At 47.3% G+C, this 72,089-nt stretch overlaps 1 protein-coding gene across 1 annotated transcript; it reads left to right on the top strand.

The window, feature by feature from the left end:
- The first annotated feature begins 49,656 nt into the window (after nt 1-49,656).
- LOC147665185 (uncharacterized) lies at nt 49,657-60,143 on the top strand. The gene is made up of 10 exons (XM_086949690.1): nt 49,657-49,804; nt 49,943-51,403; nt 52,178-52,270; nt 52,522-52,626; nt 53,287-53,396; nt 53,550-53,744; nt 54,522-54,684; nt 56,079-56,244; nt 56,727-56,821; nt 60,058-60,143. Exons 1-10 carry the CDS (start codon nt 49,657-49,659, stop codon nt 60,141-60,143), a joined length of 2,622 nt encoding a protein of 873 aa, XP_086805816.1.
- Nucleotides 60,144-72,089: the final 11,946 nt, after the last annotated feature.

The following is a 72,089-nucleotide window of genomic DNA, read 5'->3' as shown; positions in this document are numbered from 1 at the left end:
TTCTCTGCACCTCTGAATGTATTGTTTATGCGTCATGTGCCTTTACACCTCTGAATGAATGTCCTGCATTGCATCATGTGTTTTGCTTTTACACCCCTATAGGTATTGTGACATGTAGGTGGTTGTTTTCTCCCTAGTACAGGTGGTGCTAGAGAGGTCCTGTTACCAGTGATTACTGGTTGTATGCTCTACTTTTATACTGTCTGCTACACTGATTGTACTTTCTAAAGTGTTATTTCTAAAAGTGCTGATACCCTTGACAGTGGTCCAAGTGGCCCTGTCCTGTACAAATATCCCTTGTAAATTCCGCCCGTGCCTGTTGGCACAGTGTAACAAGATGTGTGTTTTATCTGATGTATATTTATTATAATACAAAGGCTATTTTTACATAACCTTGTGTGGAGTTTTCCTTTGTGGTGGGCCTTTGGTTGTTGTTGCTGGGGTGCGTGCGCAAATACTTAACTTACATCGCCTCCAAGTTTAGCCTTGACTGCTCGCTCCACGTTACCTAGAGGGCGAGTAGGGGTTATCTTGGCGTGTAACTCCCTTGCCCTGACTTTAGAAATGGTGATCCCTGACTGACCTCGACGCGAGTCTTGGCCAGCCAGGGTCCCGTTTCTAACAAGGTGTGACAAGAAAATACTGCAAAAGAAATGCTTTTTATGTTTTCTACGCATCTAGGTTTGCCAAATAGCACTATGAAGCTCATATAAAAACAAACAAATACTAATATATTAGACTTTTACTGACTAATGCAGAATGCGGCAAACTTGATATGCATGCGATACTCCAAACGCTTCTGTTATTTCTCCATATAAAACTTAAGTTGAATTTACTAATCAGACCTTGTCACACAAGAATATGAGAATAATTTAAGTAGACACAGTCCCTGCCTTTTGCCCATTACTCCCTATAAAACTCTTCTCAGTTAAATTAACAATCCCACCAACATGTGCCTTCATTTCTGTTCAGTCGATGCATGTCGCTATAAGTCATCCTCCAACGTTCAGATGCACTTGAACAGGGAAAGAATTTAACTCGAGTCACAACTTGAAACTTCCAGTCTTAGCTCTGCCCTCTGACAGGTGTTTCACCTCTGCCCTCAATGCCTCTTCCATGCCATACCCCACCCTGCCTCTGACCACATCCCTTCGAAACAGTGGACAACTCATTGGGACAGTACCCCTCCCCCCAGCATTCCCATAGTGGGGCTCAGCACCCCAAAATGGTAACTTCCTGGAATTAATTGATTCCTCCTTGATCAATCTCTTTTGCTACTATCACAACACTTGGACTCACAACACAGCCGTTGACTTTGATCTGTTCCATGCAGTGGACTGAGCACATCGGATGCATCGAAGCAACGGGTTCAGTAATTCATATAGCTTCAACACTGGAGCAGTCAAAAAGAAGTTTAACACAGCATTCCTTATGAGGAATGTTTATGTATGAAGCATAACTGCAGCAATGAGACAGTCCTGAGCGAGGTGCAGACAGAGCTATTCCTCAGAATGAAATCCAGGGGGTTTGGTGAGGAGGTGTTGAGGTCAGCTGAGGAGAAAACAAGACCTAAGACTCCAGAGGAGGTACTATTTGGGAAGAGTAAGAGTGAAAAGCAGAAAAAGAACCTCATACATGACTGCCCACTACGACTGATTATAGGATATTCAGCATGTCATGCTAGAGTAAGAAACATCCTTAATAAACATTGGAAGATTCTGAAAGGTGATCCAGTAATAGGTCGAGATATGAAGAACCGGGTTTTAGAAACCAGCGGCGCCAGGGATATCGCCCGATGTCTTCGGATTCCCCTACCTCGGCAAACAGAGACACGGAACATTTCTTGATGACGTCAAAGACCAAGTTTATTGGCTGCAACCAGGAACAGAGGTCTACGAAGCACAACACGGGTGGTTCACTAGAGACTGCACAAATTCAATGAGCGGAGCATGGTCTTTTATGCCAAAAATCACATTCCAGGCTAGCATCAATTACATACAAACTGACCAATGGAGAAACGACATTTCAAACATATCGCATGACGACAATCTCACTTTCCGTTGTCCAGCCCACCAGCCTGTTCGATCAGGCCGGACAAACCCATCATAAAACCTCAACCCCCTAAGCCATAAAGGAAGGAACAGAAACAGATGAGAAGCAAGATAGAAGGGTGGGTGCAGTGTACCATAAACTCAGCAATGTCCTGCTCTCTGATCTTTATCTGACCAGCTGCTTAACAAGGAACTGGCTCAGCGAGGTCAGCCTCGGGCAAGAGAGTCAGTTCGGCCAGGTCACACAAGAGTCAGCTAAGGTGTACGTGTCCCAAGGACTCGTTCGGCCATAGTCATCGGGATATGTGAGGGCAACCACACAAAATGGCTGCCAGACACAAAATGGAACCCGAGGGTTCAAACAAAATCCCGGAATACGTAGTGTTCTCATTGATCGATTATGACGAAAACACTCGTACACACCGCACTCGTCATTTGCGGTCCACTGATACCAAAATTGTCTATACCCGACGACCTTAATTGCACGGGTTCAGAATCTACGAACCACGGACCCTCGAACTACGGAACCACATACCCTCCTTTTGCCCTTACATAGGCAACAAAACCAAACCCATGTCAGTCTGAATCTAGGTCTATATTCATCAGATCATCAAGATGTTGCTGTAGCATCATCCTAGTACTTAGCAACTCTCTCTGGACAGGTCTCCTAGCACACGAAGTAGCACAGAGGCCACATATAGCAGGAGCAGACTGTACACAGAGACAGAACAGGAAAAGGATAGCTAAGATCATCCCAATGACCATCAGAATCTTCCATCCCGACGTGGATATCAATCCCCAAAACCATCCCATCAACGACCAATCTCCCTCGTCTATATGTACAGACTCAGAGATCTTATGTAGTTTGGAAATGGCCTGGAAGACTGTCGGAACGTTGTCTGGAATGAAAACGCAGCAGCTTTATTGAATCAGTTTACACACTCCACCTCTATCTGCTAGTATGACATCAAGAGCAACTCTTTTCTGAAGTGTCATAAGTCAATCCGACTGCAGCTCAGCAGTCAAGTTACTAAGGGCACCGGCAGTTTCGACTATGGTGGACTCAAACACTCTCGTCAACTGGCGAATGTTCCTACTGTTAGCCATCGGGCAGAAAACCCTTAAAGAAATCTTCCAACTCTTGCCCTGCTGTATCTTCCTTGCTGAAGACACCCCTAGCAACTCTCGTCTTATGGTAATCTGCCGCAGCTGAAAAAGTGGGAGGCAACAGGAAAGAAACAAAACATGTGCCAGAGAAGTCAGGGGGCAACCATGTATACGCTTTGTCATAGCAGATGAAATAGGTACCCCTAGCTGCTAGAAACGCTGGGGAAGTCTGATACGCAAATACATAAGTCTCAGTGCAAACACTCTTCCCTAACTGAGCTCTCGGATTCTTGCCATTACCTTGCAGACAATAGCGACCCTGATGGGGCACTATCCAAATCGGTGGAGAACTTTTCGCTCGCTGGCTAACACTCAGACTAACTCCATATCCAGTAACGTTCCAACCAATATATGGTTGTCTCTCATCTCTCAGAATAGTCTCATACAAACTAGTTCCCTTGGCCAGAGCACTATTCTTTGGATTATCTTTCGCTGAACGTTGGGGATAGACACTATGAGCATAAATGAACATTGTTCTATATGCCCAAATAGAATCATTAAGGCTGAAAGGCAAAACCAATACGGAATACCTTTATCGGTCGTATGGGGCATTAGGCCACAAATCCAACAATTTGTCGTGTTCATAACTAGCTGGTGTTGGTGCAAAAGTTGAATAAAGGAATTATTTGCAAATTCCAATCTTCTAACGATTTCATGTTCGGGCAGAGGGTGAAAAGAATGAGAAGAAATAGTGGGAGGAGATATGGGTTGCATAGTAGGCACAAACGTCACTTTAAAAGAGAATGTCACATAACCAATTAAAAATATCATTAAGCTCAGCAACATGAATAAACTCAGTATTAAAAATCGTTTTGGAGTCATCAGTTTGCAAATTTTGCTCTTAAAGCTTATAACAGGTCTCTCCATCTCGAAAAACTCCATCCTCACTAATATGCTGCTCGCGGTGGTAGGGTGTTCTATGCTAAGGAATGCTTCTGTCAGCCCAGGGCAACTCCCTTAGGCCAACCAGAACCTTCGACCTAGTGACTCAGGCTTGCACTCCAAAGACTTCGGCAACCGCGACCCTACAGCTGAACCCAGATGGCGGTTCGAAAAACAAAAAGCAAAGTAGTTCCTCGGAGGAGAGTTAACCTGCAAACAAAAATCATAAAACAAACTTTATTTTATTAGTCCCGCGACTCTCGGTCGCAAATTATAACGGTCTTTGCCAGGCAATGTCTGTTCATGAAAAAGGAGTTCAGGTTCAGTAGTGTTCAAACGGTTCACTGGAGGCACAGCTTCTTGAAGAAGATCGTCACTTTCTTTCTCAGTGTTTGTTCCAATCAAACGGGCATCGCTGAATAGCAGAAAACGAGGCACGGTCTCAGTCTCAGAATCTGGAAGACCCTTCTGGACCCACCAGTCGTACGGCAGGGGCAAATGAGCCCTTTTGCAGTGTAAGCCGTGGATCCAATTCTTTTTACCGTGCACTCGTACTGCGGAACGTGTCGACAACAAAACGAGGTGGGGTCATGTCCAGCGGGGCTGCTCGTTCTTGCTCCGCTGAAAATTCTTGATAAGGACCCAGCTCCCAGGTTCGATGGCGTGACCTGGATCTTCAGAAGCCTGTGGTAGGGTATCGTGAACATGTTGATGCAAAACACGCAATTTAGCCGTCAATTCATACAAGTAGTCGAGCAACACAGGATGTTCAATCTCACTAAATTTTGACGGTCTTGGCACACCCCAAATGTTCGCCGGGTGGCCAAACACGACCTCATACGGGCTCAAACCCATTCGCGAATGCACAGTCATTCTAGTGGACAAAAGGGCTAGAGGCAAGGCATCTGGCCATTGTAAACCAGAGCTCGCTTTAATTTTGGCTAACTTCAGTTTTTGAGTGCCATTGTAGCACTCGACTAGACCAGCTGATTGGGGGTGATTTGCAGCGTGAAACTTCTGCCGTATTCCTAACCCATCACACACTCTCTTCATCACTTGACCCACAAATTCACTCCCATTGTCACTCCAGATCATTCTCGGCAATCCAAACCTAGGCAAGAACTCTTTGATAAGGGCTTTCGCTGTGGACAAGGCAGTATTGTCCTTCAAAGGGTAAGCTTCCACCCATCTAGAAAAAGAGCAAACAACCACTAACACATACTTTAGGTTGTTGCACCTCTCCATGTGGATGAAATCTAGCTGCAAAGCCTCGAACGGATACGTTGGAGGAGCAAAATGACCAGCTGGAGTTGGAATTCCCTTACCAGGATTGTACATCAAACACACCATACAGTTCTTAACCAGATTCTCTGCACATTTAGGAATTCCAGCATTCTGCCAAACCGGAGCCAACAACTTGCAAATCCCTTTCACGCTGATATGTGCCATTCCATGAGCCATTGTAACCACTGGAAGCACATACGCATCAGTTAACAACCATCTCTTATGCTCTGACAAATCAATCCAACAACCATTCAAATCCAGTCTACCCTTACTCTCTCTCCATTCATTCAACTCTTTCTCTGTAGCTTCAGCTTGGATGGATTTCACACTCTCAATCGTATCTTCACACATACTTCTATCTGGAACCCATCTCGCCGGACCTGCAACATACATTCGGCTCATCACATTTCTCGCAGTTTCTTTCGCGACTTTATCTGCAAACGCATTACCACGACCAATATCATCCGTAACTTTCTTATGCGCACTGCATTTTACAATCGCTACTTGCAATGGCAAAGTAAGTGATTCAAGGAGTTCATTCACCAACTGTCCATGCTGGATATTCGTCCCATGCGAAGTCAGGAACCCACACTCTCTCCACAAACGTCCAAAACTATGAGCCACACCAAACGCATACTGGCTGTATACACAGTCACTCGTTTACCTTTCGCCAACACACATGCTCTCGTTAATGCAATCAACTCTGCTGCTTATGCTGAATTATGTGGGATACGTGCAGCTTCAACAATCGTATGCAAAGTCGTAACAGCATATGCCACAGTCGTATCACCATTCGGAAGCTTAAAGCACGAACCATCAACCCACAAGGTACCATCACACTCTGGAAGAGGAGTATCCCTAAGATCTATCCTCCCTTTTGTTTCTTCCTCAGTTCTAAGGAAACAGTCATGTTGCTCTTCGGCATTATCTGTCTCAGCTGAAATCGGCAACAACGTGGCTGGATTCAACGTGTTGCACCTCTTAATATGCACATGACTCGCTAACAAGGTCAATTCGTAACCCGACAATCGAGAACTAGTTAAGTGCTGTGTCTTGGTACGATTCAACAAGGTATCCACTGCATGTGGAACCATCACAATCAGTGTATTGTCCATTACCAAACCAGCAGACTGTCGAATCGAAACAGCCGCTGCTGCTGTAGCTCTCAAACAACTCGGCAATGCTCTAGCTACCGGAGCCAAAGTCGACGAAAAATAAGCACATGGACGCTGCTTATCACTAAACTGTTGAGTCAAGACTGACAATGCACATCCCTCTCTCTCGTGGACATACAATGTGAAAGGCTTACTGTAGTCGGGAGTACCCAGCACAGGAACCGAACACAACGCATTGCGTAATTCTGAAAAGCTCTCTCGACATTCGTCAGTCTAAGGAATAGGATTTGGAGTATCCTTGACAGTAAGAGCTATCAAAGGTTTCGCTAACAACGAGAAATTAGGGATCCACTGTCTACAGTATGACGTAATACCCAAAAAAGCACGTACTTCTCTCTGTGTCGTAGGAACACTCATTTTCGCAATAGCTTGAATTCTTTCTGGGGTCAGTTTCCTTCCCTCCTTTGATAAGAGGTGACCTAAATAGGTAACTTCTTGTCGACAATATTGCAACTTCGAAAGAGAAACCTTATGATGGAAATCAGACAAGTGGCGTAACAACGACAAAGTAGCCTCTCTACAAATCTCTTCATTGTCGGCAGCAACTAACAAATCGTCAACGTACTGAATAAGAGCAGCACCGTCAGGTAAAACCAACAAGTCAAGTTGCGTCTTCAAAGCTTGTCTATAGATCGATGGACTTTCACAATAGCCTTGAGGAGCGCGCTTAAAGCGGAAACTTCGTCCTCCTAAAGAGAATCCAAAGATATCTCTACTTTCCACGGCAATCGGGATGCTGAAGAAAGCATTCTTCAAGTCAATCACCGAAAACCACGTGGCTGTAGCCGGGATCAAAGTCAACAAAGCGGTGATATCAGGTACAACAGGAAATTGCGGAACAACAATCTTATTCACCTTGCGAAGATCGATCACAAACCTATATACAGGAGGCTGTGAAGAATCAGTTCTCTTCAGAACAGGCAAAACCGGACTATTGCACACATTACCTCTCGTTTCCTCAATCACACCTTTCTCAATCAGATCATAAATGATCGCCAAAAGTGCTCGTTCACCATCACTCGAGATACGATACTGCGGAATGCGTGATAACCTAGCATTCACTTTCAACGTCACAACATATGGCGGAATCTCTAGAAGACCCACATCGTTCGGACCAGTAACCCAAAGAGAATCAGGAAGAGAACACAATTCAGGTGGAAGTCGATCTTTAGATATATACATCGGAGAGATCACTCTCTTACCCAATGTAAGATGTACTCCTGACGGAGAACAATATAGCGTTGCATACAATCTCTTTAACAAGTCCAATCCCATCAAGTTCTCACCACAACCAGTCGTCAGAATGAGGGGTGCTTTGAATTCACAAGGTCCAACAGAAAGAGACAACGGATTAGAAATCGTATTCGTAACCGGGGCGCCAGAAAAACCTACTGAAACATTTTTTAAGCCAGACAAAGGTGCGCAGGGAGTTTAGAGTGCATAATAGAACTCTTCGCAGCACCAGTATCCAACAGAAAAGGCTCTGACACACCTGATGCAATCACTTCAACATAAGGTCCACTCTGATCTACTGGAACTGAAACAACTCCCTCTCTTTGTCTATGGCTGTCCTAGTAATCATTACCATCCATATCCTCACCTTCAACATAGTAATCGTCCGCATAGTACTGTGGCGTCCTACCAGACGCACCATTCTGCTGATCAAAGCTATTCATAAAATTCTGTGGAGGCAAAGAACGCGCATTCTGACCACAACCTCTACCTCTAGGCGCTTGTTGAGCACCTCGACCTCTCACACCAGAAGCACCATTCGTGCGCTGCAACAGAATCGGACAACTACTCTTGAAAAGGCCCTCTTTTTTACAATACGCACACTGATTAGGACCTACGGGAAAACGCTGTTGAGAAGACTCAAACCTTTGCAAGTTTCTCAAATATTGCTGATTTTGCTGATAATCGCGCTGATTATTATGGGGCGGATAAGCTTGCTGTAGAAGAACTTTAGTCTTCAATTCCTTAGTCTTCCTATCCGCTTTCTCTATCTCATCCTTATTCCTATTTTCATAGTACTGGGCAGTAGCTAAAATCTGCGCTGACGTAGAAACGGCCCAAGCACTCTCAGAATCCTTCAACCTATTGCACAATTCGGGAAGCAAATTATGATTAAATTTGTCGACGAACAATCTCTGACCACCCTCAGTAGCCATGTCCTGACCACTGTGGTCTACAAAGGTCTCTTCAAACCGCGTGAAAAAATCGGACACAGTTTTGTCTTTCTTCTGCTTGCACGCAGACAACTTGTCCCAATTAACACGCACTTCAGGCATTAAAGTCTTCATATAATTAATAATCCTAACAGGAAGGTCAGTAATCAAATCCTCAGGCTTAGCACCACCTACTTGTCTATTATCTGCATCTCTAAGATTATTTCATGACTAACCCAATTCTTGCGCATGATCCGTATGACGAATCTTACCCCAGATAGGCTGTGGAACAACATTCCCAAACAACATATCTATGTCAGCCAGATTCATGATACATGAACTCACAGTCTGAGTTAGCTCCTTATAGTACCCTGCTGGATTTTTGCGTGGATCAGGCAAAGACTGCTTAGTCGCTAAAACTTCAACACGCTTCCAAGGAACATGTACCCAGACATGCTGAAAGTGTGCAGGAATAGGTGGACTAACAGTTGCATCAGCAGGTCTCCAAACTGCAGGAACCTCACGAATCGGATATTGACGCTCCTTTCTCCTAACTGACGAATCAGGCTCAAACAATCGGTCAGAAGGAGATGCATTCCGTAATGACAACAACGTCCCAACTGCTTTCTCAGTCTCGAGACCCACAACAGTCCCTTTCGCAAACTCGGAACGTATACGGTACAACTCAGGAGGAGTTTGACCTACTTCACTATCTTCCCATTGTTCACGAAGGAAAGAACACATCATATCAAATACATTTCTTTGTTTCAGAGCTTCCCATTGATGGAAAACATCCATAACACTCTCAAGATCATAGTGCGTAGGATATGTAATCCATAGGAGAAGTTGACAAAAGAACAGGAGACGGAGCGGAATGAGAAGAAACCGAAGTCGGAACAGTAACAGAAGGAACAGACAAGACAGGTGTAGGAGTAGTAGGCAAAGGAGGTAGCAAAGTTTGCGGTCCTTGAGAAGGCTGCACCAAAGGAATTGGAGCCAATGGAAGAGGAGCTGGCTGTTGAGGAATCACAGGTGGCAAAGCAACCGGAGGTTGCGCAACTACAACTTGTGGCGGAGGTGCCGTAGCATTCTGTGCATAAGGGGGTGGCGAACTCAATAGATGCGACATTAAAGGATCTTTCACAAGATCTTTCTTCTCATCTTGCTCTTTAGGTGGCAAAGCTGGGTAGCACTTATCTACCGCTAATTTACGGACCCTAAGCATCTGTTCGCTCTCTTGTTCTTCCTCATTATCCCTAAACTGTACAGCAGCTTGCACCATTGACATACCTTGTTCACGTTTATTTTTCTTCGCTAACTTAAATTCTTTCTGTTTGGCTTCCTTTCGCATTAAGCGGAAAGAGTCAAACATCGATGGCCGGGCTTTCTTATTGAACAGTTTAACTTCGAGATTGTCTAAGATCTCTGTTTCAAAGCTACCATAATGGGGCCACTGTAGGACACCGTCCTTCCTCATGTATTTAACCCATATTTCATTATACGCGATGGGGCCCACTCCATGTTTTACGAGAGCTCATAGGTCGGAGTTCCAATCGGAGGAACCGGACACGAATCCTCCAATCGGGAATCCCTAGTACAACCAAAACCAAATATCTTTGCAAGTCTGCTAAGACCAGGCATCTTCGCTCACTAGTCTAGCTTCAAACTTCAAGGGAAATCTTAAAACGATAGTCTCGTGAAAACACGATTCCCTCGGCTTTGGGGCCTGCAGGTACCAAATCAAAGCGATCCCGAAGGATACCCAAACAAAACTAAGGACTGGGAGACTCTCCACTCATACTTAACTGAAATGTCGATGGCGTCACCAGAAGACCCGTCTATTGTCTCGCTCTACAAATCATCTAATGGCTCCAAGACAGAGCGAAAGTCAGGGCAGCAGTCCTTCGTAGCCGTCGGAAAGCGGGGAACCTCGCAGCAAAGACTTTCGGACCACGACGACATACAGGGGTTGATGAAGTGGCAGGCCTTCCTCCAGAATTTCCACACGAAGTTCCTTACGATCTTCGGGCTTGGACCGGTACCGCTGAAGTCGCCCCACGTTGGGCGCCAACTGAAGAACCGGGTTTTAGAACTTAGCGGCGCCAGGGATAACGCCCGATGTCTTTGGATTCCCCTGCCTCTGCAAACAGAGACGCGGGACACTTCTTGATGACGTCAAAGACCAAGTTTATTGGCTGCAACCAGGAACAGAGGTCTACGAAGCACAACACAGGTGGTTCGCTAGAGACTGCACAAATTCAATGAGCGGAGCATGGTCTTTTATGCCAAAAATCACATTCCAGGCTAGCATCAATTACATACAAACTGACCAATGGAGAAACGACATTTCAAACATATCGCATGACGACAATCCCACTTTCCGTTTTCCAGCCCACCAGCCTGTTCGATCAGGCCGGACAAACCCATCATAAAACCTCAACCCATTAAGCCATAATGGAAGGAACAGAAACAGATGAGAAGCAAGATAGAAGGGTGGGTGCAGTGTACCATAAACTCAGCAATGTCCTGCTCTTTGATCTTTATCTGACTAGCTGCTTAACAAGGAACTGGCTCAGCGAGGTCAGCCTCGGGCAAGGAAGTCAGTTCGGCCAGGTCACACAAGAGTCAGCTAAGGTGTACGTGTCCCAAGGACTCGTTCGTCCATAGTCATCGGCCTATGTGAGGGCAACCACACAAAATGGCTGCCACACACAAAATGGAACCCAAGGGTTCAAACAAAATCCCTGAATGCGTAGTGTTCTCATTGATCGATTATGACGAAAACACTCGTACACACCGCACTCGTCATTTGCGGTTCGCTGATACCAAAATCGTCTGTACCCGACGACCTTTATTGCACGGGTTCAGAATCTACGAACTAAGGACCCTCGAACTACGGAACCACAGATATGCCACATACCCAACTAATATCCTTTAGGAGGGCTAAATCAATGAGGAGAGAACTGGTGCAAAACATGCTCCATATTAGAGGAGGATCAGACTGACTAAAAGCCAAGAAAGGTTTTTTCAGATGCACTAAGTGCAAAGCATGCAGATACGGTCATAAAACCACCACGTCCAGTCACCCCTTAGATCCAATCACATTGAGATCAGAGGCACATATAACTGCAAAAGCGATTTTGCAGTATATGTGTTAGAATGCACCTGCCAAAAGAGATATGTCGGTAGCACAATCCACAACGTTTATGTACAGATCCTACAGCACCTTAGGGCTATCGCCAATAATGATCAGAGATATCCAGTGGCCAGGCACATCAACCACTGCCACCAGGGAAATGCGGAATAATTCGTTTATTTTGTCATTGATACTGTCCCCAAGAGTCCTAGAGGTGGTAACAGACAACTTCATCTACGAAGATTAGAGTCTAGATACATACTTATGTTAAACACCAAGATACCCCAGAGACTGAACTTAGATGAGGAGTTAACTGTACACCTTTATTGATTGTAGTACTCTCCCGTAGACAGGGTGCTAGACAGGGTGCTAGGCACAGAGAAGTCACATTTTTACCTTTACAATTTTTCTTTTTCACATGATCCTAGTTTGGTAAATAGTGTAATTTCTTAGTACACAAGTTTAAGTTTGTATGTCATTGTAGGGTGATTTAATTTCTTGCAAGAAAGTACCAAATGTTATTGATGCATATACAGGCTTTCCAATGACACTTTCTGTGATAAGGTGATTAATGATGTAAGAAGTATGTGAGACAGGTATTTTTGCCCACTGGGGTTGAATTCACATCTGCACCATGACAATGGTGATAACAAACAAGAGTTGCGCGAGAACTCACTTGAGATAGAATGTTATTGTTTAGATTCTATTAACCGGTATTTAACTTATGTATATAGATAATTTGCATATGCATGTACTAATTTTGCCACATGTATACAGCGCACCTTGTAACCTAGTAATTAATTCTGGTTATTCCTTGTTTATCACCACAGACACTTGTCTAACCTTTATTTTCATACTTCTGCACCACCTGCATTAGATGTTGTAAATTGCTAATATAGTCACCCTTCACATGTTTTATAGAGACCAATTTTAAGTGTTCAATCCATTATTATTTTTAGGCTTTAACTCACTTTTATGTCTATCTAAGAAGAAGTGTACTCTTCTATGTCCATCCGGCCACTGTGTTGCCATGAAGATTGCCAATGTTGAAAAGCATATATTGGTCGATGACAACAGTGCCCATTATGTGTTCAAGGCTGCGTGACTGTCGAAGAGCGTCAAGGTCTCTCTGAAGAATACATTTGGTGTTCAAAGCCCACGGTGTCAACGCCTGTTTGTATAGAAGGAAACAGGATTAGAATATATATTTACAACACCACAAATCCAATACAGCGATCACTCAAGAGGTTACTCCACCACCAGTTGATTTATTTTCAGTTACACGTTTCGCCTGACACACTCAAGATGGAAATATCTAAGTAGACACAAAAATCGACTAAATTATGTGAATGCCTGCCAGTATGGGAATGAATTATACAGGGAAGCCTTTATTAAGAAACCTGCACGCATGCTGCCAGCAATGGATGTGCATTTAAAACATCGGAGGATTTCGACTTGTTAAAATCTAGCTTGTGACATCAACATTATCGGCGCCATCTTGTCCCTTTTTAGGCTCATTTGTGCGCATAAGTGGCAGCCATTTTGAATGCCATGGCTTCTCTGCCCACTGCCGATAGCCAGCGCTTCTCTCTCTCTCTCTCTCCTAACCCCGCAAGCATCCCCCGCACGCTGACAGCCCCCGCTCTCACATGCTTGGACCATAAACCCCTCTTCAGCGCGACCTTGCCTCGTAACCACATCCCGTTCCCAGCCAAACACCTCCCTCCTTTCCTTTCATGATCCTGTATCCTTTGATAAACCCCTTTCCTCTGTGCCCGACTGTCCTGCTCGTTCCCAGGCCGCCACCTGGCCCTACAGATGCTGTTTATTGCCCCCATACAGTAGGAAGCTTCCCCCATCAAAGGATCCACAACTGATCAAAGCCCCCACCACATGAGATCCGATCAACCACATGCATTCTGGGAATCGGGGGAATGCCCAGCTGCGTGACAATCATCACCTGTTGTGACCGGGGTGGGGACTTCTACAGTAAATATGTGTGGGAACGGGCTTGAAGCGGGGATTCCGAGGATGTCCTTTCCGTACTTCAAAGTGTTTGTAGGAATGTGTTACTGTAATAAAGATCATAAACCAGTGTATAAGAGGCCAGGCCTCAGAGATGCAGTTAGAGCACCTCGAGAAGATACCCTGTTGTCTGATTTGACGTGTTCTGCTCCGCGGGAATAAACTCCTGTTTCCTGCCTTCCAGTCTCCAGCGCCTGCCTCTTTGTTTGATAGATTCGAGTGGTATGAGAGGCGGTTAGCGCCGGGCAACACTGAAAACGGTTCTTGGTTCAACATCGGCCCTACCCTTTTTCTACAATTGGCGTCCCAAACGTGGGGCCCATCAGTGACACGTGGATCCAGTGGGAGAGGTTCTGACGACAGAGTGAACGACTGCAACGATCGGGAGAGCTCCTGTCCGATAGACCCTCGTCTGACAGCCGATCATCCGAACTTCACCGGTTCCGAACAGACCTCTCTCGAGTGATCTACGGTCCTGACTGGGAACCATCAGGAGTGCCGCGACAGTTACGGAGAATAGAGGACGATCGGGCGCTGGATTCGGAAGACGAGAAACTGTCCATGCGGTCCGGGTAAGGTCGTGTAACACGACAAATTGCGAAATGATTGTTTGATTGTTTGGAAAATACTAGTATTACTCTTTGATTGTTGGTCCTTTTTAGAGATATTCTCTGTCTGCAAACGGGGAAGAATAGAAAGATTGTCTCTTCCTTTGCAGATAGTGAAGGGTAGGTAACGTGGACTTTTGTCCCCCGTTGTAACCCGTTGTGCCTATTTCTCTCCCCCACTGATTGATTGATTGCCTGAACATTGATTGTTCGAGGTTTGTTCTTTTGAGATTCTCTCTGTCTACAAACGAGGAAGAATAGAAATATTCTCTCTTCCTTTGCAGATAGTGAGGGGTAGGTAACGCGGACTTTTGTCCCCCGTTGTAACCCGTCGTGCCTATTCTTTCTCCCCACTGATTGATTGATTGTCCGAAAATTGACTGTTCGAAGTTGGTTCTTTGTGGTATTCTCTGTTTGCAAATAACGTAGAATTGAAATATTCTGTCTAGTCTTTTCAAGTAGTGAAGGATAGGTAGTGCGGACCTTTGTCCCCCGTTGTAATCTGTCATGCCTATCTTCTCCCCACTGATTGGTAGTTGGTTCAGCCCGGACCGCTTATTAGAGATGAACCATCCGGATCTATGACAGAATTTCGACAGACATAATTTCGACCTACACAAATATCGGCGTAATTATATCGATAGCAAAAATATCGACGCCCTATGTACAACATGGTAAGTACCAAAATATCGAAAAAATAATATCGATGTTAAAAATATCGTTGTTAAATATATCGATTTTTTAAAATTTAAAATAACATAAAAAAAACTGTAAATAATACTTATTAATTACTTAAACATATTTAAATATATGTAATAATTGTTAAAAAAAATAATAATGCATATTTAATAAAAAAATAAAATGATAAATCATATATTATATATAATTACTTAACAATAATTACTATTCCCACTCCAGTGGGTGCAACAGTAGAGAAAACTGACCCTGAACACTAAAAATACCCCTTTACCCAAAAACCTAAAACTGACCCTGAACCCTAAAAATACCCCTTTACCCATAAACTGAAAACTGACCCTGAACCCTAAAAATACCCCTTTACCCAAAAACTGAAAACTGACCCTGAACCCTAAAAATACCCCTTTACCCAAAAACTGAAAACTGACCCTGAACCCTAAAAATACCCCTTTACCCAAAAACTGAAAACTGACCCTGAACCCTAAAAATACCCCTTTACCCAAAAACTGAAAACTGACCCTGAACCCAAAAAATACCCCTTTACCCAAAAACTGAAAACCGACCCTGAACCCTAAAAATACCCCTTTACCCAAAAACTGAAAACTGACCCTGAACCCTAAAAATACCCCTTTACCCAAAAACTGAAAACTGACCCTGAACCCTAAAAATACCCCTTTACCCAAAAACTGAAAACTGACCCTGAACCCTAAAAATACCCCTTTACCCAAAAACTGAAAACTGACCCTGAACCCTAAAAATACCCCTTTACCCAAAAACTGAAAACTGACCCTGAACCCTAAAAATACCCCTTTACCCAAAATTAATTAATATTACAAATAAATTACTTCCCACCCTATTCCCCTATAAACCCACAACCCGCTGTGGTAGTAAAACATATAATTTAGTTAAAAATATACATAAATTATCAATTAATTAATCAATTAATCAATTAAAATAAATCATTGCCAATTAATATTTAATTGCAAAATAAATTAATCATTGAAAAATAATTATTTAATTACAAATAAATTACTTCCCACCCTATTCCCCTATAAACCCACAACCCGCTGTGGTAGTAAAACATATTATTTACTTTTATATATTTTTAAATTATAAAAACATATTAAACACATATTATAACAATTAATTGAAATACTTAACTAACATTTCTAACACATATTAGTAAATCGAAATTACTTACATCGATATATATGCTATCGATATTAGTAATTTCGATATTACTTACCTTAGGGTCGATATTCTGGCCATCGATATTATGGACATCGATATTCTGTCCCATCGATATTAGCAACTCGATATAAGTGTAGGTCGAAATTAAAAACTCGATATTTTGACTGTTTACCGAACCATCCAGCTCCACTGGAAGGTACCCCTAATAAGGACATGTTCATGAAGCATGGATTAATCGCCATAGCCTATAGCAAACTATGGCATAAATATACAAGAAAGGATCAGGAAAGTCAGTGGCCACTGATAGGATCCTTCGATGAAGATAAAATAAACGCGCTGGAAACAGCCCTTCGTAACAATAAGACAACGCCCACTATGCTTGATAGTCTCGGCATGTGGCGCAAAGAAGCAGAACAACGTAAAAAGAGAAACAAAGTCAGATTAGAAAAAGAACTACGGAAAGCAGCTCACCTAGCTGCCAGAAAATTAGAGGAAGAGATTAAGGAAAGAGAGGAAGCTAGGCAAAAGCAAGAATCCAAAACATCTAGCCAGTGTCCAGTCAGAACACCCTCTACACTCTACCCCGAGTTACCCTCGAAGCAGCGAACGAACGATGACCTATTACTAGGTCCTCCAATCATCTATATGCCCCCTCCATATGCCCCTTCCCAACCCATAGTACAGCACCCGCAGCCCGCAAACCCGAGTGAGAACGGTACCAGGGCCTCGATCCTCACGGCCTCCGCGCCGGCTGAGCCTCTTGCACCTGATGCAACACAGACAGCAAACTCAGAAAACCCCGAGGCCCGGAAGAAAGATCCCGCTAGAGTGAGCAGGTTGAGCAAGGATGAACGGGCGGGGATTGACAAGATAGTAAGGACACTAGTGGAACGAAAGGAGAGCGAAGAATATGTAACGGATATGTACAATTCATATGCCGATAGCCACAGACGACACTTTGTCGCACGATTTTGTTACCATATCCTAAATGCTTATAAGGATCGATACCAAGACAAAGGTCCCGAGAATCTAACAACTTTGTATAGAAAAGTTGACATTGGGGATGAAGGCGAGTGTGACGTGACGGACCTCTTCACGCGTACGCTTGAAGTTTTCCGCGACCTCACCGAACAGAGGTTAGAAGCCAAACCCACAACCCCTGTAGCGACCGAACCTCGAACAGAACAAGCCAGTGCAATGATGCCTATAAGGGAGGCCGCTCCCTACTGGGTTCCCCCACGAGGTCAGGGAACACACGATGATGTCAACCATCAAGATGCAAGGGGAAGGGTAGTGTATAACTGGGTCTACCAACCATGGGCGTCCGCAGGGGGGGGCAAGGAGGGGCGCTTGCCCCCCCCCCCCCCTGGAGCAACCCTCCTTGCTCCCCCTGCGGACGCCCATGAAAACCATGACTTCAAGACGGGGTTCTCACTCTCTTTCCTCTCCTTTCTTTTATTTGCTTCCTTCTGAAATGGATCCAAAAAGGAGACGCTTTTGCTGGAAATGTTGCATTTTAATTCCAAAGTGCAGCATTGGGAATAAAAGGCTCAAAATATGAAAAATAGATAAATAACTAAATAAAGTAAGACAGAGTCGTAGCAAACTGGCAAAACTGATTTTATTCACACTGAAACACATTAGCACCACTTTTACAGAGTTTGCTAGTGAAGCGCTATTTTTGTTTTCTTGTCTTTGTTTTCCCTGGACTTGGAACTAGTGCACCAATCCTGGAGGTACTGCAATGTGTGGATCGGAAAACAAAATGTGTGCTGCGGCTCTGCGTCCATGGATGTGGTCTTTTTACCATACTGCTTACGTTTTGAAAGGATTTAAGCAATGGCCATTGAAATGGGTCCATTCAGGGCCCTGTAGTCGTGTCCTTAACTTTTCAGGCAAAAGCACTCACTGATTTCTGAATAGTGAGTGTAAAAGCATTAAGGTAACCATGTTGTTCCTGCTTACATTTCCAATGGTTTGCTAAATTTTGCATTCCCTATAAGTGTTTGTTTTTTACAGGATGTTACTTTTTTTTTTTTGTAGGCCGCATATTGCTCATGTCTAGTGCGTAATTTAAATTGAGCTGCATCCAGGTGTTTATAGCGGGTAACAATTGGGTTGTAGTTGAAGAAAGTGGGAGTTTTTCTCAGTGGGGCAGTACGGTGTTCAGTGGGGGAGAGGATGAGGCACTATGGTCAGAGCTGCTGACTTTGGAACTGGGAACCAGGTTCAGCCTTAATAATCAGTCCACCAGACCACTCTCCTGCGAGAGCACAATCACATGCTAGACCTTAGAAGGCTTCGCAACACCTTAGAAGTCCTGGTGTCTTTCGCACAAGCAGGTGGACCCTAGCATGACAAGTGTAGGTTAACCTTCAAGGCTTGTCCACCCCTATCCATACTGAAGTTCACCTCCAGTCTTGCGGGCAGGCCTATGAAGCAGCACACCCTTGAACAACAGTCACTGAGGGCACAGGACCCTTGAGAAGGGCCAGCTCTAGGGGGGTGCAACCAGTGTGACCGCACCGGATACTGACTTTAGGTGGAGGCATCATGTTTGCAAGTATATTATGGTTTTAAAAACGCTTGCTGCCTCCTTCCTGCTCTCCAGAACTTTTCGGCAACAATAAAAATGTCATGATGACTCTGGTGATTAATGTTCTTCCTAGAGAGAGATCAGAATTTTGTCTAGTGGAGTTTTGACTCATGGAAGCTAGCTCAGAGGGTTAATGTACCGGCTGCAAAGAACATGCGCCATGCAGATCACAAAGTGCAAATAATGTAAATAGGTCAGTGGACTACTGCTTTTGTCAGAGAGATCCTTTTGTTACTTGCAGTTTATACGGTAAAATCCTAACTTAGAACAGTGAGCTATTAACTGTCATCTAAGAGCTGCATACAAACTGCAAGGTATAAATTAGAGCATTGTGTCCCCCCCCACCAGTCTTTGATTATCCTAATGTCCCACAAAAGTGTTCTTTTGGACAGAAAGCAATTCTGATTATTAAGGAGAACCCCCAACCATGGTATCACATTTTAAATTCCGGGTATTGTGTTTCTCCAGTCCAATCACTATAAAACTATACCAGCTACTAGTATGGTTGTCATGTGACTCCTACACCTTGTAGTCCTTAGTCTTATGTAACATTTTCTATACTGTGATTTACACACATATTGATTGTCTCTGTGTAATGTGTGTGATGTAAAGTGCTCTGACACCCTACAATGGTATAAGTGGTGCTGTAAATCAAATTAAATGCATCTGAGAAAGAGTGGTTATGGAGACTTGGGGTGCACAGTTAATGGGTGGTAGTGAGGGAATCCATGGCAGAGGTGGTCATTGGGGGGCACTAACAAACATTAATGCACAGGACACCACCAGTGCTATGGCTGGCCCTGCCCTTGAGGCCAGTCTGCCTCACCGATAGGTACCTCCATTGGCCTTGTTTCAGCAGCAGTAGCTGCAACTCACCAGGGATTGGCAATGCAGGATTTGCACGCACACCAAACTAAGTTTGCAAACTTCATAGTCTCCCTGCTTCATTCACATGCCCATTTAACATGTGCTGCCTGCTGTGGGGCCACTGGAACTAATTATGTAGCAAAGGATGACAAAATTATGCCGTAGTGTTGACTAAATTATGCATTAAAAAAAAGGCTGCAGCGTATTGCAGTATATTTTCAGATATTTTATTATTTTGACGTGTGTACACATGCTAACAGTCTCTGGAAAGATTTTGCCTTATTAGTACCAGTGTAACATATAAACGTAGCAGTGAGAAAGGTGACCAGTCAACCTTTACAATAGGCCATCCACTCCGCAGCAACACACGTCACATTTTATATTAACTTTTGATATGTTTGAGCTACAAACAATTTATTAGTTTAAATGGTCAGATCATGCAGCAGATCTTGCATTATGAGGCAATTATGGCAGAGCCATAATTTTAGAGAAAACATTTGCAAACTATGATATTTTGCCATTCATGTTTGAACTGCTGTTGTGGGAAAAGGGAGAAGTGCTGATGACAGAAACTCCATGGCTCGGAGACAAATGGCTTGTGTTTCCACATATTATCGTATTTGGTACATTCTGTGATTATTAGAAGCATATCCCACTTTGTGAATATATTTTAATGTCAATAATTTATTATAACCTTAAATAATCATGTGTATCCATTGGTTGATTAAACTGGGCAGTGAAATGCCAAACAAATACTAAAAATTGGGATGTCTGCGCATTCTGGCCACACCTCTGGCTCCACCCACAGATCCAATCCTTGGGTCATTCCCGCCCTCTGATTCTCCGCCCACTGTTCCCCTACTTTTTTTCCCCACTTCGACCACTGTGTAAGACTCAGCATCCCTGGACCTGTGATGTGCCGCCGCTGCGGGCACCGCATGTGCCACACATTTATGGTGCTGGGCTTCTGCATAAGGGAGCTGGCCATTATTGTATCCCTAAACGTGCGCACGTTGTCAGTTTGACATTGACTACACGTAGAGGGACTCTAAGTTTCTTTTAAAAAATATAGCTAACATTTGGACCTATACATTTTATTTTGTATAAATTAATTGAATGTGTGTAAAATTTAGCAATGCCCAGGGAATTCTAGTAAAGGGAGCACCCATTGGTGAATCACTAGCGTGTGTGATTGCTGCATTATTTATTACTAACTTTGACTTAGTGCTTTAACTTTGGATAAAAGTTATCATGAATTCTAGCACCAAGAAGCCAATATTGGTGAATATGTGTGCCACAAATAATCCCTAACATACACTGTGCATACAGTATATTTAATCTGGTGCTTTAATCATAGGCTGTTTTAAAGGATTCTGATAAAAATCGAATCGTGCTGAAGACAGCCTTGATTAGTGTTGGATCGAGGACCCAGAAGTCTGCACACCTAGCAGACAAAGATAAAGCATCTTATCAGAAAGTTTAGCGTTTTCCCTACAGGTGGTGTTTGTTGGCCTGTGGCAGGGTCAGTCACATATCCTGGATTCCTGGCATTTAATTGAGTCTATTCTAGTTCTGCGCCCCAGTGTTTCTTGTGCCCCACCTGGCACACATCATGTCGGAGGATGGTGATGACGTTAAAATTTTGCCCCCCCCCTGGAAAAATGTCTGCGGACGCCCATGCTACCAACCATGGGAGCGGCAAGATATTCTGACGTTCCGAAAATCCCTGCCCGATTTACGGAAAAACCCCACTGCCTTCTATACTGAACTAGGCACAGCCTTAGGTTCAACGATTATGACCCTAGCTGACATCGACTTGTTTTTCGGGTTATGTCTGCCAGCTGATGTGTGGAAGCAAATCCGGAAAGTCAACCACCTTGAGCTGTTCGGACATACCTGGTCACAACTCGATGGCATAGATAGACAATGAGAGCCTGGACAGAAACCTTTGAAATCCATTTTAGAACTCCCAGACAAAATTGTTCAGAAACTGAAAACCCCGATCCCTGAAAAGAAGGTGGACTGGTCGATAGTGACGGCCTGCCGCCAGAAACCCCAGGAAGACATGTCAGAATACTTCTCCCGGTTCGAAACAGTGTTCTCCGATTACAACGGCCAGGACATGACCACTGCAACCGGACACCATCTGTTTGTCCAGAACTATGTCAAAGGTCTGTCGCAGGAAGTCTCTCAGAAACTGCAGGCGAGTGAAAGTAGTTGGGCAGCCTCCAAACCTGCGGCTATCCTCCAGATGGCTCAGTATTATGAGAATCAGAAAAATGAAAACGATAGAGCGACTGAGAAAAAGAAAAAGGACTTAAAAGAGAGGGTGATGATCGCACAGTTGCAAGGGGTGACTATAGGGCGAGAACAATACAAGGGAACTTACCAGTCGAATGCTCCTAGAAACCCACCCCTTAAAGACCGTACACCTGCACCCTATGTTGGACGTAAAGATATTGGTGAGGACCAGTGTGCATTTTGCAAGGGATTCGGCCATTGGAAATCCCAGTGTCCGGTCCTGCTGGAGATGAATAAGAATAGGGACCCAAGAGACGTAGCGGGTGGACCAAGAAATAGAGGACAGGGACGAGGATCCACGAATGATACAAATAACGACAGACCAGGCAGACCGAACACATTTGACCGTCCCCGACAGAATCAGTACCAACAGTCTGACTGCGACGACACCCACGACTTCGCATAGGACTGCCTAGGGCAAGGGAGGAATCCAGTCGAGCTCTATGTTGACCAGCAGGGTCCTTATGTCACCGCTAAGGTCCTGGGTACGAAGTCTCCATTCCTGGCAGACACTGGCGCAACACGTAGCGCGTTATCTAAATGACTGATTCCAAGGGCACCCTTGTCTGGCTCACTTGTAACATCAATAGGTTTCGATGGAACGCCCTCTACTAACCCCTTGTCCACACCAATCTCCTTTGACCCAGAAAATAACATCACTGACACAACGTTCTTGCTTTCATCCAACACCGCTGATGCCATTATGGGACTTGATTTGCTGAAACATTTCCGAGCTACTATTAGGTGTTCGCAAGATGGAGTTCGGGTCTTTCTGTACGATAACCCGGCTCTGCTCAGACTTTGTCCTTCCAGACGCATGTTTTCCATCTCCGACGCTGATTCGTAGCTACTTGACACTCTGCCTCCATATCTGTGGGCCAAGACTGACTCAGACGTAGGACGCATGATGATCGACCCAGTGCACATAACTGTTCGACAGGACGCAATGCTCCCAAAACTTCCACAATATCGGATATCGCCCGAGGGCGAGAAGGCATTGGTAAAGATTATTCAATCTCTGATAGATGCAGGAGTGGTAGAGGAAGTAGTTAGCAATGTTTGCAACAGCCCTATCCTACCCATCATAAAGAAGCAAGGAGAGGGAGATGAGAAAGCGTACCACTTCATCATCGACCTACGAGAAGTCAACAAGGTAGTTGTACCTCAGTACCCCGTGGTCTCTGACATCACCACTATTCTGACTCTGATTCCTTCCACTGCCACCACCTTCACTGTCATTGATCTAAAGAACGCCTTCTTCTCTATCCCCATCCACCCAGATAGCCGATACCTCTTTGGCTTCACCCTAAAAGCCCGCTCGTATAGATTCTGTCGAGCACCCCAAGGCTACACTGAAAGCCCTAGCATCTACAGCCAGGCCCTCAAGAGACAACTGGATGCAGTCCGGTTACCCGATGGAGTGGTATTGATACAGTACGTCGATGATATCCTTTTGGCGGCCGATACCACTCCACTTGCAGTCACAGCCACCATCCAACTCCTGCACTTCCTTGCGGAAAATGGCCACAAGGTCTCCAAGAAGAAGTTGCAATTCTGCCAACCCCAGGTCACTTATCTAGGCCACCTCTTGTCAAAAGACAGAAGGAAACTTACTCCTGACCGAATCCAGACTATTCTAGAGACCCCTGTCCCTAAGACCCAGAAACAAGTCCGCTCCCTGCTATGCCTCACTTCCTTCTGCCGACAGTGGTTGCCAAATTTCAGTCTCATTGTGAAACCACTGCTTTCTCTGCTGGCTAAAGATGTCCCATTCCCACTCCATTGGACCCCTGAGTGCCAATCCTCCTTCATAGAACTACGAGATGCCCTCTGCTCGGCCCCTGTCCTAGGAACCCCCGACTACACGAAACCTTTCTCCCTCTACACTCACGAAAGGGAGGGATGCGCTTTGTCTGTCTTGACCCAGTCCATTGGCCCAAAGCAACGCCCATGCGCTTACTTCTCTGCCACTCTTGACCCCGTAGCCAGAGCTTTGCCTGCCTGCCTTCGAGCTGTAGCTGCCGCTGCTATTTCTATCCGACAAAGTGAGGGGATCGTGCTCTCGAACTCCCTCACAGTGTTAGAGCCCCATGCGGTTGACACCCTCCTGAACCAGACTAAGACGCAACACCTGACTAGTGCACGACTGACTGGGTACGAACTGACTCTGCTTGCACCCCACATCACCTTGAAAAGATGCACCACACTGAATCCGGCAACTTTGTTACCCCTACCAGAAAACGATCCCGATGTGTCCCCTGTACATGACTGTGTGACCCTCACGGACGAACAGACTAGGAGTAGGGTTGACCTCAGAGACACAGCCTTCCCAGACCCTGACGGAGAGCTGTGGGTGGACGGTTCTTGCATCAAACTCCCCGATGGCACCACCTCAGCTGCTTATGCTGTTACCACAGCCCGAACCGTAGTAGAGACAGCCCGCATCACGCAACGATCTGCACAGGCAGCAGAACTAATTGCCCTCACACGAGCATCATTCCTGGGCGGCAGGAACCACCGCAAACATTTACACCGACAGCCAGTACGCCTTCGGGGTGGTTCACCATTTTGAGCTCCTATGGAAGGAGAGGGGATTCCTGACCTCCCACGGCACCCCCATCTTACACGGAGATCTAGTCTCCGCCCTAACCGAAGCAGTCCTTCTTCCCAAACAACTTGCAGTAATAAAATGCCAAGCACACAAAAAGGTGACGGACATCATTGGGCAGGGGAATGCACTGGCCGACATCACTGCCCGGACCACAGCAGAGAATAGGACAACAACACGCATGTACGTGACCAGGTCAAACGCAGAGAAACGGACAGACGCTAGGGAAACTATTAGGGACATCCAAATGGCCAGCTCACAACACAAATTGACTGAATGGGCACGGGTGGGACTGAAAGATGATGAAGGCTGCTAGCGGACAATAGACACGAACAAATGGTTGATACCCGATTCATACCTGATCCCCATACTGACCATGGCACACTCTCCCGCACACATAGGACCTGCCCCTATGACCGAGCTTGTCTCCAAAGTTTGGCACAATGATAAAATCACAGACTCCGCCAAACGTCTGGTCCAACAATGTCTGATATGTCTGCAACACAACCCTGGGAAAGGAACTGTAGTACCCCGGGGAGGGTTTGGGGTTCCCAATCATCCATTTGAAGTCCTGCAGATGGACTACATCCAGCTAGAAAGATGCCAAGGTCTGAAGTATGTACTTGTTGTCGTGTGCGCATTTAGCAAATGGGTGGAAGCCTTTCCAACCCGCGACAACACTGCCATTGCCACCGCAAAAGTACTACTGAAAGAATTCTTACCTCGTTACGGCCTTTGTCGAATTTTGTGGAGCGACAATGGTCCCCACTTCGTAGCCGAAGTTATCCAACTCATCTTGAAGGGGTTGGGTGTAAAACAAAAGTTCCACGCAGTCTTCCACCCCCAATCTGCTGGACTAGTTGAGCGACATAATGCCAAACTGAAGCTCAAACTAGCTAAGATAGTGGCTACCACAGGACTGAAATGGCCGGACGCTTTCCCACTGGCATTGCTATCAATCCGTTCCACCCCCACCAAACACCACTTGACACCTTACGAGGTCGTTTTCGGCCGGCCCATGAGCGTTTGGTCTGCACCGAAACCGACTTCCATTCATGACGTTCCGGATGTCCTAATGTCTGATTACTTGTACAAACTGACTAAGACCCTGTCTGCTATCCACCATCAGGTGCTGCATGCCATTCCTGATACTTCCAGGGGTCCCGGACACGCCATCCAACCCGGTGACTATGTGCTGATCCGGAACTTCCAGCGTGCAAAGAGTCTGGAACCCCGGTGGACGGGCCCCTGGCAAGTCTTGATCACCACCCGAACAGCTCTTCGAGTGGAAGGGAAGCGCAACTGGGTGCATGCACACCACTGTAAGAAGATCTCCTCGACCCTGACGAAGACCGAGGACGTGGCCACCCAAGAAGAGCTCCTGACCCTGAACTGTTATCCTGATACAGAGACACTAGAATTGGCAAAATTTCCCGATCCCACTGTGCCATCCAGAGAAGGGTATAACCTGCGACGAAAGGAGGGAGCTTCAGCTAAGCAGACCACTGACTAGGTCCTAATTCTCAGAGCGGTGGCCTAACACTACTAAGGCTGTCAGGAGAGAAGCCAGACGAAGTTTGTGGTTCTGCCCGCTACCGAGCCCCCTTGAAGATGATGGAAGCGCCCGACAAGTAGATGATGGAAGCCCCTGGCACGAAGATGATGGAAGCAACCGGACGTCCGAAGATTCGCTACAGAAACCCGAAGACTGACAAAATCCACAGTTCAAAGACTATTGCGCTTTTTATAGCCCTTCTCTTTGCCTCCTCCTCATGACCACCCTCTGGATTGTGGAAGAAAGCGCACCAGCTCATGAGATATTCCTGACCACTGCACAGCCTACCACAATGAAAGAACATTATCTGATTTCTCTTTCACCCCAACTCCGAGAAAGACGTAAGGAGTTTTGGAACAATTCCTTCGTGCAACTGCTGCACCAGCACAATCTTGCCACCAATGCCACCAACTGCTGGATCTGTGGGTTGCTACCCCACGCCACTGGACATTCTATACCCTTCACCCCTTCACCCTTCTCAGTTCACGGCTCCTGCCTTGCCTGGCTGATCCTCTTGCAAGAAAGCTACAGAGATAATGCCACTTCCAGCAGAACTATGACACATTTCTTTCATGGGGTCTGGCAGAACAAAACGAAGAAAACTGCTGCACACTTTTGCCCCCTGACATCCAACGACTCAATCCACATGGACATCCCCGTCAAAGAACGGGTTGAAATGCAGGTGTTCAACAACCCGACCAGACCCACCTTCTCCTACCTCCGAAAACTAACAGCTGCCACTCTGACTGTGGCCCTATCCGTCATCAACGTCACAGGCCTTATGTGTATCGAAGGGCTTGGGACACAGCTGGTAGGCCACAGCGCTTGCCGCATTACCAAAACTTTGGACTCAACTGATCCACCCTCTTTTGTCACTTCTCCGAATATGTACTTTGTTTGTGGTACAATGGCTTACACCTGGCTCCCAAAGGTGGGGGGACACCTGTTACATTGCCTTCATCCTTCCTCCGACCTATGTAGCTCCAGCGAACCACCAAAGACAAAAACGAGCGAAAGACATTGAACAAGCCGACTCCACCGGAGCACAGTTCCTCGATGCAATGAAGGGACTTGTTCCACTCTGGGGTCCAATGGCGAACAGCCGTGCCATCCGACATTTGACCCAGGCAGTTGAAACGACAATGAACATTTCAGCTGGCATCCTCACGAACAATACTGCTGAGCTTCAGGCGGTCCGCCTGGTGGCTCTTCAGAACCGCCTTGTTCTAGATGTGGTTCTAGCGAATCGTGGAGGAGCATGCCGTATCAGTGGGTCCAGCTGTTGCACCTATATACCGGACAATTCACCCTCAGTGTACAAAGCCATCGAACACCTCCACAGACTTTCCTCAGAAGTTCACCAGGAACAAGAAGAATGGTCGCTTGGTGGTTGGTTCTGGAGTACTGTGAAAAACTGGGGGTGGAGGTTATTTATGATCATACTGATAAGGATTGTTGTGATATGTGGATTCTGCCTGGGCATTCAATGCCTGCTGCCTTTGTGTTCACTAAGTGCAAATTATATCTGCCCTAAGACTATGGACTTCGAAAAATAACGCATGAGAGCATTGTACAATGTCGAGGTTAGGAACATGATGAGGATAGATGTTGATTAGACAAGTTGGCTAGATATGTTGAAAAGGGAGGACTGTTAAAATCTAGCTTGCGACATCAACATTATCGGCGCCATCTTGTCCCTTTTTAGGCTCATTCGTGCGCATAAGTGGCAGCCATTTTGAATGCCATGGCTTCTCTGCCCACTGCCGATAGCCAGCGCGTCTCTCTCTCTCTATCTCCTAACCCCGCAAGCATCCCCCGCACACTGACAGCCCCCGCTCTCATATGCTTGGACCATAAACCCCTCTTCAGCGCGACCTTGCCTCGGAACCACATCCCGTTCCCAGCCAAACACCTCCCTAATTTCCTTTCATGATCCTGTATCCTTTGATAAATCCCTTTCCTCTGTGCCCGATTGTCCTGCTCGTTCCCAGGCCGCCACCTGGCCCGAACAATGCTGTTTATTGCCCCCATACAGTAGGAAGCTTCCCCCATCAAAGGATCCACAACTGATCAAAGCCCCCACCCCATGAGATCCGATCAACCACATGCATTCCGGGAATCAGCAGAATGCCCAGCTGCGTGACAATCATCACCTGTTGTGACCGGGGTGGGGACTTCTACAGTAAATATGTGTGGGAACGGGCTTGAAGCAGGGATTCCGAGGATGTCCTTTCCGTACTTCAAAGTGTTTGTAGGAATGTGTTACTGTAATAAAGATTATAAACCAGTGTATAAGAGGCCAGGCCTCAGAGATGCGGTTAGAGCACCTCGAGAAGATACCCTGTTGTCTGATTTGACGTGTTCTGCTCCGTCGGAATAAACTCCTATTTCCTGCCTTCCAGTCTCCAGCGCCTGCCTCTTTGTTTGATAGATTCGAGTGGTATGAGAGGCGGTTAGCGCCGGGCAACACTGAAAAAGGTTCTTGGTTCGACATCGGCCCTACCCTTTTTCTACAGACTGCTGATTCAAACAAATGAACTTTATCAATGTTGTTCACATGGGATTGCTGGAAAAGAGGACTGTGGCATTTCGCCTCTCACCCCCACCATCAGCTGTTTAGATGCATGCCAACTAAGCCACACCATGGACTAATATATATGAACAAGCACGCATTGGTGGTAGTGGTGGTGTAAATAAATAAATATATATATATAGTCACCTGTGGTTCCTTGTCCAATCGTAGCAAGGTAACGAACATTAAAAGGAGGGTGGGCAGAACTATTGGTGTTGAATCCCGGCAGCTTTCGATACGGTATCCCATGAGATACTATTGGATCGTCTGAGGCAGATTGGATTGGGTGACGCCGTTCTGACTTGGATTGGTTCCTTTCTAAAAGGACGAACTCAGAAGGTTCTTCTCAAACCTTTCGAATCAGAGGGTAAACCCCTCCTCTGTGGCGTGCCTCAAGGCTCTGCGCTGAGCCCCCTGTTTTTTAATGTGTATCTTGCCCCACTGGCTAAGGTGGTGGAGTCCTGGGGGGTCAGATCGATCTCTTATGCTGATGATACTCAGCTTGTGTTTTCCTTTAGGGATCACTCTGACTCCAGTTTTCGCCATTGTCTTGGCAACATATGCTCCTGGATGACCTCTAATCATCTCAGGCTCAACACTGATAAGACGGAGGTCTTATTTTTTAATCAGAAAACTACCCTACCTGCTATTTTGTGATGGCCGACTGTGCTCAATCCTCCTCCTACTCCTGTCCAAACAGCTTGTAATCTGGGCTTTCAATTCGACAACGCTCTTTCCTGTAAAGCCCAAAATCAATAAGGTCACGGCAGCATGCTTCGGGAAATTGCGTATGATTAGAAAGATCTTTCCGTACCTTCCTCTGGATGCCCTTAGAACTGTCATCCACGTCCTGATCACGTCACATTTGGATTATGCCAACAGTCTCTATGCCGGTGCCCCCTTGTACCAAATTGAACGTCTACAGATCGTTCAGAATGCGGCAGCGAGATTGATAGGCAATATCCCCTACCATCAGTCGGTCGCATCCTACCGTATGAAGCGACATTGGCTTCCTATTTCCCGTCGCATTCAGTTCAAGATGCTGACTCTTGCTTTTTGGGCCCTTAATGGGTCGGGCCCGGGATACTTGAGAAAGAGACTTGTACTATCCCAATCGGTCAGATCCTTGCGGTCGAACAACCTACGTCTCTTGATTGTTCCTCGCTTCCACCGCTCCAGAATGGGCGGTAGAGCATTCACTGTAATGACTGCTAAACTCTGGAACAGCCTCCCACTAGATATTAGGTTTATTCCCTCTGAATCTCTCTTTCGTAGTCAATTGAAAACTTGGTTGTTCTCCATCTCTTAAAGTGCTTCTCTTTTCCAAGTCGGCAGTCTACAGCGCCGGGACATCCCCTTTGGGGGTAGCCGTGCGCTTTACAAGCTTCATAAATAATAATAATAATAATAATAATAATAATAATAATAATTAACAAAGACTCATGATCAATAAGACTAGAAGTAGTACAAGAGGACAACCTAAAGGACTGGACTCAATGGCTAGAGCTACTGGTGAATCTGAGTTTTATTTAAAACCTTTTAAATAAAGAGTGGCCAACTGAGCAAGTTTAGCTACTACAGACAGACTAATAGTAGTAGTACAGAGAGTCATCATAGCAGAGGCAGCGATAACAAGAATTTTGAAACAGATAGTACAGATCGAAGGATAATTGTTGGTAAAAAATAGCATTTGGAAACGTAAACAAAAGTTCAGGAAAAATATGGTGCAGTAAAAGTTATGGAATAAGAATTATTAATAAAAAAACAAGAAGACTTACTAGGGCCAGCAGAAGAGCCCTCGTTGGTGTCCTCCTTTTGATGGTGTTCTCCCGCCGACTGCGACCCTGTCTGCCTGGTCCTGTGTGCTGAACCGGAAAGATCCAAGAAGAGTCAAATATTGATGCATATGGTCAAATGGAGGACACATGACATAACTACATTTTTGTATACACCAAATTTTCGGTTGATTGATTGATGCTGAATGATGTTCTGCTGGTGCTAAGCCTATTACCACTCATTGTACAAACTAGGAAAGGTTCTACTAAAGACTGGGGTACTAGCAGCACATGACGTAACAGAGGGGACATCAGGCATACCACAAAAAAATTACAAACTCATACAAAGTAACTAAACCTAAGTATCAATCCACCCCTATCTCTTAGTGACAGGACAAAGTAAGGACTAGAGTCACTATAGCATTTCGTAACTTCATTTCTCTAAAATAAACTCTTACATAATCGCGCTAAGCGAGCGTAAACGCAAAGTTGCAAACAAGAGAGAATAGTAGAGCAGAAGAGCACCTGTGTCATAACAATCACAGAAGACTTTTGAACGTAATTTACCTGTAATGTAAGCAGCAGCATTCTAGCTGGTTGGGGAAAAAAAGATATTTTCTCTATATAACAAAGAACAGAAGAACAGGTACAAAGTAGTAATAATTAGTTACTCACCAAGACCCGGGACCTCCACTCCTAGCAGGTCCAGCAGGTCCTGCTCCCGGTCCAGGATATCGGACCACCGGTGCGTCAGGTGGTTCTGGGTGCGCCGGACCCCAGAGCAGCGGAACACTGCCCGGCGCTTCTTCCCCCACCGCTGCTGATGCTCCCGGAGCCCGTACCCAGACCCAGGCCTGCCACCTGCTGCCAGTGTTAAGGGGAGGTGGCGCTGCACAAAGAAAACAAGTGCAGCCAACTCCACCTCCCCAAATAAGGCCCGTGCCTGCACCCCTTGTAGGTACCGCCTTCCGCAAGGAAGGCGGTCGCAGCTTTGCCTGCGATGAGCCCTGTGGCCCTTTGCCATGGTTCTGGGGTAGGCGGGAAGCGGAAAAGAAAAGGAAAAAATTAAAAAAGTAAGTAATAGGAAATGGAAAAAGCAGGTCATAGAAAAAGAGTGAAAAAGTAGTTAAAAAACACAGATAAGGTAGACCAAAACCAAAAATATAGAAGCAGGAAAATAGTAAGAGAGATAATAAAGAAAATAGATGTAAAAAAGTGTCTAGAAACAAAGGATTGAAAAGATTGAGGGAGGATTGAAAAGGAGGCCCTAGAACCATGCAGTAGAGTGAAAAACAAGATGGTCGCGCCCATTGCGATCGCGTGGGCAAGTTTGCGCAATATTTTTTCCCCGAGCACGCAAAAAGCATCGCGAACATGTAAAAGCATTCCGGAACAGGAAATACATATCGCGAATGGGTGCGAGCATGCACTGCGCGACCCAGAACAGGAAATAAGCATCGCAAGCGGGCAAAACAAGTGAAAAGAAGATGGTCACCCCCATAGGCGACCGCATGGGTAAGTTGGCGAGACTTTTTCAACGCGATCACGCAGAAAATATCGCGAACAGGCGGGAAAAAACTTCTGCGTCTTCGCAATATTTCCACGTGCTCGCAGAGATTTTGGACATTTTCGCGATAGTTTGCGAAAGTGAATTTCACAAATTCCGCCCACCCCTTGTAAGAACGGACTGGGCAATTTTGAGCATTTTAACTGGTGGGAGCTTGGATGGCCAAGATAACTCAGTGCAGCTTTATTATCTTTGCAGATAGAATTCTCGAAGCGGCAGAAAGTTGGTAATGGTGCAAGATACATGTTATGAACTCTGGTAAGGTACGTTTGGCTACATGCAGACTCTGGTAGAAAAAATGTATGGATATCCATGTCTAAAAACTTCTCAACTCTGTTTTTGGTTTCTTTAGAGTGTAATTGAGTCATGCTACATTGATTGCCATGTGAGTAGCAATTAGAATTTCTTTCTTTTTTTCTGTGAGTTGTTCATGAAGTGGTGTAGGGGTCAGGAAGGAGACAGTGATGATTTTCACGTGCACCTTTTTGTTTTTTTGTTTCTATCACTTCTTTTTAACTTTTTGTTTTAAACCATATTAGCATTAGTGTACATTTGTTAAAGATGGGTTAAAATGAAACATGCTTTCATATGTATTTTTATATGAATCATCTTGCACTAACCAGATGCAGTCATGTCTTAGTTAAATGTAGTTCATGTTTATTAAGAAAGTTGTTTCTGTAAATTTTCATGAAGTTCTAAAACAGATTAGGGGCCGATTCGCAGAACTAACTTAAGACAAAATCCTAAACTTACTACTTTTGGTATTCACAGAAGTTAGGACTTTGTCTTAAGTTTGTCTTAAGAAAAACTTAAGACAGACTTAAGACAAAATCCTAACTTAAGTCTGTCTTAAGACACACTTAAGACAAAAATCCTAACTTCTGTGAATACCAAAAGTAGTAAGTTTAGGATTTTGTCTTAAGTTAGTTATGTGATTCGGGCCCTTTGTTACATGTATTTTGTAGATCCAAGGCCCCTGAAGAAGGGCCCGTTCGGCCCAAAATGCATTGGGCACACAAGGAAAAGTTGAAATAATTTTCAGACTGTCGAACCAATTCACATGCTTATTTATATATTGTTTTAGTGGTGAAGTATTTTGAATTCATGTGAACAAAAGTAAAGAGCTGGAGTAGAAGCTTTTAAATATGTTGAGTATATATTTTTTGAGTGTATTACAATAGTCATGTAAAATTATTCAGTTCAAAACTGTTAATTAATATTGTGCATATTGTGTTGGTAACCAACCTTAGCAACAGTACGTAGTGGTCGAGCCGGAATGACTCGAGGTAGGGTGGTCTGATTTGAGGCACGGTTCAGACAATCGTGCCACCACCGCAGCACGATTGGTTAATACGCTTAATAGGTTAGACTTCAGTTAAAAAATCAAAGAAAAATAGGAGTGCGTCTCTGCCTGATTGATTTTTCAACCCTACAAACCGCCCAAATCTTCTCGAACTGGTCAGCTGTCAGTTCTTGGGACAATTTTTCAATTTACATAGCTGCCAAGGTTTCAGATTTCTATGAGTGACAGTTGCATAATTTCAGTGAAAATATGAGTGACATTTCAGGGACTATGAGTGACACTTTCTCACAAGCAACATAAAGATTAGGGAAGCACATAAACACCAGAAAAAACACTAATTTCAGCATGGAGAAACTCTAAGAAGATCTTAAGCGTACTGCAGGAGACCAGAGATTGAAGGGCACTAATCTAGTACTCTGACAGAGACTCGAGAGGGGGTGGCAAGTGGTAACTACTTTAATTACTTAACTCGGTTCTTGGTGATCCGATCTTCATCCAGGAAGCTGCAGCACTGTGTGTCTGGCCTCGGCGATTGAATCTGGAGCAGGCTAAAGGCTGCCTCGTGCCATTCGCGCCCCTCCCATGCAATCATTTTCGGTTTGCCGCCGGTGCTCGGAGAATTCAGGCAGCCAGTCCGAGTCCTCTCCTGACAGCTGCTGCAAACGAACCAGACGTGTGACGGTCGGTCAGAGGTCATCACTTTGACCACACTCCACAATGCAGTATCCCGATCGGCCTCCCCAATACTGAGCTGTGTGCGGTGGTCTGGCCTGTGATAGCACTACACTCAGCACTGCCACACTCCTCGTCCCCCCGCTTGGTCGCAGTTTAGTTTGCGCCACCGCCCGCGATCCCCAATGCCTCTCTTCTTGCACGGCGGGCGGCCATGAGTCAATACCTAAGTGTCTGTGTGTCCTGGCACTGTCGTGTCGCCGCGCCGCCGGCGTGAAATTTACTCGGGGTCATCAATTTACATCATCTGCATTTGACGTAGCCTATGCTGACCAAAACGAATATTAGATGTGTAAGCCAGGCTCACCTGGGATAGCATCTCGAAAATCCGAAACTGACAGTGTTTCTCATGCCCTGCTTCCAGTAACACCCAGACTCTGTCCTGGCGGCCGCTGCTACCCGGGTGGGTCGCTCACTCCTCGAGTCGGTCACTCTCAGGTCTGGCATTGTTGAATTTAGCTGGTTAAGTAAAACGATTGAGTGATAGCGCTTGGCATCGCCAGTGCGGAGCTGCTTGCAGCAGACAGCGCAACGCTGCAAGCGCCATATTTGAATATATTTGCGGAGCCGCGCCGAATCCTAGGCAGATGGCACTTTCGTTTACAAACTTCCCAGACTGGCTATGGCAGCAGGATGTGACGTCCCTCACGCGCCGTTCTTAAGCACACAACCTGATTGGCCAACTTCTCCGCGGGGATTCAGGAAGGTGACACATTGTATCAGTGTGAGTCACCCTGTGAGCAGCCTTTATTTAGCTCAATTTAAGCCTGTGAGAGCAGTGGGGACACGGCGCGCTGCCACACTAAACAGTTGTAACAGCCACCCAGCACTTCAGTGTCCGCTATGAGACACATGCCTTATGCGTGACAACGCATTTCAGTGCGGTGATGCGGAACACACTGAAATGCGTTAGCATCACACATGATGCGTGATACTTGGCAGGCCTGGCTTTATGCACATTTTAAGATTTTTTTTATTTCCTAATGCTAAAAACAAAAGTTTCGACCACCACTAATTATAGATAGGACTCAACATGAATTTTGTTTTTTTGCCAAGAAGGCGAAATCAGCTCCGTGAATAAGGTGCCCTTCAGATCAATGCACCAAGCAGTTGCTTGAAGATGCTATTTGAAAGTTCAGTTTAATCTGAGGCACCTAAGGCTTAAGAAAGTCAAGGAGATGTGAAAAGTATGGGAAACACAATACAATGTTTAGAAAAAGCCAATGTCCTGAGGAATTTATTTATGATGTTTGAAAAAATCGCATGTGTGAGCCCTGAGGAACCTGCATTTAGGAGTGCCGAAAAGTCTCAGCTACCGATGATATAAATGAAGCGCGGTTGACAAGAATCTGAATTAAAACATAGATCTCCCAAGTGGAAGAAGCAATAAATTGAAAAGTAGAGTAACTCTTTTCTTTGAACACATTTGCTATAGGTATGTCCCTCCTCCATTTATACGGGACATCCAAGAACTTGCTCACAAGTAGGAACATGACTTCCTGTCTACTCACTGTGAAGGTGAGTGAGCGCCCTATGCGTTCTTGGGAGCGCAGACTTACCAAAGCCCCATAGAGTGTAAAACCACCTGGAACCTGTCTGATGACAATGCAGCCTCACTATGAATCAGTGTCATGGAGAAAGGTATGTGATCTGCATAATGAATTATACATGTTCCAGAGGCAGTGGGTATGTGAAAGTAAATGTAATGACTTTCCTGCAGCCAGAGAGGTGAACTGGGCCATACCACCTCTGAATTAGGGGTACAAGTGTAATAAACACTTGAATATGTTACACGTCAGACTTGTGAATGAATGAATGAATAAAATATTTAATAAAGCGCACGGTGGCCAAGCGGCTTCCTGGCGCTAGGGGCCTGATCAAGAACTCAGCGGGGGGACCCAGGGAGTTTAAGAGGGGAATGCCTGAAGAAAAAGGAAGGTTTTAAGGGCTTTGCAAAAGTGAGTGTAAATGGGGATGGAGCGGATAGCGAGAGGAAGGCTGTTCCAGAACTGGGGGGCAAGGACTGAGAATCGGGTGCCTCCCGTTCTGGATTTGCGGAAGCGAGGGATGTGAAGAAGTGAAAGAGAGGAAGAGCGAAGGGTGCGAACAGGGGCATGAGAAGAGACAAGAGTGTTAATGAACAGGGGCGCAGATCGGAAGTGAGCTAGGAATGCTAGACAGGCCAGTTTGAAAAAGGATCTGAAACGAACAGGGAGCCAATGGAGTGATTTGAGAACCGGGGTGATATGAGAAGATTTGGGGAGTGAGAGGATGAGGCGAGCAGCTTGATTTTGAATGGCCTGTAGGCGGCGGGATTCGTAAGCAGGTATGCCCACGTACAGGCCATTCCCGTAGTCAAGGCGGGAGATGACAAGAGCCATGACTATGGATTTGAGTGCATCGGAAGAAAAAAAACGTGAGATTTTCCGGATTAAACGGAGGACACAGTAGAGCTAATCTGACAGTGCATGGATAAGTCATGACTGACTTTGATACCGAGAGTGCGGACAGAGGAAGAGGGGACCGGGGGGGGGGCCAAAAGAAAGGGGCCAATGTGCGGGGGTCCAGGGGTTGGAGGGGCCACCAGTGAGAACAAGTTCCGTCTTATCTGGATTGAGCTTCAGTTGGTTAGCGCACATCCAGTCAGAAATGAAGACTAAGGTGGAACAGAACTTGAGAAGAGAATCAGGGGTAGAAGAAAGATCAAAAACGAGCTGAAGGTCATCTGCGTAGTTATATACAGAGACCCCCAGCTCAAGAAGAGAAGTGATGAGGGGGTGAATGTAAAGATTGAAAAGGAGGGGAGAGAGAGAAGAGCCTTGGGGGACACCACAAGTGACAGGGCGGGGAGGTGCAGAGAAACCGGGGAGATGAACTGCCTGGGACCTATCCTGAAGGAAGGACGCCAGTCAGGAAAAGGCCACGCCCCGAATGCCCGCTGCGCTGACACGGTCGAGAAGGATGGCGTGGTCAACCGTGTCAAACGCAGCGGACAAGTCGAGAAGGACCAAAGCTTGGGGGAGATTAGGATCGGCCTTCCCCTTAAGCTCATCCAGGACCGCGAGGACCACCATCTCCGTGGAGTGGCCCGGGCGGAAGCCTGCCTGGTGGGATGCAAGGAGGCCATTCTCCTCAATATAAGAGGAGAGGCAGGAGGTGACATGAGCTTCGAGGATCTTGCCGAGGTAGGGGAGAAGAGAGATGGGACGGAAATTAGAAGGAAGGGAGGGATCTAGACCAGTTTTCTTTAGAATAGGGAGGACTATGGCAGATTTGAAAGAAGAGGGGACAGATCCGAGAGCCAAAGAGGAGTTGAGGAGGGCAAGAGGAGGCGCAGAGCAGTTGGTGAAAAGGGTTTTAAGAATGCGTGCTGGCGCACAATCCAAGGGGGAGCCAGACTTGATTTTGACCAGAAGTTTTAGAAATAGTTCAGTGGAGAGAAGAGGGAAAGAGGAAAAGGAAGAGAGAGGACAGGTGGGAGGACAGATGGGACGGGATTGAGGCACTGTAGGAATATTGGCTTTGATCTTTACGATCTTGTCGATAAAGAAATCGTTAAGTGAGGAACAGAGGGACTGAGAGGGAACCAGGTTAGGGGTAGAGCGATCAGAGGTGGCAAGATTGTGGACCAGAGAGAAAATTTCACGGGGTTTGTTAGCCGCGAGAGCTATTCTCTCAGAGAAATAGGCGGTTTTGGCCGCCAGGATCGCTTTTTTATATTCAGTAAGGAGTGATTTGTATTTGGCGCGCAATAAAGGACAATAGTTCCGTCTCCAGTGACGTTCCGACCGCCTAAGGTCGAGTTTGAGAGTTTTGAGTTCTGGAGAGAACCATTTATGCGCGTCTTGTGTCAGTCAGTCAGTCAAAATACTTTATTGCGATAAATCAATATCATAAAAAGACAATGGTACAAAACAACACTAACATTGAATACATTATTTACACATAATATTAATAAAAAAACAATTACGAAGGTGTTCTCAGAACTTTCATGACTTAAAAATCACAATAAATAGAATAAAAATATACTAAAATTATTTGCCCTAGATATCAATTTTACAGTAAAAACATCCTTGGAAAATATAACCCTGAACATTTATGTTCCAATAGTCATCCTCCTATTCTTAATTCTCACAGCACTCACTAAAAAGCTAGCAACATGAAAAATGGTCCGGGGGGTCTTTAGTAATTGCAAGTACAAGAGAGCGGGCTTGACTTGCAGAAACCCCGCCTCCCTAAGTATGGGGACCAGAAATTTCATTCTAGGTATCGTGAAATGCCCACAGAACATCAGGAAATGCAATGTGTTCTGAGTGGAAAAGTTGTCGCAGGAACACGGCAGTGCGTTATTGGGAGTGCTCCAATTTGGAAAATAACCAAGATTCAGGTGGATCAAATTAAAACGAAAGCGAGTTAAAAGAAACCTGCGGGACACCAGGGTAAGATACATTTCTGGGCCGTGTGAACTAGCAACAATTAGATTAGCCCTTACAATGGTTTTTCTGAGCTCTCTTTCCTCTCTTTCCAAAGACATCAGCTCTACCATAGCTCCCTTAATTTGTGTGATGTCCCTGGAAGTTATTATTTCTGGGGAGGAGAAAAGCTCCGGTCTCCCTAATTTAAAAAAGGTATTTTTAATGTATGTCAACCACTGAATCTTACAGGAATTTCTTAATGAGAGACAATCTTTCATGATAATATGGTTCAATGAGATTTCCTGGTTCAACCAGGTCTTCATCCAACATATTACGGGAGCCATTCTTATTGTGTCAGAAATAAACCCTACCCCCAATTCAGAATGAATAGTGTATGAGGGAGTGGACTGTGGGACAGAGAGAACTGATCTCAGAAATGTGTTTTCTGTCACCTGTAGACAATCCAAAACACTATAGCCCCATATTGAGCTACCGTAAGTCGCAGTTGCAATGCATTTTGCTTTGTATATTTTCATCAATGCAGCTATAGGTCTTGCCCCCAATTTCTTTGCGAATCCCTGAAGTGCAGAAGTAGTTCTAGCAAGGGAGATATTTCTGTTTTTTGAGTTGCGGGCCCCAATTCCCCCTCTCATCAAAGGTAATCCCAAGATAGGGGAACGTGGGCACTCTACACAATTCTTCCTCGCAGCAATAGAAGGTTTTTGATAGTTTCTTCCTGTTGCTCCTCCCTATGATCATAATTTGCGACTTCTTTGCATTTATTTTAAGATCAAGGGAGCCCATAAAGGTTCCGAAAGCATCTAACAGCCGTTGAAGTTAAAACCCCCGTCCGTGAGAGAAGGACAGCATCGTCAGACTTGTGGGTTTCCTCAAGTCCAGGCTAGGGCCAGGTGGGCTGTGGAAAGAAGTTCAGGCTGAATGGGCTGGGGTCAGGGGTATGTTTTACTACCAGTGGTCCCATGAGACCCTCATAAAGAGCACCTTCACACACCCCAAAGGAATCATTTTGGTTGGCGGCTGAGAGAGTTGAATTACCAGATTGTGTTGTCACTGACGGAGGGAGCGGAAAGAGAAGCAGGGGACAGGTTTCAGAAATCTATGAGCTCCATTTCCATCTGGATGGCATCTAATTGCTTAAAGCTCAATTCAGCAAAAACGTAGGTGATAAAGTTTGGCAACAATCACCGGGTATGGGCACCGGACTGGTGGTTTGAAGGGTTGAGATCCTGCCCTATACCCACTAGGAAAGCCAAGAATCTGGGAGTCCTATTGGACAACAAACTCACCATGGGGGACCAAGTGAACCAGGTAACTTCTGCCTGTTTTATGGTCCTCAGGATAATCAAAAAAATCAAGCTCTTTCTCTCAGCCAGCAACCTTAGGATGGTTGTTATGGCTCTGATTTTGTCCCGCCTGGACTATTGCAACAGCCTCTATCTTAATTTACAGAAACAACACATGTACAAGTTGCAATTGGTCCAGAATGCTTCAGTCAGACTGCTGTCGGACACTGCTAGGTTTGGCTTGGTTAGAGGAGAGCTGAGGAAATTACATTGGCTTCCAATCCCATTTAGATCAGGGTTTAAGGCCCTTTGTGTGGTATTTAAGGCAGTGAACGAGATTGGCCCGGAGTTTCTTAAACATAGGCTCACTTGGTATGTCCCCAACAGAACCCTGCGTTCTTCCGGGTCTAAACTTGTTCGAACTCCTATGTTTAAAAAAACTAACTGGGGAGGCCGAAGTTTCTTTCACTGCGCCTCCAAAGCATGGAACGAGCTTCCGTTCCACCTCAGAAATGCCCCGGATCTTATCTACTTTCGGAAGGGTTTCAAAACCTTTTTTTTCTCTGAATAATCAGCTCACTGTTTTCCCCAGGTAACGAGGATCCAACGCCAGGACACCCTAGGGGAGCAGCGCGCTTTACAAGTTCTAATAACATAACATAACACCTTTCTGACAATAGAGGGCCGCAATTACAATTCCCTGTGTCACTGGAATGTCACTTTTAATGACGCTCTGGTGGTGCACATTGCAGTGCCATATCTACAAGGCCATGTAAAGCCATCCTGCGTGGCTTTTCAAGGCCTTGTATATGTGGTGTGAGGCAATGCAGCACAAGCGGAGAGGATGTGACCTAACGGCCAGGGAGATCGACCTCGTAGCTGGAGAACCGTGCTCGAGTCTCGGCAGGGACACTCGACATCCTGTGATTCTGGGCATATCACGTAATCTCCCCCTGCCTAAAAAAATGAATGTGTCCGTTTGTAACGCAACTGGGGCTCATGTAAAGCACTCTGATACCTTTGGGTCTAGTTTGAGCTACATAAAATTCAACAAAATAACAAAAGTTGCAGCGTTGCCTCACACTGTGATAGAGAGGCGTGGCATGGGCATTACGCTGGGTGTTCCCATATAACACCCATGGCATATGGCACATTCCCAGATTTATAATGTTCTGTAAACCTGGGAAAGCGCCAAAATGCTACGTAGGGAAGGCTCAAGGAAGAGAAATAAGTAACTTTATTTCTCCTTGTTTTTTCCTCTTTCTATGTGTGCTGCTTTCAGCAGAACACGTAGAAGCAGAAAATTGACTCCATTGATTGTTTTTGTGCAGGAAGGTGTTCGTTCCTGCACAAAAACAATCATTACCACAACAAGGAGGATGTGGCCTAATGGCCAGATCTGCTAACGAGGTTAGAGTCTCGTCATGGGCTCAGCATCCAGTGATTCGGGGCAATTCACTTATTCTCCCCGAGTCTGATTGTTTTTGTGCAGGAAGGTGTTCGTTCCTGCACAAAAACAATCATTACCACAACGAAGAGGATGTGGCCTAATGGCCAGATCTGCTAACGAGGTTAGAGTCTCGTCATGGGCTCAGCATCCCGTGATTCGGGGCAAATCACTTATTCTCCCCGATTCTGCAAAAAAAAATGAATATGTCCTTGTGTAATGCAACTGGTGCTCATGTAAGCACTCCAATACCTTCGGGTCGGGATCATGATATATATTTCATATATTTCTTTATCCTGCGCGTGGACATGAATGCAGAAGGTCGGACTACCTTGCCAAACATGGTATATTGATTTAAATGCCTCCCATTTTTTGTGTTTCTAAATGCTTCATGTATGACCCTCTGGTAGCTGGACATTTAAGGTCAGCAATGTCTATACAGTCTTACATATTTGATAACCTTAGGTGGGGCAGTGACTGAGTTCCCAAGTTGCCAATACCTTTTCAAAAAAATAAACTGCAAAACGCAGCCACCCTTGCACCATGTTTGGTGCAAGTGTGCCTGTGACCATGTTTGGTGCAAGGGCGCCTGTGACCATGGTTGGTGCAAGGGTGCCTGTGACCATGGTTGGTGCAAGGGTGCCTGTGAACATGGTTGGTGTAAGGGTGCCTGTGACCATGGTTGGTGCAAGGGTGCCTGTGACCATGGTTGGTGCAAGAGTGCCTGTGAACATGGTTGGTGCAAGGGTGCCTGTGACCATGGTTGGTGCAAGGGTGCCTGTGACCATGGTTGGTGCAAGGGTGCCTGTGACCATGGTTGGTGCAAGGGTGCCTGTGAACATGGTTGGTGCAAGAGTGCCTGTGACCATGGTTGGTGCAAGGGTGCCTGTGACCATGGTTGGTGAAAGGGTGCTTGTGACCATGGTTGGTGCAAGGGTGCCTGTGACCATGGTTGGTGCAAGGGTGCCTGTGACCATGGTTGGTGCAAGGGCGCCTGTGACCATGGCTGGTGCAAGGGTGCCTGTGACCATGGTTGGTGCAAGGGTGCCTGTGACCATGGTTGGTGCAAGGGTGCCTGTGACCATGGTTGGTGCAAGGGTGCCTGTGACCATGGTTGGTGCAAGGGTGCCTGTGACCATGGTTGGTGCAAGGGTGCCTGTGACCATGTTTGGTGCAAGGGTGCCTGTGTTGGCGCATGGCAACCAATTGAGCTCAAGCACAGGGAAAGAGGACAGGAATGCACCGTAGCTGATGGATAGGGTGCATTCCTGCCCTTTTCTTTCGCCTTAGGGCAGTGCAGCAGGAAGGCTTGCAGCGCTGCCCTACAGCAAAATATTGTAAATGAGGCCCAGAATGCATTGGTTGGGACATTTACAGTCTCCGCATGAGACTTCTGGGCCCAGGTTTCAGAGACACTGAGAATGACTTCAGGGCTTCTAAGATGGACAGGACTCATAGGTGAAAAACTGCAAATTTAGTTTTTTCCTCTTTCTGCAAACATGTGACAGTACATACGCTCTGACTCAGCAAATGGTGAGGGGCCCAAGTTGTTTTCAGAAGAAAGCGCAGATCTAAGACATTAGCTGTTTATTCACTGTGACCACCGCAGCCCTGGCTCTGATTGTGACAATGACAAACTACACATGTCATATATACAGGACATGCATGACACACGGCTCAGCACTGCAGCCTGTGTAAAAAGTGACACACTTCCCACCTGTAACCCATGTTAGAGTTTAATTTGTGTAATACTGGTCTCCTCCTGAAGTACCGAGAAGATGTGGCCTAACACCGCCCCAGCTGTCGACTTTGAGACTGGTGAACTAGGTTTGGATCCCAGCGTCTATTCACCACCCTGTGATTCTAGGCAAAGCACTTGATCTTCTCGGTCCTAGAAACACTAAAGGGCAAAACGAAACCGACCTTACCAGATATGTAGGCGCATTGACATCAGCAATGACGTGCCTGCGCTTTTCAAATAATTAAATGAGGAGGTGTTATGCTAATTGACGGAGTCTTTCCTGTCCCGAAACAAAGGCCTTGAGTAGTGGTCCCCTGTGGAGCCGAGATGTCAGTCCCGTGCTACTTCGACACCCCTCCGCCATCAGAAGAGATGGAACTTCCCAACCGGAGCTGAAAGTTATGGGGAATTCCCAGCGAGACCCCCCTCTTCCCGTCTGCGCCCCTCTGCTTCTGAGATCTCACCTCACAGGAACCCGAAGAAAGGAGTGGATATTTTTACGGTAAAAATGTATGCATATTTGTGATAAAATCAGGAGTTTCAGAATTGAAAAGAAGACCACCCACAGTAATCTTGTTGAGAGAGACTTGTACCTACACTCGAGAGGTCATAACATGGAGCTCTGCGTGTGAAACACATACCTGGCCCTGGCCCAGTCCCTGCACTCCTAATGTCACTGCGTCTATCTCTGGAGTGACACATGGAGCTCCTGGTGAAACACATACCTGTCCATGGCCCAGTCCCAGCTCTCCTAATGTCACTGCGTCTATCTCTGGAGTGACACATGGAGCTCCTGGTGAAACACATACCTGTCCATGGCCCGCTCCCGGCACTCCTAATGTCCCCGTATCCAGGGTTGGATTGGGATTAAAAATCGCCCAGGGCACGCAAAAAAAAAAAGGTGTGCAATATTTGCTTTGCAAAACACTGCTTCGGTGAAGTTTTATATGAAAAAGGGGGGGGGGGGTAAAAACCTGCACGGATTAGCTTGCACTGGGGAATACAAGTGAGGCCACATCTGCTCAGGCCCCTTGCCCCCGCTCAATATACATATGTTAATGGACCAGCGCCAGCGAGAGAAAGGGAGTGACACCTGTGCCCCTTGATAAGAGGGAGTTAATGGAGGCCCATCTGCTTCCAGAAAGGCCACTCAGTCACCCACTGGGCCGCTGGGAGCCTCCGAACAACACAGAAACCGCCAATTCGCCCCCCAGACTGCTCCAAAAAGCAGCCGACAGCGGGAACTGGACAACGGCCCTTCGGGCATTGCCCGAGTGCCTGCGTTACCAATCCGAAGCTGCTCAGTCCCTGTAATCATGATGTCACCATATCTAGCTCTGGTGAGACACATGGAGCTCAATATCAAACACATGCCTGGCCGTGGCCCGGTCCCCGCACTCCTGATGTCACCATATCTAGCTCTGGTTTGACACATGGAGCTCCTTGTGAAACACATACCTGGCCGTGGCCCGGTCCCGCACTCCTGATGTAACTGTATCTAGGTCTGGTTTGACATATGGAGCTCCTTGTGAAACACATACCTGGCCGTGGCCCGGTCCCCGCACTCCTGATGTCACCATATCTAGCTCTGGTGCGACACATGGAGCTACTTGTGAAACACATACCTGGCCGTGGCCCGGTCCCCGCACTCCTGATGTAACTGTATCTAGGTCTGGTTTGACATATGGAGCTCCTTGTGAAACGCGTGCCTGGCCGTGCCCCAGTCCTTGCACTCCTGATGTCACCGTATCGAGCTCTGCTGTGACACATGGAGCTACTTGTATGTGAGACACACACCTGGCCATGACATTCTAACACTAGTAACTTATACGCGCCTCTGATCTTTTTCAGATTCGCGAACACAGTTATATCGTCAGGTAGGACACCGCGTTCTATGACAAGGCAGCGTATTGAAATATCTCATAAGGGGCAGAGAGTAATCCAGTTTCCCATTGTTTCTTTAACGACTTTCAGGTTTAAAGTCGACCGACAACATTCACAGGTATGAAATGAGACATTGTTAATATGATACAGTGAATCTTTTTATATAGCCTGTAAGGCTAGTCAGATTGAGACATACATTTAATAGACCACGCATGTGCATTTTTATTACAGCACACATCACAGAGAGTTTCAAGTACGCTCTGGTAAGCGAACACTAAAACACAGTTGTTGAGTATCAATTTGAAAGAAGAGTTGGCACACGTTAGATGTAGATCTTTTCCATTTCAGGCAATATTCATTTATTAACAACTCAACTAAGGTATGAGGCTTTACATTCAATTTAGATTTGTCAAAAGCAACCATGGGCACACACAACAATCAACATATTTTCATTTTTTCTTTTAGAGTGGCCCCTGAGGAAGGTACCGATTGGGTACCGAAATGCATCGGGCACGCAATTAAGATGTGTTATATGTTAATGTTGATCGAAATATATGAAGAATCATGAGAACGCATTCAATGTATATAGAATGTTCAAATAATTTACTGTGATTGATTTATGATATGTGATTTAAAACATGAACTTTGATGAGATTAAGAAAGATTAAAATGAATGAAAAATGATGGTTTTATCAAATAATCTAATTTGAAAACTTGAGTAGGTGTGAGATAACACCAAGTGAACAGTGCATGACTGGACTAACTTTCCGGCTAGTCTTACCAATAGCTACTTGTATGTGAGACACACACCTGGCCATGGCCCAGTCCCCCCACTCCTGATGTCACCATATCTAGCTCCTCTGTGACACATGGAGCTCCTTGTGAAACACAGACCTGCCCATGGCCCAGTCCCCCCACTCTTGATCTCACCATATCTAGCTCAGGTGTGACACATGGAGCTCCTTGTGAAACACAGACCTGGCCAAACGTCTCAGTCCCTGCACTCCAGATGTCACCGTATCTAGCTCTGGTGTGACACATGGAGCTCTTTGTGAAACCCATACCTGGCTGTAGCCCGGTCCCTGCACTCCTGATGTGACTATATGTAGCTCTGGTGTGACACATGGAGCTCTGTGTGAAACACATACCTGGCCGTGGCCCATTCCCCCCACTCCTGATGTGACTATATCTAGCTCTGGTGTGACACATGGAGTTCTGTGTGAAACACATACCTGGCCGTAGCCCAGTCCCCCCACTCCTGATGTCACCATATCTAGCTCTGGTGTGACACATGGAGCTCCTTGTGTGTGACACACATACCTGGCCGTGGCCCAGTCCCCCCACTCCTGATGTCACCATATCTAGCTCTGGTGTGACACATGGAGCTCCTTGTGTGTGACACACATACCTGGCCGTGGCCAAGTCCCTGCACTCTTGATGTCACTGTATGTAGCTCTGGTGCGACACATGGAGCTACTTTTATGTGACACACGCACCTGTCCGCGGCCCAGTCCCTGCACTCCTGCTGCCGCTATATCTAGCTCGGGTGTGACACATGGAGCTCTGTGTGAAACGCAGACCTGGCCATTGCTCAGTCCCTGTAATCATGATGTCACTGTGTCTAGCTCTGGTGTGATACATGGATCTTCTTGTGAAAGACTTTGCTGGTCCCTGCACCACTCCTGCGCTCTCTGTGAATCACATACCTAAGACCTCCACTACTTCCCTCAACTTGACTGTCACCACATGGGGCTCCTATTGAAAGACATGTCTAGGATCTGTATCACCTCCTCAACCCCGGTGGAACCACATGAGCTCCTTAGAAAGGCGTACCAAGGCCCTGAGCCACTCCCTGCACTCCTGGTGTCACCACAGGGAGCAGAGCTCCTTCTGAAAGGCGTAGCTGGAGCCTGCACCTCTCTGCACTCCTACTTTCACACAGTGAGCTTCTTGTGAAAGACTTACCTGGGCACCACATTCCTTGCTCGTGAGGTCACCACAGTGAGCTTCTTGTGAAAGACATACCTGGGCACCACTTCCCACATTCCTAATGTCACCACAGTGAGCGTCTTGTGAAAGACATACCTGGGTACCACTTCCCACACACATGACAGCACCACATGAAGCTCCTTGTGAATGTGTGACTAGGGCACCCTCCGTCCCCCCCCCACACCCCCACCCCCATGACTCGCAGCACTCCTGGTTCAGCCACTGTGATTTCATTGTGCACGGTTGACCCTTTTCACACCCTCTCACAATCAGACTCACTTCTATACGGCGCTGCCACGAGTATTCACGAGGAAACCCCTGCTCGCGGCATCGCGTGCGGGGGACAATCCACGCCCAGACTTTGTCCTTGTGGGAACTGCGCCTCGTCGCCCAGATCAGTTTAGAATATCACAATATTAATAACCATCATCATCATTATTAAAAAAAAAACTTAAAAATATATATTTCACAAACGAAATATTAATTCATCTCTTGAGCTCTACCTTCTTGTGTTTTCCCTGGTTTTATTACATTCCACGCTATGACCTTTGTCCTAGGAAGAGAAATTTCTTTGTTTCAAGATAAATAAAAGATACGGGTCCTTCTTAAGCCTCCTGGCGTGAGAGGGGCTCGGGTGACGGACAGGTTGAGGTGACGGGTGGAGGAGAGAGAGCGACGAGGGGGAAATTCCACTCACCTTGCAGGGCCCCCCCCCACACCAGCCCCTCCCACCTCAGACTGTGTATAAAACCTGCCCGAGCCGAGAACAGGCAGAAGAGGAGCAGCTGGCCTGCCCTCACAGAGACCCCCAGAAATAGGACCGGAGTCACAGGGCGTCTTTCCAGACCAGACCCTCAAGGAGAGACCCGCGGACACAGGAAGCTAGACGACCATCACCAGAGCAACCCTCACAGAGGAGAGAAGCAGCACCGACCCTCACAGACGAGAGAAAGCAGCGATCCTCACCAGAGCAGCCCCTCAGAGGAGAGACAGCACCGACCCTCACCAGAGCAGCCCTCACAGTGGAGAGACAGCACCGATCCTCACCAGAGCAGCCCTCAGAGGAGAGACAGCACCGACCCTCACCAGAGCAGCCCTCAGAGGAGAGACAGCAGCAACCCTCACCAGAGCAGCCCTCAGAGGAGAGACAGCACCGACCCTCACAAGAGCAGCCCTCAGAGGAGAGCCAGCAGCGACCCTCACCAGAGCAGCCCTCACAGAGGAGAGACAGCACCGACCCTCACGAGAGCAGCCCTCAGAGGAGAGACAGACCGACCCTCACCAGAGCAGCCCTCAGAGGAGAGCCAGCAGCGACCCTCACCCGAGCAGCCCTCAGGGGAGAGACAGCACCGACCCTCACCAGAGCAGCCCTCACAGAGGAGAGACAGCACCGACCCTCACGAGAGCAGCCCTCAGAGGAGAGACAGCACCGACCCTCACAAGAGCAGCCCTCAGAGGAGAGACAGAACCGACCCTCACCAGAGCAGCCCTCACAGAGGAGAGACAGCACCGACTCTCACAAGAGCAGCCCTCAGAGGAGAGACAGCACCGACCCTCACAAGAGCAGCCCTCAGAGGAGAGACTGAACCGACCCTCACCAGAGCAACCTTCACAGAGGAGAGACCACACCGACCCTCACCCAAGGGTCCCTCAAAGAAAACGGAGGCGCGGCCCCGTGACGGAAAACAGAGCTCCCGTCCCTCGGTATGTACAAACTTAGCCTCTGTGATACTTTCCTCTTGTGAAAAACCTGTCCACGCCTGCACCTTTCAGTGTGAGCGGCCTGTCCTTGTATCTCCACACAGCGCAGCCTGTCCCTTCACAGTGCTTTACTCTGATCTGTCCAGCCTGCCCCGCTCTCACTTTGCACCTGTCTGTCCCATCTCCACCTGCCCGTCTCTCTGTGGCTCTTACCTCTGGTTCAGATTTAACTTCTTAACTCGTCTCACCTCGTGAACTTTCACCAAATTTCAGCTCCTGTTCTCACCTCTAAGCTCCATTTTACCTCCTGCCCTAGTCTTAGTTTCACTGCGAACCCCATCTCATCCCCTGCACCCCTTTCACTGGCTGTTCTCATTTTACTTCCTGTCCCTCCCCGGCTCCTATCTCAATTCTGGATCGAATTTTGCCCACTGTCCCACTCTCACAAGTGTCTTTGATCACACACTCTGTTCCACTCATGTCTCTTCCTTCTCACTCCCTGTCCCACTGTCATCTGGCTTCAATCACACCTACTGTCCCACTCTCACGATTTCCATCTCACCCACTGTTCCACTCTCACATGTGTCTTCCATCTCACCCACTGTCCTACTCTCACACCCTGTTCCCATCTCACCTCTGTCTGATATTAGGCCTCTGCCTCCTGTCTCACCCCCTGTTCCCCATCCAACCATGTGCACCAATTTACCCACCCAGCTACCCGTCTTCCATCTCATTCTTACCCCCATACCCCTCTCACCCCCTGTCGCAATCTCACCTCTTGTTCCCTCTCACCTCCTGTTCCAATCTCACCTCTTGTTCCCTCTCACCTCCTGTCCCAATCTCACCTCTAGTTCCCTCTCACCTGTGGCTAATTTCTTATCTTTTGCCCTCTCTCCCCTCCCCAGGTCTGCCACTCACCATGGAAGGCTTCGCCTCTGTGTACTACAGTGAACCATCCGTCATGGGCTTCCTCGCCAACGTCATCAGCGCCTTCCTGGTGGCCCTACAGAACTTCTTTTCCTTCCACACCAAAATGAACGCTGAAGGGGTGGAGAACATCCTGGCAGGTGAGTGTGGAAGCCACAGATCACACAAAGAGTTACAGGTGGCGCTGGGATAACATGCATAGGACACTTGGAGGGAGGGGGTACACACTTGCACACACACACGCACGTGTTGCTCAATGCCTGTGTTATCTCTTGCAGGGGTCCATCTCATCCTGATTGGAGGACTGACACAGCTCATTGCAGGCTTCCTGTGCTTCCGGAAGTATGATCACCTTGGGAGCACCGCCTTTGTGGCATTTGCCGCCCTCTGGAGCAGCTACGGGGCTACACGTGTCGTCCTGGGCGCGTACCCCACCATCCACAACACCACACAAACCCTGAACATTTCTAACAATCAAACCATCATGGCCGCCTCCCCTCTTCCGGTCGCTGAGAGCGCAGTAGCAGGGCTGGTGGCATACACCGCCGTCGCCTTCATCCTCTCCTTCTGCTCGGCCACCGTTAACTACGTCATGCCTTTCGTGTTTGGCGCCATCACCCTCACGCTGGTCTTTGAGGCGGTGGGGCTCTTCGGACAGTGGGCGCTGGTGGTCTCGGGGACCCTGGAGCTGCTCATTGTGTTGATTGGGTTCTATGGCGCCACTGCCCTGCTCCTGAAGGGCCTGACCCAGAGGTACGTCCTTCCGGGCTTCGGGAACCCCTTGTTCAGCGTCTTGCTTCTGGGCTCGGCCAACAGCACCTCTTCCAGTGGCATCGGGGAAGAGACCAAGAAGAACTCCAAGTACGCGGAGCCCATGGCCTTGGGACACATCGCCGACGCGGTGGCCTCGCTCATCTTTGCCTTTTATTGCTTTGGGTACATGAAGACCTTCTACATTGGCGCCATCTGGGTCAGCATCAATGCGCTGTCCCAGCTCTGCGCCAGCTACTACAGTTACTTGAGAGAAGACGTCTACCACACCACCAAGCTTGGGCTCCACAGCCTCTTCTGGCTGCTGATGTCCTGGGAAGAGTTCATCCTCACGGTGCTCCTCACGGGGGACAATGTGGACAAGAGCCGAGCGGGCATGGTGGGGGGCTGGTTCTTTCTGGTCGCCGCTTGCATCCTCTGCCTGATGTCCCTCAACAGAGACCTCCTGGAGGTGCTGCAGAATTCATGCTTCCTCCTCCTCACGGTCTCCACCATCCACCAGATTCCACTCCTGGGATCCCATATCTTCTTCGGAGTGGTCTGCAGCATCTACACCGCCACCTCCCTCTACGCCACTTTTGCCAGCCTCATTAACTCCATCGCTGATAAGTCGCTGATCTCTACTGGTCCCCAAGTGATGTCATCGGCTGCGCTCCAGGACTTGCTGCTGAGCCTGAAGCGCGTCACCAGCAAGTCTAAGGAGGGCCAGGAGGTCAGCACCACCAGATGCCAGCTCCCTGATGCCCTCTTCTTCTTCTGCAATGGCCTGGCATCACTCTCTGCCATCCAGGGGTCCCTCAGTGACCCCACCAGAGCCCACCTCTCCATCCCTTGGGTGCTGATCCCCGGCGCTCTCTTCCAGTTGTACGTCTGCAGGATCGTGGTCCAGAGAGGGCGAAGATTTGGGTCGGTCTTACCATTCTTTTACGCTGCTGTATGGGCCACATGGGCGTGGCTACGACTTGCAGGTAATTTATGATCTCTTAATCTTTACAATGTGTAAAATGAATTCACAATAGTCCTAGGGATCCAGTGTCATGAAGCTTCTGAGTGGTTTAGATCCTTAGGCATACCAGTAGGGACAGTGGGGTCATGTATATTTCTGGTTATTGGTTTCATTTGGAGCAGCCATGCATGCAGGTAGTTTCTTGATGACATCACATGCAGTTCTTTGTCTGACTGGGGGGCCCTTGTGACCTGATGAAGTACCTGGGAGGGGTCATATGTGATGGCTGCCAGGTGGGGGGCAAATGGTTGAAAAGGAGGTGGGCACTAGGAGGGGACTAATGACTTATGGAACCATTAATTGGTCTGGATAAACTATTGATAAACTATTGTTGATAATCCAGGTGTGGGAAGAACAAAAAGGTATTAATATTATTGTTCAAATAACTGGCCATTTCTTGTACCCGGGGGCATATTTACCAGAATTTAATTTTCGCTTGTCTTCTGACTCATGCGAGAAAACACCTTATACTGGGATAAGGAGCTCAGGGAAGTGTGTATCAACAAATCGGGCCGCACCTTTTCAGGGTGGGGTGGAAGATACAGTTTTGCACATCATCAAAAGTCAACATCCAGCCCCATGATTGGCTGTTAGATGATCGAGGTGTTGACAGTATATGGTCCTCTCCATCCCTTGTCTCTGCTCCTAGCCCTCTCCTGCCTTTGAAGGAAGAGCTCCTTCCTGTGTTCTGCTTCATCCATGACTAACCCTCTGCCCCCTCCTCTTCCCTCTCCAGGTCCCCTGCTGAATATCCACGTCGCCAGTTATGGTGCATTCACTGTTGGTGCCGTCACCTTCCTGGTCATTAATGTCTTCCTGATGTCCTTGGGTAAGTCTCTCCGGATCCCGAGGTTCAGTCATCCCTCTGTTGAATCCTTGAGGCCCAGGTGCCCTGACAGACAGCAGCTGCTTCCGGCTGCAGTGGGTTCGGGCCGGAGTCTGTCCTTCGATGGTCCATATGGACAGTTCTGAGGCATCGTAGCGTCCTCATCTAAAGACTTAAACAACTGCAAACCCCGCTGACCTCTGAAATATGTCATTTCCGGCCTCTGACGCCATCTTGTTCTGCTTGTTCCACAGTCGCCTATGCCAACGTGGTGCTGGTGCTGCTCGCGCTGCTGATGGAGGCGGTGATGGTCTGTTTCCTGCTCTTCACCTTGGAATGCCTGCCCCTCGCGCTCGAGAGTAAGTGGACGCCTTCACTGTGGGATCCTCATGTGTGTTAATGCATGTCTGTGATCTCTAAAGGGTTAATAAACAGGCAATATCTATCAAGTGCCATCCCGAGTCCACCTGCAATGTGGTGGGGGCTAAAGGGAAGTGGTATGTAGAAAGGACTGGAGTGTGCCTGACAAGCCTGTGCTTCTGAAGGGCTGTGGGGGGTGAACAGAGTCAGTTACATGTCAGGCTCTGCTAGAGTTGGTCTCTACAAGGCAAGGTGGGCTGGAATGGAGTCAGTCACAAACCTGACATGTGTCTAGTTCTCTGCCAGACCTCCACATCTCTTAGTTTCTGTACCTGTCTCTCCACTGCTGCCTTAACATCACCTTCTTATAATACGAAGAGTTGGAGTAAGCCCCATAACCCTAGGAACCAGGATAATTAAGTATAAACCAAGACGGGGTTCCTGTACCAGTTTAAATGTTTTACCACACTTAATTACATACAGAGAGAAGGCGAGTGAAAAAGTAATCTGTCTTATGTTTTTATTTTATTGCCTTGGGTGGCATTTCCCTTCTTGAAATCCCTCCTGAAGGGAGCCCCCGTCTTGGTTTAGCACACTTGTCTCTTTTGTTGATTTTATGAACTTTATGTCTAATTTTCCCCTCTTTGTGTTACTTTCAGTCACTGTGTTGTCCGTCTTCAGTGTCGTCTGTATCTACGGAGCGGCGGCATCTCTTGGAAACTGCATTTTCAGCAAAGACCTAATTCCCATGGGACCCTCTTTCTTCAAGGTACAGTGATAAGTACATGTAATATGTTACGATCACTATTCTTTCCGATATGTCTGTCCATCTCTGTCCTCTAACTCTGTGATGTGCATGTGCTGCTCAAAAGCAGCTGTAGGTGGCGCTGTCTCACCCCTTGTCTGCTCTTTGTCCTTCTAGGAAACGAAGTCAGAGGAGAAAGTTGAGGCGTCCGACTCCTGCGTGTGCCCCGATTCCTATCGCACCGGCAGTCTAAGGACCATCGCCGCCCTGCTGGACCAGGGTGGGGTGTGCGGGGTCCCCACAGACACGGTCTACGCCCTGGCGGCCTCCTGCAAACACCCCGAGGCCATCCAGAAGATTTACACCATCAAGGTGAGCACCGAGGGGCCGACTTCCGGCGGAATTTACCGAGTCCGAGACAGATGCTCTGTCATTGAAGAATAAGGGACACCTTTTAGCAGAACAGTTAGAAATCACCCTGTGGGCGGAGACATTGTCATGGAAACGTCAGGGTGAAACCATTCTGCAGGGGTGTGATTACCATGGTGATACCAGCCTGGAGTATGTATATATAGAGATATTGTCATGGAGACGTCAGGGTAAAACCATTCTGCAGGTGCAGGATTACCATGGTAAAATCTGCCTAGAAACTTCCATCTCCATTTTTTTTTTTTTAAGGAAAACAGCCAGGTTAAATGGTAGCTTGTCATTCTTTGCAGGGAGAGTGGGGGATGGGTGTGATAAGGGAGGTGTGGGCTCCAGTCCACTCACAGTCTCAGGAGAGAATCCTGCTTATGGGGCAGAAGGGCCCAGCGAGATGCTATCACATGCACAATAAAGATGCTAATGCCCCAGAGCACACAGCGAGTCTGCGTTCTCAGATTATGAACCCACAGTGCAGATTCCAAAGCACTGAATTCTGTGTCCAGTGTCTGTCTGCTGTAGGTCATTAGAAGGTCCTACAGGCTTTTAACTTGTACAATCTCTTGGCTAGCACTAGATACATTTAGTTTATTTTCAGAGGTGGTGTGACTGGGTCTAAGCTCATTTTTAGGTATCACGTGATCCTGCACAGAATGTCTGAAGGTCATGACCTCCCTCTTCTCTCTCTAAACCAATCATTTCTCCCCTCTCTTACATCCTCTGCAGGACCGACCCCTGGAGAAGCCCATCTGTATCTGCATCTCCCACCTGGACCAGCTGCGGGCCGTGAGACCCCCCTTCAGCCCCCTGCTGTGGGACTTCATGGGGAGCGTCTACCCTGGGGGTGTCAGCTGCATTGTCCAGAAGGGGGAGTGGCTGAAGAGGATGGGTGAGTGTGACCTCTTCTGCATGGTCTGTTTCCTTCTCCAAAGAGGGGTGGGCTGGGCAGGGTAGAGGGGTGGGGGCTACAAATGCCAGAAGTTGTGCCTGGGGACATTCAGGGGTGGGCCCACTTCATATAAGTGCTGCTTGTCTAGATCATGCTTCATTCACCCCCTCTCCCCCCCCAATATGTACCGACCCCCATGTCAGGCAGGTATTACACCCACCTGTCACTCCATTCACCCCCAAAGCCTACAGACCCCCATCTTATGTAGCATTGTATGTAGATATCAGGGTCCATTCACCCCTTTACGTCTACAGGGCCCCATCTCACGAAGTTACGGTGTGTACATATCTGAGTTCATTCAGCCCCCTAATATATGCATACCCCAGTCCATGCGGATATTACCTGCACATTCACCCCTTGATATCTACAGACCCCCATCTCATGGGGGTATAACAAGCACACAGACCCCCTGATGTCTACAGACCCCCCTCTCATGCTTGCAGTGCATGTACATTAACCCTCCTGCTGTTTATATACGCCCATCTCATGTAGCTGTTGTATGTACATATCAGGGTCCAGTGACCCCCCATTGTGTGTACAGACCCCCATCTCATGTAGTTATTGCATGTGCATATCAGGGTCCAGTCCCCCTTAATGTGTAACAAGCCCAATCTCATGCAGGTATTCTATGCACATTCACCCCTAAAGCACACAGACCCCCATCTCATGTACCCATTGCATGTACATATTGTATATATTATGTATATATGTGTGTGTGTGTGTGTGTGTGTGATGTATGTGTACATGTGTGTAAAACAGATAAAGAAATAGATGTGACTCGCACAATTCCTGACTAAAACATGAATTAAACCCCACAGCAATGACAAAAAAAGGAAAGGTTGCTTTCATTATACTATGGCTGTATAAGAAGAAAAAAAATGGTGTGCTGAGTCAGTGTACTTTTCAGTTGTAAAATAGTCCCTCGCACAGACAGAATGATATATCAAATAGCCATAAAATTATGTAAGACAGAAAAACTTTTCTGGCTGAAGTCTTTTTTAAAGAATTGTTGACAATATGCATTGCAGACATCTGGCCTCTCAAGATATAACAAACAAATGTGTGCATGCCTTTCACAGTATGCTTTAGTAGAACTTCTTTCATACTGAATGGATAATGTGTGCAATCACTTATTCAAGGACTTTAATTAACTCTTGATGTTCTGAGGCTAGACCATTCAAACATCTGCTCAAATTAAGCACAACCAATTGAAGGCACCACTGTACAGCAACTCTGGTCATGATGCTAAGCAAATAAATACAGTCAAACACAAATGCTCACTCCCTCACACCTGACATGTTGCTGATTAATTTTGTTATTTTCTCCTCCTGCAGGAGTTGGACCAGCATATGACATTGTGGGCACTAAAGACTCCATCATGATCCGAGTGCCGGACCACACCATCTCTGCCCACCTGACCGACATGACCGGCCCTCTGGCCATCACCTCTGCCAATCCCAGCGGGGAGTGTGATAGCACCCACCATGACATGGTCATCTCGTGAGTATTCACTCAGAACAGGGGTTCAAATCAGGAAAAGGGTGTGAGTGGGCCTTCTGCGGATGGGATGGTGCCTGGGGTTTGAGAGTTACTAGATGGCTGCTAGGGGCTGAGGGCAGAGGCAAGGGTTGTTGAGGGGTGTGAGCTGAAGATCCTGAAAGGTGAAAGGAAGAGTGTGGGAGTATTGATGGGTGGTGTGCTTCTTTGCATGAGTTTAGGCTTTTTTAAGCATTTGATTAGACTGGTGCTACTGAAAGGTGGCGGAAGGGGTAACAGTGTTTGTGATATCGCAGCCATATGTTAAAGTGTTTGAGATGCTTAGCATAAGCCTATATGTGGGCGCATTAAACACAGGTGTGTTTGACCGGTTGAGGTCAGGTAGATGTTTGCCAGCCTGCGGCTTCCCCTCAATCCCCAGCACCTGAGCCTTTGTCGATGATTACTTTAAATGAGTGATTTTGTATTTCCTCTCTGTGTTCCAGGCGTCTACGACACAAGCTGGAGGGGGTGCTATGTGATGGGGACTCCTACGAGATGGTGGGCTCCACAGTGGTGAACTGTCTGAGGATAGATGAAGGTGAGTCTCAACCAATGCTTGTTTCTGTTTCATCTCTCCCCCTGCTATTCGCAAGGTAGACTCAGGAGCATCCATGGATGTGAACAGAGGTCTCTGCTCCCCACCACCCCTCCTCACCCACCACACACCTGCCATGAGAATTAGGAAACACCAGTCCTGGTCCAGTGCATTCCTGGTGTCCAAGGCAGACAGACCTACAAAGCCCAGAATGAATGGACAGCGGAAGCATGAAATTGGCCAGAATGAATGTGTAACTAAAAGATGCACTTTATTGAGCCCCTGAGGAAAACTCCAAGCGCTTGGTCTAAGTTTGAAGGGATGCCACCTGAGGTTTCCTACCTGTGCCGACTCCTGACCCCCACTTTCAAATTAACAAGCCTTTCTCTTTATCATTAGTCTGCACCATTGGTGTACAGTGTTTCATAATTTGTTTCACAAAATATCGCTAAAATTACATGAACGGTGTGAAATGTGGTTGCATGAACATTTCATGGTAGTTAGTACATACTGCACATTAAAAAGTCCCGTTAGATACTGGCAGTAGACTTAGACAAAAATGTTTCTCACTGAGACATTTTATGCTCAAAGCCGTCTGCACTGATGAAGAAATGATACAAATTTCCTAACGCAAATTTGGCAAATTTAGCAATAGTGATAACAAATTCACCCAGACTTAGTCAGCACATGGACCCAGAGCTTCCTTCAGTAAGACAATATCCCCCAAGAGGGGATCTTTTATTTTCTCCCCAACTCATCGTTCTTTGTCGGGGACAATCCTACCCTGCCCAAGTTACCCAATGCCTGACGGTTCTTACTCTGGACCCATCTGAAAATAGAGACCTCAGAATCACAGATTCCGACATGATGATTTATAAAATATAGACCATACACAAATATACACAAATGTCTCTTTAAAGAGCATTCGACCTTTTAAAAGTTCCTAATTCCAGTGAGACTCACTTTCTAATTATGGGAATACAGAGTTAACTTACTTTTCCATCTCCTGTCTGAGTTTATTGGCCAAGTGCTTGATGGCGAGTTTACTCCTGGTCGACATTTTTGCAGGGAGATAGTTGGTGTGGAAGATATTTTGGCCGTGGGAGCTTTCGAGTCTGTATTTTAGCTGTTTGTTGTTTCCATGATATCCCACCTTGCCCCAGTCATTCAATGTCCAGCCGCGGTCGGTAGTGGGATGACCTGCAGGGCGGTGACGTGGGGAGGGGGAGGGTCCGGATGGGGGGTGGCAATGTATGGATTACAGAGTTTTACAGGTAAGTAAACATATAATTAAATAAAACAAATTTCGTTGCGTGCACTGCATCACCAAATGCAATGCAGTTCGAGCAACGAAATTCTCTTTCATCAATATCAAATAGCCTTCTACGTGCCTCCCAGACAGGGTTTCGCCCTTTACATGGGACTGAAACCGCCCTTTACATGGGACTGAAACCGCCCTTCTGGCGGTAACAGAGGAGGCAAGAGCAGTGTTAGACCGGGGAGGAAAAGTCGCCATTATCTTATTAGACCTCAGCGCCGCGTTCGACACGGTAAACCATGTCACGCTACTACAACGTCTGGCGGACATGGGCGTGTCGGGCGCGGCCCTGGAATGGCTGACTTCCTTCCTGGCTGACCGCTTTTTCCAGGTTTTCGAGGGCGAGGTGGTGTCGCCTAAACGCCCACTCAGGTGTGGGGTTCCTCAGGGCTCATCCCAGAGCCCCACCCTATTTAACACCTACATGGAACCCCTAGACAGGATAGTCCAACCCTTCGGTGTGCGTATTGTCACCTACGCAGACGATACCCAACTGGTGGTCTCGTTAGACCACTCGGAGGGATCGTCCAACACCTTAGGCCCCTGTCTAGAGGCTGTTGCCAGATGGATGCAATCTTCCTGTTTAAAGCTAAATGGGGAGAAGACAGATGTCATGCTATTGGGTAATCCTTCGCCCTCTGTCTTCGCATCCATCTGGCCACCATGTTTGGGCCCACCTCCTGCCCCCAAGCCCCAAATAAAAAGCTTGGGGATCTGGCTTGACACCGCCTTGAACTTCTCAGCCCAGGCCATAAAAACAGCCGCTACCTGTTTTGGATTGATGAGGATGCTGCGGAAGGTGCTCCCTCTGCTTCCATTTCAAGCAAGGAGGATCCTGGTCCAGGCCCTCGTACTATCTCGCCTGGACTATGGGAATGCCCTCTATATGGGAGCCCCATCCTTTGTCACCCAGAAGCTCCAAGTCGCCCAAAACAGTGCGGCCCGGCTGCTCTACAATCTCCCTCGCTGGCAGTCAGCAAGGAATGCCCTAAGGGAACTTCACTTGCTCCCCATAGCGGCCAGAGTTCAATTCAAGGCCATGTGTATTCTACACAAAGCCTTCTATCGCCAAGGCCCTGCAATCTTACAGCCCCTGGTCACTCCCTATGTTCCACCCCGCGCCCTCCGATCCGGGACCCTCCAATTGGCTACCTTGACCAGAATCAAGAAAGCCCGCTGGGGAGGCCGCTCTTTTTCACACACTGCGGCTAAACTTTGGAATACTCTTCCTTTACCCCTGCGAGAAACCACTAATCATCTCGCCTTCAGGAAAGCTCTGAAAACTCACTTGTATGCTAACCTCTGCTGATCTGCCCGAGCCTGCGTTAACTAAGCTTTCAGTCACAAGCGCTACGAGGCCTCCGGGTAGATAGCGCTATATAAGTGCAATTTTCATTCATTCATTCATTATTTATTTATATGTTTACTTACCTGTAAAACTCCGTAATCCTTACATTATCACCTCCCACCCTGACCCTCCACCTCCCCACGTCACCGCCCTGCAGGTCATCCCACAATCGACCGTGGCTGCCAATGTCTCCTTGAGGGCGCACACCCCACGCTTTCTCCAGTCAGTGTATGCCACGTGAGAGGGCGGGTCCTTCCTGTACTCCGTCACCCATTGGTTCCTGAGGGCCGATCCCCACGCTTTCTCCAGTCAGTATATGCCACGTGAGAGGGCGGGTCCTTCCTGTACTCCGTCACCCATTGGTTCCTGAGGGCCGATCCCCACGCTTTCTCCAGTCAGTATATGCCACGTGAGAGGGCGGGTCCTTCCGGTACTCCGTCACCCATTGGTTCCTGAGGGGCCAATCCCCACTGTGCTTATTATGGTTGTCTCTTCCCCTCCCTCTGCTGCTCACAGACCTCAGACCTGTCCACGCTCTCTCAATCTCATGCTGTTGTGCTTCTTCCTTTCCAGGGATCCTGAGCATCGTGAGGGAGGGCTGCGTCCCCACCACCCACATCATGCAGACGTTCGAGCGCGTGAAGAACGCGCAGGTGTGAGGCTAACACGTGCTACGACCAGTCTTGTTCTACTGACCACAGCAGCATCTGCACAAGACCCGAGCCATCTGCCATTTGCACTTTATTAACCGGAAATGGAATCTTGACAATCTGAGGCCGTATACCCGCGTCGAGCCTGGGCCGAAAGGAAGACATTATCAGAACAGACTTACAGACTTCAGTGGAGTTAGACATTCTTATAGACAACTCACAATACTTTTTTGTCATCATACTTCATTTGGATTGATAGGCAGATGTTTTCTACCCTTCACTCTCCAACAAGGTATTGGCCTGAAAGTCAGTGCTTGGTGATGTGTACAGCGACAGATCCTCTATTCCACGCCCCTCAGGATGCACGGGCACAGATCCAATGTATATATACTGTTGCATTCTGTTTGCGTTCTTTGCTTGAATATTACATTTTACCCTCTGTCCTTTTAATTTAATTTTAATTTAATGCTGATACCGATGTTGATGACACATTCTATTTATTTTGGTACTCTGAGGATGTCTGGTCCTGTCAGATCTCAACAGACTCGTGTGACAGAATACTGCAGAGACAGAGATCTCATATTGTTACAACCACAACTATTGGCTTCACTGGATGGTGCCGGCCACCAATCGAGAGGAGCTGCAAGAATCACTGACAGAAGTTTTTGAGTCTTAGGGACCTACACATAGTATTTAACTTATTTAATATATTGGAGTTTGTATTTATTGAAATAAAATTGCCCTTAAAAAGAAACTGTCTTTTCTCTTTGATGCCGGGGGACCCATACCACGAATCCTCCTGTGATGCAGCTGTGAAAGAAGGTGTCATGTGTGTGTGAGTGTGTGCATTTATTGTGCAAAATGCAGTGGTATAAAACCCATATTTCACATGTAACCATGAAGTTTGGAATATATTTCATGGTTTTCATTGAAATTTGGGTTTTATCATCATAATCAAAGCCCCAAAAAGCACTCTGCAGCAGAGCTTTACCCTTGTCTGGGCTACTAGAATTAGGCTCAATGGAGAACATAAATATGTGCCATGGCCATCAAATTTAAGTGTACAGAAAAGGCAAATTATGTGGGAAATTCTCTGAAAATATTATTTTGGTCCATTTATGGTAGAAACAACATTTTCTCTTGAAATTCCCAAAGTATGTGTCAAACGCAATACATCATGAAATTAACACTGTAACCACAGAATCACATACATTCTGAAGTCTTCACTGTTGCCCATTATTTTATTGGACACTGTTATTAATGAAAGGCAAACAAACCCTAAACATTCTAATTCCAATCAATGCCCATTGGTAGCTACAGTTTTAAGAGAACAGGTTTTTGTCAACAGGTGTAGTACCCAAATACTAATATCAAATCTAAAGAATCCATAACAGGTAACATGTAAGTAAGGCAAGAAAGCGGAGATGATAGTGGACTGTCGTTCCTGCACCTCTATACCAGTTTTCTCTTGTGTTGATCCCGCACAACAAACTCAGACACCAACCGCCTTATGGTGTCACTGTGCTCCAGATCCTTATCAAGTAGTTAAATGATGTGCGTAGGATGAAAAAAGTCCAACAAATAAACGTAGAATTTTCAAAAAGTTCTTTTATTGTCAGGTTTTTAGATTAATTCAAAGACAAAGATTCAGCCAACACGTTTCGTTCTCATTGAGAACTTCGTCTGGGCTTCTCAGGGTAATCTCCCTTCTGAAGGAACAAACGCATGTACATTTGTGTGTGTCGTGAGAAAATTCGCATTAAAATTGCACTGAGCGGGAACCAAAGGATTTAAGGTGTTCTTTGTGCAACAGAATTCAAAACGTGGTCAGGGTCCCATTCTCAGAAAAAGAAGTCCAATAAGGTTCATCTAAACAGTAGAGCTGCAATTAGTCTGTATCAAAGTAAGGTGAAAAGAAATACTCAAAAAGAGCATCTAAAGGCTCTTTAGCAATATAGGCATGTGTTAAATCTGTATAATAATCGCGCTGACACACACCATAGTAGGAACTCCAGGCAGTAACTTTTAAATGAGGTTCAGATTGGCCCCATGGTCTGGAGGGGTTGAGGGGCTCGTATTCTTACTTAGAGTCGAGCTCGCCTTGGCAGTTGGTCACCTACTCGTCCCCGGAGACTCCATCTTGTGAGAAACTCTCCATGCTGTCTTTCATGAATTCTAGGCAACAGCCGAGCAGGCAGACAGCATGGAGGGTTAATATACAGGATGAGATTTCCTTAAATACAGGCATATGTTAACATATATTTGGGGCCCACCCGTAGTGGGGGGGGGGCACTGACCACAGACACAGGAATGGTGTGATAAAGGCCGCTTTATTGGAATCAGGTGCACCCTGCCTATTCCCCAACCTTGTCCTGTGCCGAACAAAACTAGGCCTAGCTAAATTTGTGAATGTCTGACAACCCCCCCACCCCTAACCGAATCCCCAACATTGCCACATCATACAACATCTTACAACATCCCGTCCGCAACAATACCCTCCATGCCTACCAACTGTAAATTACCTCATTGTCCCCCACCACTTACAGAAACAGCCCAGGCCTCCTCAACTACCCCCTTTCTGAACTAGGAGAAGCGCCAAAGAAGAGCGCAGCACCCGCACCTGATCCAGCGACAAACAAGCTGCCCCTCAATACCCACCTATCGATTGTGCACCATCATCCAAGAAAACCCCTTCGAGTACTACAAAAAAGCCCACGTAGAACCCCTAAAAAAACACTCACTAAAGGGCGGGTGGGCGGGCAAAAACTCATGCCCCCACTGTCCTGATGCCAGCTGCTGTGTCACTGCACCAAAATGGTGTCCAGTGACACAAGATGTCTGATTATAAAAGCCCCAGCCCAAAAACAGCCCAACTGAAGCCCAAGAAACCTCCCCCAGCCCAACCAGCTCAAATTGCTCTGCTGTGTCTCCGGTGCCCCCTTTCCCACCCCCACGGCCCCAAAACTACCCATGGGGGCAAGCCTCCCGTTGGTCGGCTGCCCCTCAAATCCCCATTGGGGCCCACCCATAGGGGGGGCACTGACCACAGACACAGCAATGGTGTGATAAAGGCCGCTTTATTGGAATCAGGTGCACCCTGCCTACTCCCCAACCTTGGCCTGTGCCGAATAAAACTAGGCCTAGCTAAATATGTGAATGCCTGACAACCCCCACCCCCACCCCTAACCGGATCCCCAACATTGCCACATCATACAACACCTTACAACATCCCGTCCGCAACAATACCCCCCATGCCTACCGACTGTAAATGACCTCATTGTCCCCCACCACCTACAGAAACAGCCCAGGCCTCCTCAACTACCCCCAACTACCCCCCTTTCTGAACTAGGAGAAGCGCCACTCGAAAGCCGCATTAGCGACTTTCGACCCCCACAAAGGACTCCAACCTCCTCGGATACCTGCGCACCCCCAAGGCCCCATCCAGCACCTCCTTCGACTGCACGATGTATAACTCCATCCCGTACCGTGAGAGATGCACTCCATCCTCCCTAAAAAATTACACCACCCCATACCTAAGCTCAGTGGTCCATCCTGCCTATCTCCTCCCTGGCACAGAAATCCCTCATCTCCCTGTTGATCTTCCGCCTCGTCCTATCAATCGCCCCAGGGCGCTCTGCCCCCCCCTCCCCCCTCCCCCAGAACCTTCTAGGAATAAATTCTGACCAGATCAAGTGGCAACCTGCCCAATTCATCTTAATCTTCAACAGGTCCCTCTTCATCTGTTTGACCAGTGCCAAACTCTTACACTGCACCAGGTCATTTTTGCCCAGATGGATAACTAACACATCCGGGCACACCGCCCCCCGGACCACATTGTTCAGCGAGGGCATCAACTCATGCCAACGCATTCCCCCCTTTCCCTGCCAATGACATCTAGACAAACTGTCATCCAAATCGAGGTTGAGCCCTCTCTGCCCACTTGACAAATGAGTGTCCCACAATGAAAATGTTCAGGCTGTCCACCTCAGCCCGCCACAGCACCTGAAAAGACACACATATCAGAGGGCGAACCAACAAGCTCAGAGCGCCTCTCCTACCTGCCGCATCCTGATGTATCACCTATAGCAATTGGACTTCCACCGCCCCAACCGCTTGATCTCTTCCTATCCCCAACCACACCGCGCTGCCTCCGTCGCCACCCCAATTCGAAACGAGTGCGTCCCAAACGCCTTCGGGTCCTCACCCATATTCCGCAGGGCGTGCCGCAGAACCCACAGAGCCTGAGCCGCTGTCACCCTGCCGCCATCCCTTTGCCTGAAAACCACGCAGTCCTCCGCATTCCGATCCGCCGCCAACTGCCGGCCCCCCGAGGCCCAGCACCACCCACATCCCCACCCCCCTCTGACGCAAACGCACCGCAACTTCCCGGTCCCGCATCTCCATGTCCTCCCACAGGAGTCCCTGGCCCCTTACGAGCCTACCAACTCCGACACCTGAAACGCTACAAAAAATAGCCAGGACATGAGCGTGGAAAACAATACTGCCTCGCTTCCGCTCCGGTACACCGACAGCAACACACCAATCAATGCCCCCAGCAATGCCCTCGTGACCGGCTGACGCTGCACCACCCGCGCTCCCCTCTCCCTCGCCCACCCTTCCAGCAATCGAGCCCCCAACTCACCCGCCGACGGGGGGTACTCGCACCACAACTTCCCCATGAACGCCACCGCCGCCAATTTGCCCGCAATCGTCACCCGCGACAGACCCCTGTCCATCAGACTCAACATGAACTGTACCACCTGCTCCTCCCACTGCCAGGGATCCCCGAGCCTTACCGCACCCGAGCGCCGGAACTCCACCCACGCCTGCGCGTACGCCTTCCACGTAAACGCGGCCACCAACGCCATCACCAGCTGAATAACCCGGCATCTCCTACTGACCAGAGCTCCCTCGGTACTGACGTCTTGACCGTCTCCGCCGCCGTGGCTAGCCCATGGAACCTCTGCCACTGTGAACGAGACAAAGCATCCACAATGTCATTGTCCACTCCCGGCACGTGGTGCGCATGAAACATAATGTCATTCTCCAAACAGCGCAACACTAAAACTCTCATCAGCTTCAAATCCTGCGGGTCCCGCGCCGATTGGCTGTTCACCACGTGTACCACAGCCATGTTGTCCACTCTGAAAAACACCCTCTTGTGTGCCAACTCACCCGCCCACACCGTGACTGCCACCAACAACGGTGTCATGTTTATTAAGTCCGCGGCTCTCAGAAGGCTCGCCGTGACCCGAGTACGGCAACAAACATCAACAAAGACGCAGAAAACGACATTTCCCGGCATGCCCGGGAACGCGTTGCGTGATTGACGCAGAACACGCAAGACACGGAAGTAAAGGGCGTACCAAAGACGCCAACACCGCCGATTATTCCTGTTTGGACGTTACGAGGGTTGGTATCAAGCCGATCTGCTAAGATACTATTGTTTCCTATACTTACAGAGATCACTGGTGTCCCGTTCTAGGTCAGACACAGCCTCGCACTTGTTTTGAGCGGAAATCTGCTCATGAGAGCATTTTGTTTTCTAAAAGCTAACAATCTCCCTGTTGGAGGAGATGCAGTGAATCGTCTCATTGCAGGGAGGCACCTGAACCAATGCACTGATTGTTGAACTTCATGAATTAGGAAGTCATAACTCGAACAGATGACATTGTGTATTGTGCAAATTTGGAACGTCTAAGAAGTATTATCCGTTTGAGTGCCAGAGATCTACTGGTTCCATTGAATTGTTGTCACTTGAGAAGCGTTAAGACTGATGTGAAGTCTGCCGTTTTATGTACATACCTTACTTTCATCCTTAAACACAGGAGAAGAGAGACAGGGGGGTTCAAGCCTGAGGGTGTGGTGCCAACAAGAGTGAAAACAAAAACTGTTAGGTATGCCTGAGTATTGTAGTAATGATTCTTCATCCATTTGGGGAATGTGAATTATATGTTTGTTATTGTATGTCTCTTAGATACATTGGTGATCACACTCTAGCAGTGCCCCGAATCTCTTCCCCTAGGACCCAGGTCCACAGTATTTTCCTTTACAGGTAGGGATAGTTCTTGGCAATATCCAGAAAAAAAGAAAGGTTTTAGGAATGTGTTTAAGGGAGTGGGAGGGTGTATTCTAATCATCTGTCGATCTCGTTTCAGATCTCCCTCCCCGCTGTCCCTTTCCTTTCCCTCCCTTGCAGGACTGTCCTAGTCACTTGTGTGCATACTTCAGGCTCTGGAAGAGTTGTGTAGGGGAGGTTATAGGTAATTCAGCACAGCCCCGAAGAAGTGGAGAAGACGGAGCCTGACAGAATAATCACCTACAATTACTTACCTTTGAGGTTCCGTGACAATTGTAAGTGGTGTTTTCGACTCGCACGAATATGGTCGAGTCTAGTATCTATGAACCGCAAATGACGAGTTTAGTAAGTGTGCGCAGTTTCGCTGTGCTAACTTAAACCGTTCGTTTGTTATGTGGGCTTTTCATCTGTACCCACGGGTTCCATCTTAGATACGGCATCCATTTTGTCTCTTGCCCTCAAGTAGTCAGCGAACGGACGCTGTCCGCTTCGCGACCCTGGGACTCCCAAGATATTTGTGGAAGACACATGTCCTTTGAAAGTGTCTTTATGACGAGGGGGTTGCTACTGTAAGGCAGGTGGCGCCGCTTGAGGCTCATCTTGCCGCACGGACTTATTGTCTCAGCCGTGCATCTCATTAGGCACGTCCCTTTGATGCCTGTATCTCGTGCTTCCCGGCACCTCCCCTTTTACACCCTTTTCGATCTCCCCACTGTCTCCGTCTTCCTCTGCACCTGTCTTCGTTCCTGTTTCGATCCACTTTACTGCTGATTGGAATTTGCTAATGGTGGGAAGATGGGTTTTTACAGTTGGGAACCGCCAAATGTTTCCGCACTTATGTTCCGGACCTTGTATGTTTCAAAGCGACCAAAGCGACCCCTCTGGGAGCTCGATGTGGGAACTGAGTTGTAAACCTTTGTGTTCAATGTTAGCCTATGGGTAAAAACTGTATAAAAGGAGCGATCCACAAAACCAATTTGAAGCAGTCTCCCCAAGTTGCACACGGTGTGCTTGTCGTGACTTCTGTGTTCCCTGCAGTAAATAAACCTTGACTCTTTGACGCCGAAGGAAGTGTCCCGTGTCTCTGTGACTTGTACGCCGAAGCAGGTTACCCACGAAGGTTTCAGGTGTTGTGCCCTGGCACCGCTGGGTCCAAAGAACCCAGTCCTTCAGTTGGCGCCCAACGTGGGGCTGCATCAGTGGTACCGGTCCAAGCCCGACGATCGTGAGGAACTTCGTGTGAAATCTCCGAGGGAAGGTGCACCCCGCTTCATCGATCCTGTTGTCGAAATAAGTGGCCCGAAGACTTTTCCCGCGAAGATTCCCGCCTCCTAACGGCTGCGACGGACTGCTGCCCTGACTGTAGACCTGTTTTGGCGCCTGGCGTAGACCTTGGTATAGCGAGACGATAGACGGGCCTTCCTGAGGACGCCATTGATCTTTGAGTTAAGTATTTGTGGGTCGCTCCCAGAATCCTTGGTTGTAGACACTTTAGCGAGTGTCTTTGTTGTAAACACTAGTGGTTTGTTGTTGTTGTACACGCTGTGTGAGTGTTTTTGTCGGTGACACTTTGCTAGCGTAACTTTGTTGTTGTATTTGTTTGACGACTGCAGCCGCCAAAGACCGAGGGTTTTGTTCTTGCTGGGACTTGGTAAATCCCGTAACCCTTGAAGTTTGTGAAACTCGGCTAGCGTGCAAGATGCCTGGTCGCAGTACTTTGTTCAGTTGCTTTAGACCTTGTGGTGCGGATTCCCTGCTGGAGGACTCGTGTCCGATACCTCCGGTAGGAACTCCTACTTATGACTTATATAGCAAACATGGGCTAGGCCCGATTGCTTTTAACGATTATTGGATAAAATATACAAAGAAAGACGGCGATCTTCGTTGGCCACCTCACGGTAGCTTCGAAGCGTCGATCTTAGATAATTTGGAAATTAAGTTGTTCGAACGTAAATCTAGGCCGGCCATGTTTGATGCCTTTCGGTTGTGGCGCAAAGAAGCCCGACAGAAAGAGATCAGACAGAATAAACGTAGTGAGCGAGATAATGTTGCTACTATTGTAAAGAAAGCTGAGCAGTTTCAGCGTGATAAGGAGGATAAGGATAAGGAAGTGTTTGAGAGGCTGCAACGTATGACCATAGATAAATGCTATCCTGCTTTGCCTACGGAGTCGGATAAGAAGGAAGAGGCAGTTGAGGATCCTTTAATGTCCTATCTTATGAAGTCGCCACCTCCGTACGTACAGGGTACCGCAGCTCCTGTGGTCCCTGCCGTACCTGTTCTCCCACCTGTTATTCCTCCGCCTATTCCTCAACCTGTACCCGCTCTTCCGACTGTTCCTGCTCCTGTGCCTGTGTCTATTCCTACTGCTCCTCCGCTTCCACATACTCCTGCTCACACTACTGCTCCTGTGTTGTTAACCCCTGTCGTTGCTAATGTCTCTACTCCTTCTCTTGTTAGTCCTGTGTCTTACTCTTGTCCCTCTACTCGTAACCGTAGTTCTCCTATTGCGGCTAGCTTCTTTCAGTCGCTCGGACCTGTTTTTGGGTCCGCTGGTTCTGATGGCCCACCGCAGAGGCGTAGTCAGCTTCCTGGTAATAGGGAACGCGCTGCGCTATACAATATGGCGATGAGTTGGATGGACAACCCGCAGAGAAATCCACCCCGTGTTGTTCTTGAAACATTTAGTCAATTCAACATACCGACTCAGAGATATGTGTTTGACGAAATGTGTAAACTTTTACATGATCAGATAGCGGCAGTTGCGCCTGACGAGGTGCTGACCGCCCTGTCCAATCTTCGGCTTCAGTTCGCAACTGGACTGATAGTCGATACTAATGTCCGACGTGCTATCGAGCAGTTGCTGTCTTTCCGTCTAGCTCCTATTCCTCACGCACTGTTTGTAGAGGATCTTGAACGCCAACAAGCTGAGTCTGGCCAATATCCTATGCGTGAAGTTCCGCCGGTTTGGGTACCTGCTGATAATACCGATGTTAATAACCCAATAGCGGCGCATTTCCAGAGAGTATGGATACATCTCCCTTGGAAACGATCGGAAGTGCTTCAGGTGAAACAAACTTTGCCCGATCCACACAAAAATCCTGCTGGGTATTATAAGGAATTGTCGCAGCTCGTAGATGCTACGGTAATGAATCTTGCCGATATCGACATGTTGTTTGGCAATGTCGTACCGCAACCGGTATGGGCTAAGATTCGTCACCAAGATCACGCAAATGAATTAGGTGGTGATTGGAATGCCATTACAGCGGCAGACGCTGGACAAGCGGCTGCTACTAAACCCGATCAGTTGATTGAACTTCTTCCCCAGCGAATCATTACGTTAATGAAAACGCTCATGCCAGCTATGAAGGTAAATTGGGATAAGTTGTCAGCCTGTAAGCAAAAGAAAGATGAGAGTGTTTCAGACTTCTTTACGAGGTTTGAGGAAACATTCGTTGACCATAGTGGACAGGATATGGGTACCGAGGGTGGACAACGGCTGTTTGTTGATAAATTTGTATCGAACTTATTGCCCGACTTGTGCAATAAATTGAAGAATTCAGAAAGTGCGTGGGCCGTTTCGACCTCAGCTCAGATTCTGGCTACGGCGCAATATTACGAAAATAGAGAAAAAGAGGAAACTGATCGCGCTGATAAAAAAACAAAAGAGCTGAAAACTAAAGTGTTGTTACAACAAGCATATCCGCCGCGTTCTAATCAGAATGCGTCTCAGCAGAATAGATCACAGTCGCAATCGAGTCGATCGCAATCGCGTAATGATTCCTCTTTCAACAGATCTTCCTTAGGGTACAACCAATGTGCTTATTGTAGACAGGAGGGACACATTAAATTTGATTGTCCTGCTTTAAATGATCGTAATAGTGGTAATTCGTCTAGAGGAGGCCGTGGTGGTTCGCAGAATGCATCACGTGGTAGAGGTCGTGGTGCTCAGAACGACCGCTCTGACAACTCATCAAATTCTAATAATTGTTTCGATCAACGTGGATCATCACAAGGACGATCTGCGCAGTACAATGTAGACGATTATTACGTCGATCAGGGAACTGACGACAGTAATTACTAGGACAGCCAAAGACAAGGAGAGGGAGTGGTATCAGTTCCGGTCGATCAGAGAGGGCCTTACGTCGCAGTTGCTACATCGGGCGTCGTTGAGCCTTTTCTGTTGGACACTGGTGCAGCGAAAAGTTCTATCATGCATTCGAAACTCCCTGGCGCACCTTTGTCTGGCTTAACAAATGTATCCGTTGGATTCTCTGGCGCCCCCGTTAGCAATCCAGTTTCGCGCCCTTTGCCCCTTAAAATTGGGCCTCGTGAGCTCGAAGCTCCATTGATTTTGACCACTGGTTGTGGTGAAAATCTTTTGGGTCTGGATTTGCTTAAACGTTTGTATGCAACTTTGTATTGTTCTCCTGCGGGTGTAAAGCTTACGTTCGGAGAGAAAGTAGTCTCTCCCATGTATTTGTCCCTCGATAAGCTTCCACCGGAATTGGATTCTCTTCCTGCGTCTTTGTGGGCGACGGGTCCAAACGATGTGGGCCTACTTGATATCTCCCCTTATGTTGTTCAGTTGAAATCGAATGTGCGATTGCCACGTATTCCCCAGTACCGTATCTCCCTTGATGGTGAACGAGCTTTGTTAGCGATCATCTATGATTTGATCGAGAAAGATGTTATTGAGGAGACTCGGGGAAACGTGTGCAACAGCCCTGTACTGCCCATTCTTAAACGTACTGATCCTACCAAACCGCCTGTTTATCGTTTTGTTATCGATTTACGGGAGGTAAATAAAATTGTGGTTCCTCAATTCCCTGTTGTGCCTGACATCACGGCGCTACTGACTCTGATTCCAGCTACTGCTTCATGGTTTTCGGTGATTGATTTGAAAAATGCGTTTTTTAGCATCCCGATTGCCGAAGAGAGCAGGGACCTTTTCGGTTTCTCTCTTGGAGGACGTAGCTTCCGGTTCAAACGCGCTCCTCAGGGCTACTGTGAAAGTCCATCGATTTACAGTCAAGCTTTGAAGGGTCAACTGGATGCGTTTCGGTTGCCGGTTGGTGCGGCTTTAATTCAATACGTCGACGACTTATTGGTGGCTGCTGATACTCAGGACATTTGCAAAATTGCTACGGTATCGTTGCTGCAGCATCTCTGTGAGTTAAATCACAAGGTGTCACCTTCTAAACTCCAATATTGTTGTCAAGAAGTAACCTATCTAGGTCACTTATTGTCAAAGGAGGGAAGGAGATTGACCCCAGAGAGAATCGCAGCGATTGCGCGAATGGCTGTGCCAAAAACCCAAAGAGATGTGCGTGCCTTTCTAGGTATCACGTCGTACTGCAGGCAGTGGATTCCTAATTTTTCATTGCTAGCGAAACCATTGGTGGCTCTTACGTGCAAGGATGTTCCAACTCCTTTACCATGGACGGAAGAATGTCAGAAAAGTTTTTCTGAATTACGTGATTCATTGTGTTCGGCTCCTGTGTTAGGTACCCCTGATTACAGCAAGCCGTTCACGTTATATGTTCACGAGAGGGAAGGTTGTGCGTTGAGTGTCTTAACGCAACCTTTTGGTGGTAAGCAACGTCCATGTGCATATTTTTCCTCGACCTTAGACCCAGTAGCTAGAGCATTGCCGAGTTGTTTGAGAGCAACTGCGGCAGCTGCGGTCTCCATCCGACAATCAGCAGGATTGGTCATGGATAATATGCTTACAGTGATGGTTCCGCATGCAGTCGATACTCTTTTGAATCGAACGAAAACTCAGCACTTGACGAGTGCAAGGTTGTCTGGGTACGAATTGACGCTCTTGGCAAGCCACATTCAGATAAAACGTTGTAATGTCCTAAATCCGGCAA

Source organism: Lissotriton vulgaris, unplaced genomic scaffold (genome assembly GCF_964263255.1).
Source record: "Lissotriton vulgaris unplaced genomic scaffold, aLisVul1.2 SCAFFOLD_3668, whole genome shotgun sequence".
Classification (NCBI taxonomy): domain Eukaryota; kingdom Metazoa; phylum Chordata; class Amphibia; order Caudata; family Salamandridae; genus Lissotriton; species Lissotriton vulgaris.
This window is presented reverse-complemented; position numbering and strand designations above follow the sequence as displayed.

Coding starts and splice junctions, on each gene's coding strand:
- LOC147665185 (XM_086949690.1), top strand. CDS start 49,657: ATGGAAGGCTTCGCCTCTGTGTACTACAGTGAACCATCCGTCATGGGC. Junction 53,745..54,521: donor AGAAGATTTACACCATCAAG/GTGAGCACCGAG, acceptor CATCCTCTGCAG/GACCGACCCCTGGAGAAGCC. Junction 56,822..60,057: donor CTGTCTGAGGATAGATGAAG/GTGAGTCTCAAC, acceptor CTTCCTTTCCAG/GGATCCTGAGCATCGTGAGG.